The sequence below is a fragment of the Nyctereutes procyonoides genome, unplaced genomic scaffold (genome assembly GCF_905146905.1).
Source record: "Nyctereutes procyonoides isolate TBG_1078 unplaced genomic scaffold, NYPRO_anot_genome, whole genome shotgun sequence".
NCBI lineage: Eukaryota > Metazoa > Chordata > Mammalia > Carnivora > Canidae > Nyctereutes > Nyctereutes procyonoides.
Genome location: NW_026575137.1, coordinates 6,335,821 through 6,407,909, shown reverse-complemented (window position 1 = coordinate 6,407,909; position 72,089 = coordinate 6,335,821). Strand labels below are relative to the sequence as shown.

The 72,089-nt window shown below is 38.5% G+C and overlaps 1 protein-coding gene across 2 annotated transcripts; it reads right to left on the bottom strand.

Annotated features, from left to right (window-relative positions):
- Positions 1–35,324: 35,324 nt before the first annotated feature.
- RIPK2 (receptor interacting serine/threonine kinase 2) lies at positions 35,325–66,805 on the bottom strand. Of its 2 annotated transcripts, XM_055303448.1 has the most exons (12): positions 66,020–66,805; positions 63,064–63,180; positions 61,256–61,409; positions 58,811–58,966; positions 51,580–51,737; positions 50,845–50,894; positions 49,847–50,008; positions 42,564–42,649; positions 39,287–39,376; positions 38,544–38,637; positions 36,777–36,932; positions 35,803–36,144 (listed from the first exon to the last, which is right to left on the bottom strand). In XM_055303448.1, exons 2-12 carry the CDS (start codon positions 63,105–63,107, stop codon positions 35,807–35,809), a joined length of 1,488 nt encoding a protein of 495 aa, XP_055159423.1. In that variant the 5' UTR covers positions 63,108–63,180; positions 66,020–66,805; the 3' UTR covers positions 35,803–35,806. The 2 variants fall into 2 exon arrangements, with proteins under 2 accessions (XP_055159422.1, XP_055159423.1); XM_055303447.1 differs by lacking the exon at positions 63,064–63,180 and having other exon boundaries at positions 35,325–36,144.
- Between the last annotated feature and the right edge of the window lie 5,284 nt (positions 66,806–72,089).

Sequence of the window (72,089 nt, the reverse complement as noted above, 5' to 3'; positions counted from 1 at the left end):
CATCATCGGTCCTTTAGGAGTTGTCGGATCCACGCGGACACAGGGGGGTGTTTTGCCTGCAGATCCAGGTGGTGCCTGGATCCTCAGAAACGAAGGAGAGGGAGAGCTCTGAAAGCAGCAGGAGGCCTGAGTGGCAGCCGGCATCAAGAAGGGACCTCAAGGGAGCCCCTCTGGGTGCAGATGCACCCTGGGCCCGCTGTAGACGGGATGGGGGAGGAGAGCAAAGGGGGTTCCCCAGCCTGTTAGCCCTCAGCCCTGCAGAGCACACGGGGCAGTTGTCCAGAGACCTCAGTGGTTTGAGGAGTTCCAGGGTTGGATCCCTGAAGGGCAGGGAAGAAAAAGGAGAAGGAGGGAGGGATCCCTCTGAAGGGCAAAAGGGGAAATCCCTCACCCTTGTAGGAAAGGGTGGTCCAGCTAGTTCCCCCTGGGGCTTCAGATCCTCACCAAGGAGTAACCTGGGCCACAGGGTATCATTTTCTAGGGAGTACCACAGTCAATCCACTGATGGAAAGTCCCAAGAAATCCCTGGAGAATCTGGGGAAAGCCCCAGGCCAGCAAATGTGGGGCAACCCCACGGGTGGAGACCAGGGGCCCGGGGGGTGAAAGGCAGAGCAAGGGAGACGCAAGGTTACTGAAGACACTGCCAGGGAGCAGCCGGGAGGACAGCTCGGGAGAGACTGCCTGTTCATGCTGTTTTAATTATTTATTTGTTAAAGATTTTACTTATTTATGAGAGAGACAGAGAGAGAGAGAGAGAGAGAGAGAGAGAGAGAGAGAGAGAGAAAGAGAGGGGCAGAGACCCAGGCAGAGGAGAAGCAGGCTCCATGCAGAGGGGACCCCGGGGTCACACCCTGGGCCGAAGGCAGACGCTCAACCACTGAGCCACCCAGGGGCCCCTGTTTTCATATGTTTCAAAAAGTCCAAAGACAATAGCATGGTACTGGTTGTGAGTTTTGACTTTCTAGACCAAAACAACTCACGTGACCTATCAACTATTCTCAAGCTTTCGGTTAGTGATTAAATGTCAGAGAATTGCCAGCTAACCTCACGACCAGAACAGAAACAACTTCCTCCTGCCATTCCCCTACCTGAGCACCCCAATAACACTTCAGAAGTTACATCTTATGCGGTTACGGCCTGTGTCAAGGGCCTGGGGCAGCCGGTGGAGGGCGGGGGGCGCAGTGCAGTAATAGGAGCTAGGGGGCCCGGAATCACACTGCTGAGCTTCATGGTCTGGTTCTGACCCGAAGCTGAGGCAGCTGGGGGGTACATTTCTATCTAAAGCATGAGGTTTGTGAGAGTCTCCTCAATCACAAAACAAAAGCCATGCTTGTCCCTGCCTCATCCTATGGGCTCAGTGGAGTCGAACTCTTTTTGCAAGTGGCTAAAATTTCTCAACAGTCTGAGACTCGTTTTTACAAACGTCACACCCCACTACTTGGAATACAAATGCTTCACTGTTTCAAGTTGGCCTATTCACTGTCCTCCGCCATCCCACGATCTCGTTCCCATCCTTTCCTTCTCCCTCTCTCCTTCTCCCCACTCCTTTCCTCCCTGTCTTCCCTCCCAGTTCGGCATGCACCCCGCTCCCCTCCACCCCTATCCTTAAGGACAAGCCAAACACCACTTCCTTGGCAGACGTTGAGCTCAGGAAAGTCACTGTGGAGTATGCACTATACTACATGCACCCCCCAGGGACCAGCTGGCACTGGTAAGGCACTTGGGTGATCCTGGGGCATCGTAAGCAGATCACACTCAAAGGCTTGGCCCTGAAAGGAGAATGGGAAGATTCCAGCTCTCTCACTCTCCTGGTTACTCCTGTTGTGGGAAAGGACACCAGGCTCACTGTGCACCAGAGGTTGCCTGGCTACTGTCAAAATATTTCCCGAGTCTCTGATTTTGCCAGAATTAATAGGTCTTGATACTTCTAAGAATGTGACACAAAGGAACTAATGCTCAGGTTTTCTTATGTTTAATTTAGGAAAATTTGGCACTGAAAATTAAGAGTGGTGAAAATGGCCAACTGGATTACCCGAAGACGCAAACAGGATCACGTGGCCTCGAAACCTAACATGACAACGTATATATTTTAGCTTTCCAAAAGCCCTTCCACATTGGTCATCTCATTTCATCCTTCCTACAACTTCACAAAAATTATGATTATTTTTTTTCTAAACAAAAAACTGTTTTTCAAATGGGCTTCAAGGGACCAGGAATGAGACGTGGAGAACTGTGTTTAACTCCTTTCTGAAGGTCCTAGCGAGCCACTGAATGGAATTCTTTCATTGGGACTTTTCTCTGTGAATCACTAATCCCTTTGAACTGTCTGAGGCAGGTCTTATTCCAGAGACCCAGGGCTGGAGTGGATGTCTCCGCACCTTCCCTGGTGACCCTCTTTGCTCTTATTCAACACCTCTCACCAAAGGTGTGGAGTATGGGAAGAGGAGGAAAGACATAGGAAAGAAGAGAGATTCAGGACGACAATGTGATACGCATGCGAGTGGGTGGGAGCAAAGGCTACTCCGAAGAAGAGAAATCAGCCATCCACCCTCAAAACCAGGTGTGGTCATCTGGGTATTGGGAAACCTCCTGGAAAGAGATGAGGGTTTTCCATTACTGTAGGCTTGGAGTGGTTCCAGGGAGAAAATAATCATGAAGTAATTATTGAATAAAGGGAAAATACTCTTCAGAACGTTCAAGAATATGTGAGCTCATATAGCTATTTGTTGAGCCATTAAGCACCTATTATATCCAAGATTCTGGGGATACAGTTACAAAGGACACAAGTCTTGCTCTCACAGAGATTATAGGTCAACAAGGGTCAGCAAATAATAATAATAAGAGTAATAACAATAATAACCATTTATTTTTATTTTTTTAGAGATTTTATTTATTCATGAGAGACAGAGAGAGAGAGAGAGAGACAGGCAGAGGGAGAAGCATGCTCCATGCAGGGAGCCTGACGAGGGACTCGATCCCCAGTCTCCAGGGTCACGCCCTGGGCTGAAGGCAGCGCTAAACCGCTGGGCCACCCAGGCTGCCCAATAACCATTTATTAAATGCCTACTCTATATGAAACTTGTTTATACTTGACATTAATCTTCAAAAAAACCCCAATGATATGGTTAGTATTATTTTGACCTTATATATATGGCAGCTAAAGTACAAAAAGGTTAAAATAGCTTGTCTAGACATCCTCAGCTGGCAAGTGACAAAACTGGAAATTTGAGCCCAGGGAGTAAAATAACCAAAACAGATCTCCAAACAGTGCTTCACGGGTTTCCTTGGGAAGCAATTGTATGGAATAATTTCAGTGTGTCAGCCTCGCATGGGATCTGGGGGTCCCTGGGGTTGGAGTCACCACAAAGATGGGAAGCAAAGATAGTTATGAGGCGGTGTGATAAGTGTTAGTAGAAGTCAACACGGGAGCTCGGAGATGGGATTGGTGAGGAAAAGCCTCCCAGAAGAGTCAATACCTAACCTGAACCTGGTAAACGAGTAGAGATCAGACAGGCAAAGAAAAAGTGAAGAAAGTGCCTTTGGGGCAGAAGAAGCCGGATGTGTGAATGCTCGAAAGAGCATAGTTTGCTGAGTGAACGGAAGTAACCAGCATAGGATGAAGCAGGCACTCAGGCAAGGACGAAGAGAAGAAAGAAGAGAAATGAGAAAGCTGAATAAGCCAAGGCCAGATAATGAAGAGTCTCTGTAAAGGTGAAATGTGTTTATTTCTTGAAGAAATTCTGATATTATATGTACTCTGACAATACATAAAAGTACAAGGAAAAAAGTAAAAATCACCTGTACTCTACTCTGAGATTACAACTATTGACATTTTATCGAACATTCAGTATCTTTCTGTATGTATATAAACATGTGGGTACATGTGTGTAAATATATAAGTGGGATCATACTATGCATGTCGTTTTGTGACTTCCCGCCATTTATATGGCAAAGATAAAGACATCTGGGCCTTTTTCTGAAGAGAATAAGTGAAGGAGTTTCAACAAGGTGGCAATATAGTCATATTTGTATATTATGAAAGAACACAACACCATTGTATCATGTAAATTTGAGGTAATATGATGCCAGGAATATCAAGGAAGCCAAGGAAGCAATGATGATGACAGGAACCAGGCAGCGGAGGTGAGATGGAAACAAGGGATGGATTGAGATGACAGGAGATGAGCTCAGTGGCCTCTCTTGGCTGTGGAGGCAAAAGCTGTCCAGTGGTGGGAGGTTGAAGAGTGAGAGAGAAATCTTTGTTGACTTCTAGGTTGTCGGCTCCAGACTAGATGTGTAGGTATTAGCACTTCGGGGTGCCTGTGGGATATCCAGTTGAAGAGAGCAGTTAAGGATTCAAGTATATAAATCTGGAGCTCAGGATAGAGATCAGGGCTGAAGATAGAATTCTGGACATCGGGGCCCCTGGGTGGCTCAGTGGTTGAGCAATCTGCCTTTGGCTTAGGTCGTGATCCCAGGGTTCTGGGATCGAGTTCTGCATCCAGCTCCCCGCAGGGAAGCTGCTCCTCCCTCCACCTATGTCTCTGCCTCTCTCTCTGCCTCTCTCATGAATAAATTGATAAAATCTTTAAAAAAAAAGAATTCTGGACATGATCAGAGGTTAAAACCAGGAGAATTAAGAACTGAACAATGGGGGCACCCAAATACACGGGCTAGGCCGAGGACTTTGAGTAGAGACTTTGTTTTGTCTAGTGTTGTATCCTCAGAACAAGTCCTCAGGACACAGAAAGCTCAAAAATGTTTCTTGAATGAATAAATGAATAGCGATGTACATTCCACTTGTATTTCAACGGGAAAGCCTCTGGCTGTGGCAGTAGAGTGGCCCATGGAGTAAATCAATCACAACGCGTCCATCCGTTTTCTTATCTTTTCAGTTACTGATGGCTGCGTAACAAACCAGCCCACAGTGTACTTAGTGGTACAGAAAACTGCTTTGTTATGCCCACAGATTCTGTGGGTCAAAGATCCGAAAAGGGTACTGGAAGACCATGTGGGATAAGAGAAAAAAAATATATATATATGTCTCTGCCCCCAGTTCCTGGCAGAGAACTCCTAAAACTCTTGTAATTCCTTCAGGGATAACAACACTCCAGAATCTCTTATTTTCATAGTTGTCCTTCACCCTGTTCCTGACAAAGTTTCTGAAATCCTATAAATTCCTAAGTGATTAGAACATAGAAAAAAATTAAAAAAAAAAAAAGAACATGGAAAGCATCTTTCTGTTCTGGGTGGACTCCCGAAGGGGGGTTGGTCACCAGAAATATCAAGCCATTATTAAAAGCTTGGAATTTTCAGCCCTATCCCCTCTTGTTGTGGCCATTTTTGCAAAACACAAGCTACCACAACCCTCTGTTCCTATTTGTCCATTACTATAGCCTTTTATTTATGGTTCTATCGTCAGCCATGCCCCAACGTTAATGACAGTAAGTCAGCAAATCAGCTAAAAGCCCCACGCTGTTTCCAGATGAACGGAGAAGCTAGCCATTTCCCTTTCATCTCACACATACTTTAAAACAGAGGCCGTGTGAGAGTGGATATTAAATTTTAATAATCATTCAACAAATATTTATTGAGAATCTGTCATTCACTAAATAAATATCCCTTCGACAACAGGGAGAGGCCGAATGCGATAAAGAAAAATGTTTTTTTTTTAATTTTTAAAAGATTTATTTATTTATTTATGATATACAGAGAGAGAGAGAGAGAGAGAGAGAGAGAGAGAGAGAGAGAGAGGCAGAGACACAGGAGGAGGGAGAAGCAGGCTCCATGCCAGGAGCCCGACGTGGGACTCGATCCCGGATCTCCAGGATCGTGCCCTGGGCCAAAGGCCTGTGCTAAACTGCTGAGCCACCCACGGATCCCCAGAAAAATGGTTTCTTAAGCTGTTTTACAATCTGGAGGGAAATACAAATAAACTGGGAATTTTAAAATAGGTGACACAAACTTCTATTAGCTTATCAAATTGTCAATCACTGGCAGGATGATTTGTTTTGTTTTCAGGGCATTGTGTCATGAAACAATGAAATGTCCTGATAGATTCCAGACAGACTCACCATGCCACTGGCATTCCCCGGTCTACCAGTCTGATGACCTCCTTACTGAAGGAAATGAAGCAATTGAGACAACTTGTGCTTCTTGAGTTCATGCTGACTTGGGGTGATCGCTGCTTCCCCTTTTCTCCTCATTTTCTTATTTTAAATACTTGGACAATCTTAAACATTTTGCTAAGTGTTTAGTAGCCCTCTCTCTCTCTTTTAATAGATTCAGAACTCTCTAGAATCCCAGAAGATATCAAACATGTTTATTTTAGTATTTTATTCTGTGTCCTATATTGTGTTTTTCTGGGGGTTATTTCCACTTGGGTTCAGTGCTTTTATTTTCATCTTTCTTGGCTGTTTGATATTCTTGGTGGTTTGATAAGCCTGTTTATTTGGCCATATTGGTAAGTGAGATCTTGATTTGAACTTTATGGGTGGCTGGAGAGAGTCAGAATTCTTGTTTACAGCCTGGCTGGAAGCTCAAGTTCAGAGTAAATCAGCAATGACTTCAGTGGTTGTGGGCTTTCCTTTAAGATGTGAGTGTGGTCTGTTTTAAGGATGTGCAGCTTGGGGTGCCTGGGTGGCTCACTCTGTTAAGTTACTGGCTCAGGTCATGAGATCAGGGTCATAGGACTGTGCCCCGTGTCCAACTCTGCATTCAGTGAGGACCCTGCTTGAGATTCTCTCTCCCTCCGACCTTCCCCTACCCCCCTCTCTAAAATAAAAAATAATTCTTTTTTTTTTTTAATTTTTTATTTATTTATGATAGTCACAGAGAGAGAGAGAGAGAGAGAGAGAGAGAGACACAGGTAGAGGGAGAAGCAGGCTCCATGCACCAGAAGCCCGATGTGGGATTCGATCCCGGGTCTCCAAGATCGGGCCCTGGGCCAAAGGCAGGCGCCAAACCGCTGCGCCACCCAGGGATCCCATAAAAAATAATTCTTAAAAAAATTAAAAAGAGGATATGCAGCTCTCCTTTGCCTATGACAAGGTCCAGGCAATTCCGTAATTCTTTGGACTTGATGGTCATTCTGTGAGAATTTCACATGAAATTCTATATACAGCCCGGGGCATATATCAGAATCTGCATTAGGTGTCACAAGGACCAGCTGGGCCTTCTCTAGTTAGCTCCCCCAGCCCAGGACGCACTTCTTTCAGCTAGCTTCTTGTTTATTTTTGTTATAAGGCTTTTGCAGAATTCTGCTGGGAAAACTTTTATTTATTTTTTTATTAAGATTTTAATTTTAATTCCAGTATAGTTGATATATAGTGTTATATTAGTTTCAGGTATACAAAATAGTGATTCGACAATTCTATAGAGTACTCAGGGCTCCTCATAGGTGTACTCTTCAATGCCCATCACCTGTTTCACTCATCCCCCACCCACCTCCCTTCTGGTGACCATCAGTTTGTTCTCTAGAGTTAAGACTCTGTTTCTTGGTTTGTCTCTCTTCCTTTTTTCCCCTTTGCTCATTTGTTTTGTTTATTAAATTCCACATACGAGGGGATCCCTGGGTGGCTCAGTGGTTAAGCGACTGCCCAGGGCGTGATTCTGGAGTCCTGGGATCAGGTCCCACGTCGGGCTCCCTGCATGGAGCCTGCTTCTCCCTCTGCCTGTGTCTCTGCCTCTCTCTCTCTCTCTCTCTCTGTGTCTCTCATGAATAAATAAGTAAAATATTTAAAAAATTCCACATACGAGTGAAATCATATTGCACTTGTCTTTGTCTGACTTTCTTAGTTTGCTTAGCAATATACTCTAGCTTAATCCATATTGTTACAAATGGCAAGATTTCACCCTTTTTTATTGCTAAATAGTGTTCCATTGCATATATATATCACTTCTTCTTTATCCTTTCATCGATTGATGGACCCTTGGGCTGTTTCCATAACTTGGCTATTGTAAATAATGCTGCTATAAACATAGGGGTGCATGCATCCCTTTCAATTAGCTTTTGTATTTTTTGGGTTAATACCTAGTAGTATGATTAATGGATCATAGGGTAGTTCTATTTCTAACTTTCTGAGGAACCTCCATACCATTTTCCACAGTGGCTACACCAATTTGCATTCCCACCTGAGGGTTCCTTTTTCCCCACATCCTCGCCAACACTTGTTGATTCTTGGGTTTTTGATTTTAGCCATTCTGACAGGTGTGAGGCGATATCTGTTGTAGTTTTGTTTGGCATTTCCCTGTTGCTCCTTGACGTTGTGCACTTTTCATGTGTCTGTTGGCCATCTGTATGTCTCTTTTGAGAAATGTCTGTTCCTGTCTTCTGCCCATTTTTTAATTGGATTATTTGGTTTTTGGGTGTTGAATTGTATATCTATTTGGGTGTTGAGCTTTTTACAGGTTTTGATACAAACCCTTTATCAGATGTCATTTGTAAATATCTTCACTCATTCATTAGGTTGTCTTTTAGCTTTGTTCATTGTTCCTTTGCTGTGCAGAAGTTTATCTTGATGTAGCCCAATAATTTATTTTTGCTTTTATTTCCCTTGCCACAGGAGATATACCTAGAAAAATATTGCTATGGTCAATGCCAGAGAAATTACTGCCTGTGCTATCTTCTAGGATTTTTATGGTTTCAGGTCTCACATTTAGACCTTTAAGGGAAAACTTGTATTTTTAAAGTTCTTTTTTATGGTCTGGATTTATGGGTTAGTAACTCTGCTTCATTTCAGGATCTATATATTTCAGAAATTTCTCACTGTTCTGGTTGACTGTCAGTAACCTCCTTCTGAATTTTCTAAAACTTACTTTGATTAGTTTTAATTTTACTCTTCTGACATTTCTTTGGGATTTGGAAAGAGAGATAAATGTATGTATTTAGTCAGTCAGCTTTGGGAGGAAGCCACCGACCCCCCTCTATGGTAACCAATGGTTAGTTCTACTGGGAATCACAGCAACCTGGCCCTTCATGTGGTGTCTAAGAAGAGAGATTTTTTTTTCCCTCTGTTCTTAAATTAGGGCATATCTATATCTAGTCCTCTTGCATCTTGACCATTCTTTGCAATTTTTCAGAGAGCACTGACAGCAGTCCTTTGCTAACACTGACAACTCATTTTAGTGCTTTGGAAAGAATTTCACTTGAACATTGAAAATAGCTATATGGTCTTATCATTCCTCACCTATCAGATGGTCTTCGGTTCCCTGTTAAATGTGTTTGGTTTATCTTTTCACACGTTTGGAACTTTTCATTGAATATCCTTTTTTTTCGATAGGAAAGAAGAAAGTCAGATGGAAGTTATGTGTTCTACTTTTTTTTTTTAACCTGTGAAACATGACGTCACCATCATTAAGGATAAGGAAGCCCTTTTCTCTTTGTCATCTCTGACCTTTAATTTTTTCCCCCTCTTCTCAAGTCTAACCTCATTTAAAGCTCTAGCATTCTTGACATTATTCACAGAGGTCCAACCACAATTCTAAATTTGCTTTTGACTTCATACCTCGGCTACTGTTTTGTGTACCTGTCCTTTTAAAGTCTGCATGTTTGAAAGGACTCCACGCACAAGGTTAGTAGCTCCGGGGCACTGAGGTCAAGGGAGAAACTAAAGGTGAGAGAATGGGGAGTGAATCATTGGTGATGAAACACAGGCAGCATGAATATTGACTTCTGAAGAACTTGCTGGTGAAATATCTACGACAGCTCCCCTGCCACGGAAGTGGATCCCATCTGCCACCTCTGACCTGTGTTGTAATAACTCTTCCATGAAAAGACAAGTCTGAATCATCTAGACCAGCAGACTTTTCACCTAATTAGATACACAGTGTTTCACAGATCGCAAAGCTCTCTCATGTATGCTATTGTACCTCAATTTCCTTGCCCTTCTCAAAATAATTCTTTGAAAGGAAGGAGGAAGCTAGCAGCCAGGGAAGAACTGGCTATTTTCCAGCACAGAGGAAAGCTCTGGGAACGTGCAGTAAGCACCATTTTTCCCTGGCTCCTTTTCTACAGCCCCTCCTTCCTCTCTTTGTGACTCCTTCCTCAGCTTTGTTAATTCATGCTCTCTTGATTTTCCTCTTGCCTTTCTAATCCTTCTCAGCCTCCACTGCTGGTTCTACTGACTTTCATGCATTAAAACTCGTGAAAAGGCAAAAGCTTGCCACCTCCAAAATGATATTTTTTTATGTAGCTTATTTAACTCAGAATGGTATTTTTGCCATGTGAGAAACATTTTACTTTTAGGCTAATCAAAATAAAAGTTGGAATTGGAAAGAAAAGAAAAGCAACCGAAAGCCTGGTAGGTTAAAATTGTGCTGAAATAGTTAGTCCCTCTACCATTTGAATATAAACGTGGTTTCTTAGAAAAATAAAATGGCAGAAATACTCTGGTGCTTTAACTGGTCCATTTAAAGTCCAAGTAAGCCTATTTCTAATTGTATGTAAAAACATTTTTGCTATATTAATTTAGTGGATGCAATTCAGAATAAAAATAACCATTTGTAAATTAAAGTGGGAAATCTAATTGGAAATGCTAAGAGCTGCCTGGATATGTGCAAAGAGTAGACCATCACCTCCCTGCCAAGTCTGTATGTCCATGTTATTGACATAAAGGCGTCAGATCTACTATCTGTATATATATAGATGAACTTGTTTTAAATTTCATTTGAAGTGAATTGTATTATTTACCTTCTATGGGCCACTTAGCTTGTGTGGTCAACTTTTTAGAGCGTGTAGGGGGCTGGGAGATGGGAATAGAGATGTGTGTGGATGTGGGGCGGGGTTGCGTAGGCAGTAGTGGTAGCTATGACCAGTTCTGTAAAAAAGTATGTTATTTTTCATCAGGAAGAGGGAACATGCCATAAATAATTTGGAGAACCTTACATCAACACTTAAAAAAAATTAGAACACATCCTTCTCATTGTGATTAGGTCAGTTTTTATAATTATACATTACAACTTTTTTTCTTATGATGAAAGCAATCCGTATTCACTTAGAAAATATAGACATTCAAATGGGAAATCCTCCATTCATTTTGTACCAAATGGTACCATAGTATACATCCCATTTGTAACTTGTTTCTTTCACAGAGCAGTATTGTTACTGTGCCTTGATAAAAATATCTAAATCTGAACCTAAATCTGTCAATATCTAAAACATAAAATTGGTAATCCTCAAAACTCTGGTTTCATTATCTTAGAACTAGTGAAACATAACTTCCGAGGCCATTCACATACGCTGGCACAGGCTACAAGAGTGTTCACATAGTCATAATATGTGTTTTGTGAAATTTGCAGAAGTAGGATATTAACATTTTTTTTCTTAAAGAGAGCCTTCCCGAATTTTAGAAGCATCAGGTCTAACAAAACCTGTATCTCTCCCTGGTAGTGAGTCCTTTCCCTTCCCACTTACATTCATTCAGCAAATATTTTTGAATATTTATTATGGGCCACACGCTGTCCTAGGTAGTGGAGACACATCAATGAACAAAATGGAAATGACCCTTGCTTTCCTGTAGCTTACTCTTGCAATGAGAAGAGGAAGACAGTAAACAGAAGTAAGTAAATTATGCTGTATGCTCTAAAGTGATAAATGCTGTGGAAAAACAGTAGGGAAGAGGATTAAGGAGATTATGAATTTGGCAAAGAGAGGAGGTCTGGTGAAAGAGCATGGGTTAGGGCTCATAGAGAAGACATTTGTGCCAAGACATGGAGTCCATTTTTTTCAAGAACATTTATGCATCCTTCTAATTATTAGCTTTACAAGACACTTGTGCATTGCATACAAATTTTGAATCATTATGTTGTACATCTGAAACTAATATAATGTTGTATGTCAACGGTACCTCAATAATAATAATAAAAAACACCCAGAATTTTAAAGCTTCATCTCCACCAGGATTAAATACATATAAACTTTTATCTTTAACCAGGATTAAATACATTATATACATATGTGCATATGAACATCTACACCTATGTAATTTAAAATTTCGTGGTGGAAGGGGAGGAGGGCGGGGGTGGGGGTGAATGGGTGACGGGCACTGAGGGGGGCACTTGACGGGATGAGCACTGGGTGTTATTCTGTATGTTGGCAAATTGAACACCAATAAAAAATAAATTTATTATTAAGAAAATATAAATAAACAAATAAAATTTCGTTTTAAATATAGTTTTGCTTGATAATAATGGTCCTGCCGACATGAAAATAATAGATTTTAAATGGAAATGAGAGAAACAGCCATCCTGACTTCATGACCCTTTCACCATGACTTACAAAAAATTAGATAACCTTGATTTTAAGAATCACAACTTAAGACTTGTCTAGCACACGCAACCCGCACAGAGTAGAGCCTGATACTTTTTGCGACTGCGAAGGTACACATCTGAATGATTCAGAAGCTCCCAAGCTGAAAGGCCATGGTTGCACACTGTGAAAACAAACCTCTCATCAACATAATCCAACCTCTAGTAAACCTAATCTTTTTTTTTTAAACCTAAAATTTAATGGCACTTTTGAATAAACCTATTTTTACAAGGTATATGTTTATGCGTGGATTATACATGAAAAGCCTGGAAGGATACGCAGCAAAAGGTCAACAAGTACCTCTTTTTGTGCTTCATTGGTAGCGAGCTTATTTTGTGATCATCTACAACTCTGAACTTTTCCACAATGTACGTGTATCACTTGAATAAAAATACAAGTTTTATTATGTTTTGCACGTTTCCATTTTTAACCTTCTCTTTTTTGGACGCTATCTCAGCTGGCATCCTCACTCCTGAATGTCCTCCACAGGTCTCAGGTAAGTCTCTCCCTCCTAGCTTCCGGGCGACACTTTTGAGCACCTGTTTTGCCATCGTTTAACAACCTCTCTAGACCACATCACTTTCAGTTCTCAGCCACCTGGGGCCTTGAGTGAACAAGGCAAGTGGAAGGACACACGATAACCATTTCTATTTCTCCTCGCTCTCAGCCTCAATCAACTGGATCTGCTCTTTGTTTCTGCACCTCCCAAGTGGAGCTTTCTGTGTCTTCCCAGTACACTAAGACAACCCAAACTGATGTCTTCATATGAGATCCCAAAGGGGGCATTTTTTTTTTCTTTCTAGAGGATAAGTTTGGACTCATGATTCTTTTTCTTTTTTTTAAGATTTAAAATATTTATTTATTTGAGAGAGACAGAAGCAGGGAGGGGCAGAGAGAGGGTGAAGCAGGCTTCCCCGCCTCTGAGCAGGGAGCCTGATGTGGGCTGGACCTCAGGGCTCTGGGATCATGACCTGAGCCACCCAGGTGCCCCTGGGTTTATGGATTTTTGTATGATGCGGTACTTCCTACACTGTACTGGTAGAAATTTTAGGCAACTTTGAAGAGTAAGTAAAGCCTGTGAATTAAGGTTAAGTGTCACAGTCACATCACTGGACAAAGATAGGCCTTGAGTTCAGACTCCAACTCTAGTGCTCATTTCTCTAAACCAGAATGCCACGGATGTGAAACCTAATCGAAGACCCATCTCCATCATGTACTCTCGGTTTACTTAGAGAAGTAAGGGAGTGTGACAAAGCATGTGCCATTTATTTCTGTTTAAATGTTCAAGTTCCTCATCTTAAAGAATTTGCTGTATAACAGCTAACACTCAGGTTGGATGATTCATGAAGATTGTTCAGCATGTTTTTTTAAAAAAAATGCACTGGGGACTGTCACAGAAATCTCTAGTTTTCCTCATTAGCCTTTCTATTTCTTCATCTTTCCCTTTCTGCTCATATATACATGCAAGTTTTTCTCTTCCTATTGTCTACGCAGAAACAGGATGTGTTGAGGGCAAGTTCAAAGAGACACCTAAGTGGAAAGGTTCACAGGTGATATAAATCAAGAAGAGATCAGTGAAGTGGAAACCAGTGGGACAATGTTATCATTGTTTATATTCAGGAAACATTGGCAAAAAATACCTGACTCCGTGAGATGAAAGTGAGAGCCACGAAATAAGTAATACTTTAGTGGGAGCTGGACTTCCGTTGCCTTGTTTACTTCCTGATTGTAAAACTACTTCTTAATTTTCTGCTAATAAACTCCCTAAGATCATTAGTGTGTATCCTCCATATAGGTACGCATCCTTGTTGTAATAAGAACTTATAATGCTTGGGAGCAGGTTGTTACATTTTCACTTTGAATAAAAGAAGTAGCCCCCACTTCCCTACTGAATCAATACTGACACCTGTCAACAAGACTGATAGTAGATACCAAAATAATAGACGACTGGCCCAGTGAATAGGCACGTCGAAATTATCTACTGTTTGCCTCCATCCTGGTTGTTAACCAGAGTTTGCTTACCTGTAAAAATCACAACTAAAACGTATATTCTGTTTCATGGATAAAAAGAATGCTTCAGGCACAATATCTTGGGTTAACTCTCACAATGCTTCTGTTAGAAAAGTGTTTTTAACTGATGAATAAAGCCATTCCCTGGGAGGATGAGCAAGTAGCGTGGAAAGGGGATTCAAACTCATCATCCTTACTTTTTCTGCAATGTTTGCTTCCTTCCCTCCTCACAATACTTCTCATACCCAATTCTGAGGCAAAGCGTTGTACATTGACAGACACTTGCTTACTCACGATGGGTTATTTCTGGTGTCTTCTTTTGAGTGTCCCCAAAGTGGAGGGTAGAAGGCAGCTTCTGATCACCCTTTTGTATGTTCCATGGACTGTCCTCTCCATCTCACCTAACGGAACCCCATAAACATATTTATAGCACAGAAGGTCATCCTTGCTTTTCTTCACCCAGGTTTCTCCTTCCTCCTTCCCATTCTCTATTCTGGTATTGGAGAAGCACTGGAGAGCACACCCTTACAGACATACTCTTTTTTTGTTTGTTTGATTGTATAGACCTATTTTTAAAAAATTGAATTGTAAAAAAAAATACATGATGTAAAATTTACCTTCTTAAGCATTTTAAAGTGTACAGTACTTTATCTTGCAAAGCTGAAGCCCTCTGTTCAATGAGCAACTCCCCATTTCACCTTCCCACCCCAGTCCCTGGCAACTACCCTACTACTTTCTGTTTTCATGATTTTGACTACTCTAGACATCTCATATGCGTGGGATCACACAGTATCAGTTCTTTTGTGACCAGTTTATTGCACTTTGCATAACGTCCTCAAGGTTCATCTGTGTTGCAGGATGTGATAGAATTTTCTTCTTTCTCAAGGCTGAATAATATTCCATGGCATATATTTACTATATTTTCTTTATCTATTCATCTATCAATGGGTATTTGGCTCCTTCCACCTCTTGGCTATTGTGAATAATGCTGCAATGAACATGCGTGCATAAATATCATTTTGGGATCCTGCTTTAAGTTCTTTTAGATATACACCTAGAAGTAGGATTGCAATTCTAACATTTCATATTTTGAGGACCCTCCCTACTAGGTACGTCTTTGCCAATACTTGCTATTTTCTTTTAAATTTTTTTTTATGGTGGCCATGCTAATGGGTCATTGTGATTTGTTTTCTATGTGTCTAATGCTTTTTTTTTAATTTAAAATGGTTTGTTTTTATAATTGAGTACATTCTATGTGCTAAGGACAATATTAAGTGCTTTGCATGCAATAGCTCATTACTTTTAACAAACATCCTATGGCCTAGTGGTATTGTCCTTACTTTGTGTATGGGGAAACTGAGAATCAGAGTAGGAGTAATTTTACTAAGGACAGAGAATTGTTAAATGGTGAAGTCAGAATTCAAAACCAGGTCTGATACCAAAGCTCACATTTATGCTTTTTGATTAGCTATTATTCCCTAAGGCGATGTTTGGTGATAAACACAGTTCTACACAAAGGAAAGGGAAAATAACATTTGTTAAGTGCCTAATTTCTGCTAGACACTGCTAAAATGCTTTCAGATGTGTACATGCATGTGTATTTTGGAGGGAAGTGAAAGAGGGAAGTCCTAGCATTTTACACATACAAGCTTTTATTCCATTTGCATAGTTGCCATTGCAGCCACAGAATGCAATGGAAAGAAAGTTCAGTTTGCATTTCTTATCCAAGCCTTTGTAAATTTGAAGGTTGCTTTTTACTGATAAATATACTCTTAAGAAATATGCAGGGATTCAAGATAAACTCCAATTCCAATTAAGGAGTTGATTTTATCACCTAGGGAGGGAGTATCACCAGGAAGAGGGTACACAAGCAGTAACCTACAGGAAAGAAGAGTCTTAGCTACAGATAAAAGGAAACAAAAATATATGAGTATTTAAATATAGAAACTACAAGTTGGCCTATTCTAACACTTGCTCTTTATTTCACCAGCTCTATTTTCCCAGTGTTGAGTGCCTACAGCTGCTGCCATATTTTCTTCCCTATCCTACTCTACTTCATTGCTGCATCTCATCTTGGAAATAAAAACAGTGGGTCAAGAATTATAGATTTAGTTTTGCTAACATAGTGACAAATTCAGCATTGTTTGTGACATTTAAGATGACCCTAAACCCAAGAAATTTGAGTCACAGGAATACATGACTCTTGACTGTCTATGGTAACCCCCCAATACTGAAATCGCTAGCCCAACCTTCATTTGGTCATGGGAAGCATCGAGAGGATGGAAAACTAAAATTATTTTTTCTGTTGTCTGTGTCTTACTTTTAAGAAACATATTAACTACCAACCCCAATTTTCTGGATCAAAATACTTTGGGTTGTATTACTGCAATATTTCACACTGGTAACACTAATTATAAACAAAAAGGTCTTTAGGTAAAAGAGCACAATCTCCCAATACACTTTCAAAAGAGGAGATAAAAATGACTCTTGGTATTTATAATATTCATCGAGTGCTGCCAATGTTGCAAGAATCAATCAGCGAGCTAGTTTCTGTAGCCAAATGTGATATCATCACAGCCTGTATCACTGAAGTGAGGGGGCAGTAGAGTAAGCTCGGGAAATACAATTTGTATCACAATCTTCAGTACAAATTCATGAACCAGAAACAGTGCACCATATTATCTCAGCTTTTTTGAATTTTCGAATTGCTGAATTGAAATGAAACTACTGAGGAAAAGTAAATGCTGCTCATAGATATCTTATCCCATCATCTGGAATCACAGCCATCTGTGAAAATTATACCCAGATTTATGGCTCCATTTCACCAACCAATTGGATCTGTCCTTTTTACCAAAGTTCTTTCATTCTTTTTGCTTTCTTTTCCTCTTCGGATTATTATTTCCTTCTCTCATCTCAATTAATAGTTCAACATCTCACTTTTTAAAATAATTATGATTGATTGATTTTTTTTTTTTTTTGAGAGAGAGAGAGAAACAGTGTGTGGTGGGGAGGGGTAGAGGGAGAATTTTAAGCAGATTCTATGCTGGGCCTGGAGCGCCACACAGTGCCTGATTTCACAACCCTGCGATGAAGACCTGAGCTGAAACCGAATTGGATGCTGAACCTACAGTGCCACCCAGGCCCTCTAATAGTTCAACACCTCTTAAGCGTCCCTGAATGAAATTTCATTACTTCTGTTCTGAGGAAAAAGTGGTTTATGATGATACATAAAGACACCTGGGTGGCTCAGAGGTTGAGCTTCTGCCTTCGGCTCAGGGCGTAACCCTAGGGCCCTGGGATGGAGTTCCTTCCGCATCAGGTTCCCTGCATGGAGCCTGCTTCTTCCTCTGCCTATATCTCTGCCTTTCTCTCTGTGTCTCTAATGAGTAAATAAATAAAAGCTTAAAAAAAAAAAAGAATTCAATTCAAGAAAACAAATGAAAGCCATAACTTTGCTAAGTGATTAGTACTTTATTTCTGATTGCTTGGTCTTAGTTCTTAATTTTTACACATTACTCACCAGCTAGATTGTGGTTAGCCTTGCAAAGCACTTTGTAACACAGCAGTAGGTTCTGTGAATTATTCCAATGATGAGATATGAAAGTTAAATCTAAAGTGTGCGTTGCAAAGAAGGTAACAATTTTTGAGAGTCAATGACTTTCACATGAATATTTTTAGTGAGGCAATTTCAATAAAATTTTTATCAATGAATTTCAGTTAACAAAAAAATTGCTCCTATGACATAGAATTGATGCTGTTGGTATTTCTAGTTTATAAATGACAAAACAGAAGCTTAGTAAGGTTAATGGACATACCCAAGGTCATACGGTTCATAAGTAACTGTGATTTGGATATATGAATATGGATGTCATATTCCAAAGTCTGTGTTTGACCCAGCATATCATACTACTAATGCTATCTTGTATTATGCTATTTTCATTTAAATATTTATAATGTTATATAAATATTTCTTGGCTTTATATTGACATCATTTTTGTTATCCATATAATTCTCTACTAGGTTGATGGATATTTTCCCTCATTTGTTTTTGCTCTTGCAAATAAAGGCATATAAAGACATTATCACATGTATATTTTCATTTCTATTGAATTTTATCCTTAGAATAAATTCCTAGATATATAGGTGTTGAGTAAAGAATGGTTTTTTCCCCCGAAGGGGCACCTGCATGGCTCAGTTGGTAGAGCTGCAGTTCTTGATCTCAGGGTCATGTGTTCAAGCTCACATTGGGTCTGGAGTCTACTTAAAAAAATAAAGAAAAAAAAAGAATTTTTTTTTCAAAAGTTTTCCCTGCTATTCATAGGTTATTTTATTTAAAAAGATTAACAAGAAATCATGTAAATAATACATTAATATATACTAGTTTAAAAATCCTCCTGTAATTTAGTAAGGCATTTCTAGATAGTACATATTTTACTCATTCTGATTGGCCTTGGTCTTTCAAGGCTGTGTTTTCTTTACATACATTAATCCTATAATTGAAAGCCTGACATAGAGCCAGTAGTTAAAGGAATGATGATGAGTTGAAAGATGAAGACATCTTCAGAAGATACATCATAGCTACCATGCCCTACCAACACAAAGAATGTATAGAGTTATAGAGATAAAATTTGAATTCATTGGTGTATATTTCCAGGATTTCACAATGAATATATTAACAATGAATATAGTCATGCTTGCTATATCAAGATCCTTTCCTAAGAGCCTTTTATAAGGTAGTTAGTTCCTCATGGATTATAATTTATGTCTTATCAACTCAGAATTTAAGTTTTCTTTCTTTTCTTTTCTTTTCTTTTCTTTCTTTCTTTCTTTCTTTCTTTCTTTCTTTCTTTCTTTCTTTCTTTCTTCTTTCTTTTTTAGAAGAAAATAGAAGGGTGGGGCAGAAGGAGAGGAAGAAAAAGAATCTTAAGCAGGCTCCATACCTAGTTCAGACCCCATGTAGGGCTTAATCTCACAATTATGAGATCATGACCTGAGCCAAAAGCAAGAGTCAGATGCTTAACAGACTTAACCATCCAGTTGCCCCCAGCCTTTAAGTTTTCTGCTCTGGAAAATTCTACCCAGGAAAACTCTTTAAAATAATCTCACTTCTCCTGATCATGGTCAGCTTACTTACCCTCATGACAGTGACTCATTCATTTCTTCAACAGATGATTGCTATGTCTTTTAGATGCTGAGGATAGAGTAGTGTCTAAGAGACAGACAAGATCTCTACTTGCACAGAGCTTATAGTATTGTTGGAGAAAGGAGATAATACAAAGCAAATAGCCATAGGTTTAGTCCATACTATGGGATTCTATGTAAAATAGGGAGATGGGACAGAGATAATCTCGGGTAGTGGGTTGGGGAAAGATAGCTTCTATCTTAGGGTGTTAACAAAAGACTTCTCAAAGCCTTTGAGGTCAGATCTGAAAGTAGAGGGATAAGCAGGTGAGGAAACAATAAATGCAAATGCCCTGTAGAACCAAAAAGAGTTGCCCTGTAAAACAGACAGAAAGAAGCCAGAGGGACTGGAATATGGTGGATGTAGCAGAAGATGAGCTTGTAGAAATTCTCAAGGTTGATCATATTGGGCATTGTGGGTCATACCAAGGAATTTAGTAAAATCTAAATTTTACTAAGTTTAGATTTTAAAATTTAGATTTTACTGAAAATTTAGATTTTAAAATTTAGATTTTAAATTTAGATTTTAAAACTTAGATTTTAAATTTAGATTTAGTAAATCTAAATTTTACTAAATTTAGATTTTAAACAAAGTAAAATCTTTGTTTACAAGGAGAACCTGCCTCTGGAGGTTATTAAATAGGAAAATGAAATGATGTGCTTCATTATTTTAAAAGACCATCTGGCTGCTGAAAGTCTTGCCCCAATCTCTATACCCCATCTCGTGATGACATCTAGCACGTAGCACATAGTAAACGTGGAACAACTAAGTACAAATTATCCATTTTACGTTCAGTATCTCCTCCCATATCTACTACTCTACTGTTCACTGATATGACCTTGGATGAATCTGTTAGGTCACTTTGAATGAACTGGTTTATTCAACTGGAAGAGAAGGATAATGATACCATCATGGGCAAAAATTTCACAGGTTTCTTATAGCAAATGAGATAAAATTAGCACAACTAATTTGTTAGTATCATTTCAGTAAAAATAGGCGAGACTCCAATGATGGTGGGAACTGCTCCAGCCTTCCTACTCACCATCCCAAATTAGAAACACTTTCCCCAAATCTCCTTCCAACACACCTACACCCTCATCTCTTCTTCTCTCTTTGCAATTACTTTGCTGAGCAGCTTTCCGATGGCCCACCATTGTTCTAGCCAGCTGTAGGGCAGCTCAGATGGCCAACCAAGGGATCTGATTTAAAGTATACTGGGTGAGCCGGTGTGTATTGGCATTGATTTTTTTTTTTTTTTTTTTTTTACAGCTTGTTTTGCTGCGTTCACCAGTTGGCTCTTCTCCCTGTGGATTCATTCACTCAGCACTTTTCCACATTTTACTTTGTTTTGCAATTATCCTGACCGACAACTATTTGTAGTATGTGATGTTACTAAACAAATGCAAACTCTGCTTTCCCACATCCTGGAAAGGATGGACTCTTTTTTAGAGTTCATTTAAAATGGGCTCCATTTATGCATTAACCAGTGAAAGACCCACGTGACCAAACAGAATCTCTGTTTTAGCATTTGAAATCCCTGCAATAGGCTCATGGTAAAAACAAGACCAAGAGATAATCAGAAGGCTTGGCTGTTGTTCATTAGTGACACTAAACATAAGTAGGTATTGATTTCCCTTAGCTGAGCTTTGAAAATATAAACCAGCCACAGCACATGTGATTTTCTTACCTGGATGTTATAATGGTTGAGGAGTTCGGTTCACTGGCACAAGCCACGGCCACTGTAGTAGGAATGAGTCTCCGAACATGGCTTAGTATCTTGTTACCAAGTGTCTGGGGGCAGGGAGGGAATAAGAAAAGAAAGTTATTAATAAAAAGAGAACTCATTATTGGGAATCTAGTTTATTTTTAGCACTAATCTCAGGATACAGAGATTTGGAATGAAACGGACTCAGTGTTAATTGACTGAAGATCTCTATGGTTCATGTAGAGAAGGATCAATGAACTGTAAATTAGCCAATTAAAACCTAAAGAAAAATAGTAGCTACATGATACATGTTGGCAAACTTCTCTAGGTTCAGTTCCTCTCAATTGTCTGATGCTGAATTTATAACGGCATACCAAACTCGACTCTCACGTAAGGCCCCATAATTTTCTTCTTTCTTTTTTTCTTGATTTTATAGGAAATTAGAATATCTATAAGAATGCAGCAATTCGGGGATCAGATCTAGGGGTATCTAATCTAGATAGTTTTCCCAAAGGTGGATATAAAAGATTAAAAAAGAAAAATAATGAAAAAGACTGTATGTTAGGATATTGTGGACACAATCAGTTCCTCACACAAGTCTTATCAGCCAACCTCCTCGTATGAATTTGTTATAGATGCAGTCTTTGCTCTTTGGACAGGGATTTGGGTAATCCTGGTAACTCAGGATTGGAAACCGTTCAGGTCACCAATACAGTGACATAAACGTGGCTGGAAAATTCTGGTGTCATTTCTGGTTACTACCTTGGCTACAGGCAAATTTGGTGGGGAAATCCTATGCTTGTTTTTGTGGGTCCACACTAAGTTGCCATAGAGGAACAGAAGCCCCCCTCCTCGTGCTGCCTGGTATGTATAATGTGGTCCTTAGTTGGTAGCTGTGATAGTAATGAGTGTTTCTTCTTGATCTGAAGTTAGTGCAGCAAGAAGAACAGTGAAGAGTGAACCCCAATTACTGTGCCAAACTTTGTGGTAAGAAACGTATTAGCTCATTTAATTCTCACAATGTCCCCATGTTATTATTTTCCTTTGTTTTTTCAATAATGAATCTGGTACAGAGAGGTGCAAATTGCTCATATTTCCACTTATGAAAAACTTCTCAACAGAGGGAAAGGGCAGTGGATCATTTTAAACTTACCACAGCCACAGCGTCACCACTCAGGAGAGACAGCATAAGTGGATGACGTAAGCCACATTGGTCAACAAATCAAAGACGATCATAACGGGCATGGATACAGAACTGTACACTGGTAGATTCCTCAGGAGAAAATGTAAAGGACATTTTAGTGTTTGAATATTTGAAAAAGAACCCCAAGAATACAAGCATTTGCATCGAAATGGAAGATATACTTTCAGGCAAAGGTGATGACCCTCCTCAGAGTTTACAGCAGTTTCTCCAGGACATCTTTTCTCTCTAATCCATTATGAAACTGTCACCCTGAGATAAACAAACTGGTATGGCCTTTGTTTTGGAAAAGTCAATTATAATCACTTTCGTACAAACCTACTTATAGCTATAGAAGGGTCATGACCTACTTATAACTATATAAGGGTCATGAAGCTTCCCATCAGAGAAAGTACCTTCCCTTATGCTTGCTGGGTGACAAAACAAGAAATTCTGAGGCATTAGCAGTGTGGCAGGCAGATTTTGCCCCCCTCAGTCTAAACCCAATATCATGCCTGTGAATATAATGCATAGATGGTTAAAGGAAATTGAGATTACAGATAGAATTAAAGGTGCAATCTGATGACCTGAAGATCAAGAGATTGCTTTGTATCATTTGGAGGAGAGGCAAGAGAGATTGAAATTTTCAGAGGGCTTCTCCTCATCCTTGTTGGCTTTGAATATGGAAGAAGTGGACCATGGGACAAGAAGTGTAGCTGGACCTTAGAAGCTGGGAACAACTCGGGGCGCCGGGGTGGCTCAGTCGGTTAAGCCGTCCGACTCTTGATTTCAGCTCAGGTCATGATCTCAGGGTCCTGGGGTCAAGCCCCGTGTTAGCTCCATGCTCAGAGTGGAGTCTGCTTGTCACTCTCCCTCTACCCCCACTCCCTGCATGCTCTCTCTCTCTCTCTCATATACATAAATAAAATCTTTTTTAAAAAAGAAGCTGGGAACAGCTCTTAGAGGACAGCAGTGAAATGGGGATGTCAGACCTACAACTGCAAGGAACAGAAGAATCCTGACAATAACCCATATGAGCAAGGAAACAGATTTGCTTCTAGAGTCTCCAAAAAGGAACGCAGCCCTGCCTACCCTTAGATTTTGGCCCTGTGAGCTCTGTGTCTTACACAGAAACAAATAATAAAGGTGTTTGTCTTACACACAAATAATAAAATACACACATAAAATGATAAAAATCTACTCTCTGCTATAGTGTGCTGTACCAAATGCAGTGCTACATATATAAACGTGGTCATAGCTTAAAAAAGTATGTTGAGAGATAACCAGAACCTCCAAATAGATATGTATAATGTAGTGCTATTTATGAAATGACACTACTGTGGATATAGTCATAAATGCATGGGGTGATTCATGTTTACATCAGGATAGTTCTTTATTTTGGGAAGAAAAAGGTGGTGGTGATGAGAGGAAGATAGAGGAATGGAGCTTTAGTTCTATTTATATTGTTTTATTTCTTTAAAAAGAAGTCTGATACAGATAGCACCTAGAATGTGTGGTATATGGAATCCTTGTTTTATTTTCTTAAAGATTTTATTTATTAACTTGAGAGAGTGTACATGTGAGAAAGAGAGAGAGAGAGAGAGAGAGTGAGAGGGAGCGAGGTCCAGCAGAGGGAGAAGCAGGCTCCCCACTGAGCAGGGAGCCCAATGTGGGGCTGGATCCCAGGACCCTGGGATCATGACCTGAGCCGAAGGCAGACACTTAACTGACCGAGCCACTCAGATGCCCAGAATCCTGATTATATTCTGTGCGTTTGAGATATTTCATAATTTGAAAAGGAGTAAATTGTCTGGGAGGAACTAACATATTTAAGGAATGACCACTTGGCAGAGGTAGCAGAAAGTCAGAGAAGTGGTCCTTGTCGTGTCCACTGAGGCGTTCCTTGGGTGGAAGAGAACCCAAGTCTAGAGCCTTGATTATGGTATCTCTGTTGGGAAAATAACCAGACACCCTGTTTTCTGTGTTCTTTTTGTTTACAATTTATGTGTCTGGCACTGATTGAACTAGTGGAAAACATTTTTCACAAAGTCATGAAGGCCCAACAACAGTTCTATTTCCCGTCCTTAGTGAATAAAATGGCACTGCGTTCTGATTTTATTGATCAGTCTTAGAATCTGTGTGTGCCACTCTGATGGTTGGATCCTTACTTGATGCCAAGACTCATGTCTAACTTTATAAAACTAAAGGTAGAGCCTGAAGTTTCACAAGAGAATGTCAGAACACCTGCCGGGTATCTTCGGAAAGAGCCAATTGGCCTTTTCCTGGCTATCCTGTTATTTCAACTTGTGTCTGTTTCTTTCTAATTTCCACATTATGTTTGGCAAAGATTTTCCAGCTCCTAAGGCCTGACTGTTTTTAGTAGACATGTACATTTTGGATAGTTGTTTTGGTTGTAAAGGTTTGCTCCTTTCATCTCTAATATGATCTCCTTAAAGGCAATAATTTTTTTAAAGATTTATTTATTTGAGAGAGAGAGAAAATCGTTTCTTAAAAACAATAGCTTCTAATAACCATTGTTGTTTATTGCTGTGTATTTTGACAATGTTGCCTGTAAATATTTATCTTTAAATATTTCTGACATATTTTGTCTTCTTAAAAAATATTCTTGATTTTGTCTATCCCAAATTCAGACCCTATAGTCAAAATAAAAGAAAATCCCTATTGAGATGTCTTTTATGAATAAACAATATTTGGATATCCTAAAATGGCCATTAGGTTACATAGGTTGGTTCGGATGATGAAATGAGATTAATTATGCTGAAAAGCTATTGAAAACAGATTTATTTTTTAGGATCAGAACATTTAATAGTGGCTATATTCGAAACTCAGTGACACAACTTGGAACTTACTAAATAGTCTAGCTTAGTCTCTGAGAACCAATGATATTCATGTAATAGAGTGGCTCATATTTGCTTAACTACTTCATGGGCATTTTGTTTGTTAGTTTGTGTACTTACATATGCCAGGTTTTGGTCTTACCTTTAAAAACAAAGTAGGGGATCCCTGCGTGGCTCATCGGTTTAGCGCCTGCCTTTGGCCCAGGGGCTGATCCTGGAGTCCAGATCCAGGATCCAGGGAGCCATGGAGCCTGCTTCTCCCTCTGCCTGGGTCTCTGCTTCTCCCTCTGCCTGGGTCTCTGCTTCTCTCTCTGTGTCTCTCATGAATAAATAAATAAAATCTTTAAAAAATATTTTTAAAAAAACCCAAAGTAGCTAGGGGCACCTGGGTGGCTCAGTCAGTTAAGTGCCTGCTTTCAGCTCAGGTCATGATCCCACGGTCCTGGGATGAAGCCCCAGATCGGGCTCTGGGCTCAGCAGGGAGTCTGCTTCTCCCTCTTCCTCTGCCCCTCCTCCTGTTCAGTGCTCTCTCTCTCTCTGTCTCTCTGTGTCTGTCTCTAAATAAATACATAAAATTAAAAAAAAACCCAACCCCACAAAATAGATAAAAATCTTTGCATACATGAAGATATCCTGAACTCTGCTTTCCTAGTTCACATTCATGGTGAATAAATATTATGGTTCCTGTAGAATGAAGGAACCTAGTAAGTGAAACACAGCATTATGCTGCTTTCATCCCAGGCACGGCTCTTCACAAGAATCAGTGTTCTGGAAGGACTCTCCATAGAATAAAAGCCCATTGTTTAAAAAATCCTACATTTTCCACTTGATAAAGAAACAGTTTTACATAGTAGTTTTAAGACTTTATCTACTTTTATTTTTCCTACCCTTCTACAACCCATGACTAAAGTGGCTTCGGTTCCCTGGATGGCTCAGCTGGTTACATGTCTAACTCTTGATATTAGCGCAGGTCTTGATCTCAGGGTTGTGAGTTCAAGCCCCACGTTGGGCTCCATGTTGGGTGTGGAGTCTAGTTAAAAAAAAAAGTACAAAAAATAAAGTGGTCTGCTGAATTTGGAAAATGATCCTTAAAGTAGGATTTGGTCCCAGTGCCTCATTGCATCTTACCAGGCTTCTCTTCCCCTCATGTGGGGAAAGTCAAGTGCACCTACTGCACACTATTTCAGGGAAGACATTCACATAGAATATACTCTCAATAGAATATATGCTAATTGTGGAAGACCTTATTTCAACGTCCCCACAGTTTTTAGCGTATAGAAGATTCATAACTGAATAGGATGGAACAGAATTAAACTTAGGAGTTAGATTCTTAGTCCAGCTCCATAAACTATTAGTGGGTAATGAACCTGAAGTTACCAGTTATTTTTCATAAAATTTGTAAGTAAAATCAACATGAAATAAAGGAATATAATTTTCAGGGACATGAAGTTTCTATGTTTAAACATTTAGTATTATCAGAAATACAAATGACCATTTTCCACAAATACACTGGCCCTCAGCTAAATTTGAATTAGGTTGACAGGCCTTTAAAAATAGCCTATGCAGTCTCATTGATTAAGATTCTAAGAGCCTGAAGGGCAAAGTACTATACTCACATATGCAGGAAGTCATGGTCCATTTCCCTGCCTCATACGGGGTATCACAGTTTGTCCAAACAGGTGTGAGAGTAAATTTCACAAACGTGATTGCCTTTATGACCTGTCCTGTTGGCTCAATGAATAAAGATGACTAAAATCAGATGAAGACAGTAAATCTAGGAAATGCTTCCAAGACATATGCACAGCTTGTCCCTGGCTTCTGGACGGAGGTTCCTAGCTCTTCATAACATAAAGTCCCAAGCAGTGGAAAAAAGTCTGGAAAAGCTGAGAGGTGGCATTATTCTAAGAACCTTCTTGGGCGATACAAGTGTGCCTGAGCTCATATGCCCCACTGTGAGACAGATGCTATGTAGTACAGTGATGTTCTGCTTCATTTGGACTTTTTCTTCTTGGTCCTTATCTTGCTTGTCTTCTGCTGGTTCTCCATTACCGAGTGTGACATGCTCACCACACCGTACAGAACGATGACCAGCTGTTTTGTACTGAAAGCATACCTGTACGTTGATGAGAAGAAAGAAAGTTGCTGTTCATGAGATGGTACAGGAAACTTCTGACAACTCTCAAACCAACAACAATAATGTGAACAATGTTCCTGAAATGCTGTCTCTGAGTGAATACACTGTATGACTCAGTTTTTGGCATGATCCACCCATTTATGTATTCATTTCCAGAAGCAGTTAAAGAACTCAGGAGATATAGGTTCTAGGAATACAAATAACAAAGCATAGTCCTTGCCCTCAGGGATCTCAGTCTGTTGCAAAAAGTTAGAACACAAATAAAAAATGACTTGGGCTGCAATGAGCTCATGGGGAAGCAGCAACTAACTCATCTCTGAGATTATGAGAGTGTTGGGGATGATGACTCAGAGTTCTTGAGGCGCATAAGAGGAGGAGTAAGTGGCATTCCAGGGTGTGTTCACAGCATGTGAAAGGCAATGACAAAAGAAAAATGGAGTAGTTTGGTGTAGCTGAAGTTCAGGGCATGGACAGGGTGATGCTAGTGGCAGAGCCTGAAAAGCTACGTAGCTGCTGACTTACAGGTTTGTTGTTTTTTTTTTTTTTTTCCATAAGGAGCTTAGCCTCTATCCCGTGGATATTTGGGGACCTTTGAAGATTAAACGGATGTGGCATGATACATTCTGTTTTAGAAAGATGAAAGAAGTCTGGCATTGAATGACTGGGCATTCCCTTACAGTAGTTTAAAACATGCATTAAATCCCATCAATTTAATTTTGAGATCTGGTCCTTTCTACCCACCGCAGCCCAGACATCATCAATGGAACCATCTCTTGCTGCGCTCGCCCCCTCCAGTCATTTTTAGCGATTTTCAAACATGTAAACTAAGGACACCATATCAGTTCTCTGCTCGAATTTATCCAATAGCTTCCATTACACATATCATGACATTCAAACTCTTCCCTGAAGTCCTACATGATTCAGGCCTCTTCCTACTGCTGTGGCTTCAGCTCACAGCTCCCTTGGCCTCAGTCATTACCTCCAGAAACACTGGCCTCCCTCATCCTCCTCTTCTTCACCTGGCAGGCTCTTCCTCTTCACTGGGGGAAATCTCTCTCTCAGACTTTGCTTTTTAAAAAAGGATCCTAATCATTTTTTAATCTAAGGTAGATCCTTCTCTTCTAATCCCTCTGAAACCCACTATTCTTTGTTCTTTTTCACAACACGAATGGTTAGTTGATGGGATCCTAGTCACTTAAATTTGTGCAATTCTTGTTTATGTATTGTCTTCCTCTCCCACTAGAATATAACTCTGTTGAGGAGGCTGTTTACCTCTTTCATGGCATCCCTACTACCTGACACATGGGTCAATATTCACTAGTGATTTCTAGAAAGGATGGAGAGTAAATTTCCCTGTTACACTCCTTGTCAGGGAGAGGGTTCATCAGCAAGAAGTTAAGAAATCTAACACTGTGGATGTTGCTGAGGTGTGTGTGTGTGTGTGTGTGTGTGTGTGTGTGTGTTTCTTAGCAAAATGTGTCCAGGGTGTCAGCTTAGCTACTACTTTTAAACCCTTTCTCCCTCTGCTAGCCTACAAGGAATTTTCTGCAATGTTTTCGGTGAAAAACTTTTATAATCTTAAAGGTAGGTTGGGGCTTTTGGTAGAGAGTAGGGTTTTTTATGTCTACTGAGAGGAAACTTTCCCCTAAGAAATACTTTGTTCACTACAATTTATCCATATATATTACATTTCTTCCATCCTAATACATTATTATTTCTGAAGTTCGAAGAGTATTTAAGGGAACATTTTTGAGTACTTGTCACCAAATTGAAGAACCACTATTCCAAAATCTAAGTTTGCCTAGAAGGAAACATACACAGGTTTTTCTCTGAGTCTCTGAAAACAGTATTTAGTAGCCTCTAAAATGCTTTTGTACAGACCAGACATGCCATATGAATCCCTGAAAACTCATTAAACTTCACATTAATGGGAAGCAAATCACAGCAGTAAAAAGGTATAGAAACAGTAAAGAAATAGTAAAGAAAATGGAATCATTCTTGTTCTTTTGAGATAAAAATTTTAGTTACAATAGTCAAGATATAGAAAAGATTTAAATGTTCCTCAGTGGATGAATGGATAAAAAAGATGTGAGACACACACACAGAGAATGGGACATCACTCAGCCATGAGAAAGAAGGAAATGCTGCTATTTGCGACAATATGGATGGACTTTGAGGGCATCATGCCAGGTGAAATCAGCCAGATAGAGAAAGAGAAATACTGCATGAGATTACTTATGTGTGGAAGCTAAAAAAGAAAAAAAGACTTATGCTCACTCACAGAAACAGACTAGAAAAGTGGTTGCTAGGGGCTGGGGAGTAGGAGAAATAGAAAAAGATTGGTAAGAGGGTACAAACTTTCAACTATGAGTAAGCTCTGAGGATCTAGTGTTAAACATGATGATTATAGCTGACATGACTATATTGTTTAATTGACATATGCTAAGAGACTAGAGCTTACACTTTCTCATCCCCCACCCCCTCCCCCCCAAAAAAGGTGAAAAAATAAAGAGAAAAATTAAGGTTTGACAGGCGATGCAAAGTACAGTTTCCTCCTGTGGTATAACAAAAATCCAGAGCATGATTCTATCTTAATAAATCCTATCAGAATATAAGATCCACAGGATGAAACTTAATTCTGATTGGTGAAATGCCAGAAAGCAAATCCATATTCCATCCAATCATTTTATGTTCTTTCTAAACAAGTAGAGTATCTGGTCACTTAAGCCGTACTCTCACTTAACCACATAAATCAATTTAGAACCAATTATTTTTTTTTCTTTTTGTGTTCTTGATGAGGGGAAGAGCCTTCAAACTGAAGTTGAAGAGTACTTGCAGCTCTTTTGTGGGCACTTCCCCATTTGCTCAGTGTCCCAAAATACTGTCATGAAGGAATCCGGATGTTGGAGCTTGGGATGCATTATCTACTATAAAAGAAAATTCTCTACATCAGTAGTTGAACAAGAGGTGGGACAGTTTTTGAGAACAGTTTCTGGAGGCGCTTGGGTGACTCAGAGGGTTAAATGCCTGCCTTTGGCTCAGGTCCTGATCCTAGAGTCCTGGGATCCAGCCCTGCATCGGGCTCCCTCCTCGGGGAGGAATCTTTTCTCTCTCCCTCAAATAAATAAAAATATTTTTTTTATTTTTTAACAGTTTCTGGGTAGCTATTTTGAGGATGATAGTTTGAACTTTTCCTACATTTTTTTTTTGTTTGTTTCCATTTCATGGCAACTTCTAGTTTTAAAGATATACCCACTCAAATCTCTCTAGGGGTATTATTTATATCTATTTTAAGGTTGTCTTCTGTTTAGTCTTTAATTTTCTTAGTTTTTTCTTTAAATGTTGAATTTGGGTATTCTTTATATAGCTGATATCCTTAAATCATGAGATTTTGGTAGTCACAGTGCCTTGCATCTAGAGTTCATAAGCAAAGCCTGAGCAATATCATACGGTTTCTATGTAAGGTTCCTTTTTAATATAGATGTATTAAATCTATCTATCTATCATCTATCTATCTATCTATCTATCTATCTATCTATCTATCTATCTATCTATCATCTATCTATCATTTTAAGACTTTATTTATTCATGAAAGACTTAGAGAGAGGCTGAGACACGGGCAGAGGGAGAAGCAGGCTCCTCACAGGGAGCCCGATGTGGAACTCAATCCCAGAACTCTGGGACCACACCCTGAGCCAAAGGCAGATGCTCAACCACTGAGTCACCCAGGCTCTTTCTAATATTTTAATGTACCGTAACCCAAGCCCCCAACAAAACTGTGCTTACGTTGAAACACACATTTTAGATGGAATAATAAACCAAATGCTTTAAAACCTGACCTGGAAATAGAGACATTTTTGTTAAATTTGTAGATTAGTCTTTTATGATAATCTGTTAACACTTTAAAAATATTTCAGTTATATTCATTAGTGAGTAGGTGCATGGTTGTACCTAAATAGTGACAATTAGTTAATCTTTGTCAAGTTGAAGGGAGGAGGCCTGTGGCTCTTTGCAGACTTTTCCTTGGCCCAGTACCATTCGACATTTTAATTAGTAATTTGGATGAAATTACAAAAGGCAACTTTGTCAATTTGTGGATGAGGAGCTGAGAGACTCCAGATTTAGGAATCAAAACTATCCTGAGTGGCTGGAACTAGGGATGAATTTAGAAAAATTAAGAGGGATTAAGGCATAGTGTCATACATGAGCCAAAAACCCAACTCAACTTTGTGAAAAAGGAGAGATAAGGCAAAACAGCATAGACAGGATTTTTAGCTCATTTTAGTTAAATACCAACTCAGCAATGTCATGTGACTACCAAAAATAGCTCTTAACATATTAATTACAAGGGAGGAGATATCCCGACTGTGCTGATAAGACCTAAATGGATTAGAAGTATCACATGCAGTTATGGGTACCATACTTTAAAAGAAATACAGACCATACCTCTTAAATAGCCATTGAAGGAAGAAGGGATTAAAGTATAAAAACAAAAGTCATCAGGGGCAGAAGAGTTCCCTGGAAATATATAAAAGAGCTGTCATGTGGGGGAGGGAATAGATGGACTCTATACACTATCTCAGTGTTTAGAACCAGGAATGCTAATGAAAATTGAAATAGCACACACACACACACAAAATTCAATTTTTGAAAACCAGAAAAATCTAGCCTATGCACCATGCCCTAATTATGCCCTAACCAAATCAATCAAATTTTTCTGTGTATTCCTTCTCCGCAGGTTACTTGGCTTCCAATTTTTGAGGTTAGGTTTTATCTTGATGGCTTCAGGCTTCTTAAAAACACCCAGACAACACTTAAAACCTAGGGACAAATCAAAAAGTGGAAGGATACTGAAGTCATTCAACTGCAAACTGCAGGATCCCTCACAGATTACGGATATCAAGGTAGAAAAGATTTGACAGAGCTTCTATCATAGATTATCAAAATATTAGTTTGTCCTAAATGATCCTGAAATTACTAGCAAGAAGAAATAGAACAGGTTTATGTCTACATTGGCTCTATGTCATAATTATTCTCCATGCTGGTATCCTCAGATAGGGAAATAGATTTTTAAATCAATCTAGAGAATTGACAGCACTGTCTAGAGATGAAGAACATTGCTGGGTAGGGATTAGGTTCCCTCATCATCAGTAGACAATTTTTGATTGTGAGATATGTGTCTATTTAATGTCTTTATTTGGGGAATTTGAAGCATAACCAGGCATAATCATTCTTTTCAATCTAGAGATTCATTAATTGTATGACATCAAATTCTAAAAGATGAAGGATGCCTGGGTGGCTCAGTCAGGCTCCAAATCTTGATTTCGGCTCAGGTCATGACCTCAGGGTCATGGGATCAAGCCCCAGGAAGGGCATCGTGCTCAGCAGGGAGCATGCTTGAGCTCTCTCCCTCTGATCCTCCTCCTGAGCAAGTGTGCACACGCCCTCTCATTCTCTCTCTGGGAGAGAGGGAGAGGGAAGAGGGAAAAAGAGGGAAGAGAGGGAGAGAGAGAGAGAATCACCAAGTGCACAGCCTTATGCGGGGCTCGATCCCCGATCCTGAGATCATGACCTGAGCCAAAATCAAGAGTCGGATGCTTAACCAACTGAGCCACCCAGGCGCCCCTTTAAAATTTTTAAAAGATTAAGAATGAAATTGATAACAAGAGTAAAGACAGCATAATTTTCCAGGAAATGGATGAGAAGGGACAAGCCAAGCAAAGGAATTTCATTTTTAAAAAGAAATCTGGGTCTTTGAAATTGAAAAAAAAAAAAAAAGATACAGGGGAAAAGGAGAGAAAAAGCAGGAGATTGTTTAGAGACTGGGCTTTCAGAGATGGGAGTTTAGACTGTAGAGAAGAAACACATTACTGAGACCAGTGAGATGTTTCTGAGGATGGGTAACATCAAAGATTATCGATTCTCCTGTTCTCCCAATTGGCTGTAAGTTTTCCTCATATATTAGGAAATTAAGTATTTGACTGGGGTGGGGAGGGTGAGCAGAGAATTACAGACCTGATGAAACCAGCTCTCGCTGCTGGCTACTGCCACCACCACATCCAGTCTTTCATAGTGATGCCAACTTCATTAGTCTAACTTCCAGCAAATTAAGTCTTGCTTCTTGTCTCATTCCCACATCAGCTCTGTCTTATGTGTCATAAGTTGAGTGTTTGCCCCCTTTTAAAGTACTTTAAAAAGCTGAGTGGTAGATTCAATCAACTAATCTGATTATCATATTTAAGTGATCTTTCTAAAATGCAAAAGATGGCTAAAACTGTTTTGGGAATTTAAGTGAATGCAAAAAAAAAAAAAAAGTCAAATTTCCTAATCAAACCTCAGTTCGGAGACTGTATATCCTGAACAGACATAAGGAACACAGATCTGTGGACCTAAAGGGAAATTATTTTATGTGTAATTCTCCTGCATTTCTTAAAACAGAGTCGTGAGCTTTAGCACAGATAATGGCCTGGATGGTTTGTTAAAACAGAGTTCTGATCCTTACTACCCGAGATTGATCCGGGTTTGAGGTAGGGGCCACAAATCTACATTTCTCACAAGCTCCGGGTGATGCTAATGCAGCTGCTCTGTGGAGTACACTTGTGGGTAATATTCTTTTAAAATATACTGCAAAGAACGCCACTTTCAGATTATTTAGTACCAGCTCGTTAAAATAGATAATTATAGATTAAGTCCCCTCCTTGAGTGACTGAATCTTAATGTCATCCTACTACTTCTGATTGCTGTCATACTCCCATATCGTAGTACAATTTAGTATTTCTCACTATCTTTCTGTTTGAATATTATGAAATGAAACTTTCTATATTATAAATACAAAACTAGTACCACTTGTCATATGGAGGTCATTTTCAAATAAAATACAATTTAAAAAAAACTATAAAATTCTTGCTAAATACTGTTTCTTAGGTTCTGAGCCTCAAGTCTATTTTTCTTAACAAGGGGGATTAAAAGAACACTGCACAATTGTGACATTCTCCTTTACTTATTTAAAAAGACTCAAAGAAGAACTGAAAAGAATTTCCTTAGTGTCTGACTTAAATGTTATTTGGTGCTGTTGTCTAAGTACTACCTAAAACGATCCCATCTTCTCAACTTATTTCCCAAATTAAATCTTTATCCTAACACTTTAAAAATGAGATATGATAACTCATATACTTAATTGGTTTCTATTTTTCCCTACTAATTTCCATATTTCTCAGAGACACAGTAATGAGGCACCACAGGTTAATGTCAAGCTCCAAATGGAGATTAAAATACTAAATATTTTAATAAAATATCTAATTGCCCCCATGCTTTCTGGTCATTTTTACTCTTCTTCTTCTTCTTTTTTTTTATACGGTGGGTCTGGTCCTTCTTGAAAGTCTGTACTTTCAAATTTATCCTGCATCACGGTTTTCGATGACATTACTAATAAACATTTTCAGAAGAGCAATTATGCCTTGTAAGGTTTCATTTAGTGACATAAGCTGTTAACCAAAAAAAAAAAAAAAAAACCAAACCAAACCAAAACAAACAAAAAAACCCCACTTCACATTGTATCATTATTGTTTTGGCTAAACTTGAACAAGTTAAAAAAATAAAAAAGCAGCCTTGATACTATGCAGCAGTTAAAAAGAATGAGTTAGATTTATACATGACCTGGAAGGCTGTGCATGATGTACTATTAAGTGCAAAACTTAGGTTGTAGTATGATGTATTGTAATAATATTAATGAAAAACCCTTTCCCAAATGAGCATATACATGTCAGCAGTAAGAAGGGTATAGAAGGATAAACATTGTGCTGTTAAGTTTTAGTCACCTTGGTTGCTAGCTGAGGTTAGAAATGAGGGCAGAAACATATGTTGAAAGATTTTTTTCTTCATCTCCTTTGTATCATTTGACCTTTGAAACTTTTTTTTTTTAAGAATTCAATGAAGAAGATTTAAAAAATGTAATCTGGATAACAAAGTTTAATGCATAACCTTTTGGAGAGGATTTGAACCTGGCACTCTAAGTTAGAAATGGTGCACTAACTCTAATTTGAGTATAAAGGTTAAAGTTCCAAAAGCCAAACTGTATCTTTGACAAGTAATAAATCATCCACAAGGAAAGTGAATATGAAAATGGCTTCCATGAGCAATGCATGACACCTCAAGGCATTGTGATATATGAGAACTATTACATTTAAAAAATAATTTCAATTAACCAAGGAGACAAAACAATGGAACTATGTAGCAAAACACAAACTTTCCAATATATTAATTTAAAAACATACTATAATGTTATGGAAGAAGACTAATATTTACCTGAAGAAGAAACTTCAATTAAAACTTCTAATATTCATGTGGATTTTATAAAAACGATATGATAAAGGCAACAGAAATATAAAATAACCTCTTATAGAAAGACTTTTCTTCTTGAAAAAGAGTCACTTATAAGTTTTTATTTTGAAATGAATTTAAAGGTTGTGATCGAGAAACCACAAGTATTTCCGGGTAAGGCTGAAGACCCATTTGCTTGTTATCTTTCAACTTTTGTACTATAATTCTGGCAAATTCTTCTCCTTGGATGTCACTGGTGTCCAGTAACTGTCTGACTTTTGAGGTCCTTGTAGGTTTAGTACTAACGAGTTCATAGTCCTCCTTCATGATCAAGTCCCTGGACAGGAGAGCATCTAGTGACTGGTTAAGGCAGGCTTCTGTCATCTGGCTCACAATGTCTTCCCTTTTACTCTGGATCCACTGCTGGGCTATGCCAGGCTGTAATCGCTCTGCAGAAGAGCAAAGGATAACAAAGCAGTTGAGGACAGCTCTATGGCTATGAGTAAAACTGGATAAAAAAGAAATAATGAGAGTAAACCCTAACTTTCTGTGATTATGCTAATAGGGAATACAGGAATTGGGGGATGCTGTTAATTTTTGGGAAACACTCAGATATTTGGGTTATCTCGTCTTTTCCCTTCAGTTCCCTTCCCAGAAAAAGTCCTTTTATATGTTTATAAATCCATGGGGGTAAAACCCAATCTATATTATATATAGAGATGAGCACTGGGTGTTATTCTGTATGTTGGCAAATTGAACACCAATAAAAAATAAATTATTAAAAAAAACCAAAAACTAAAACAAAACAAAACAAAAAAAACCTTTACTTTTAGTAACATACTAAGTCACACCTCCCTTTAGCACTCCCTCCCTAGAGAGATGTTCATGGAATACCATGTGGGCCTATTATTATCACATGTCAGCACTCATATCTTCTAGGATTGCAAGTGCTTTCCTATTTAATAAGGTATGTGTTTATTGTGTTGAAGAAATAAAGGTGAATAAAACTAACTGTGTGGGAAATCTACTGAGCGTACAGTTGTAAGGTAAAGAGCATCATTTACAAGTGTTAAATATTTACCTGTGTTTCCCTCAGCTGAGAATGGATTTATTACTGTTAACGCGCATGGGGTGGTCTTGTGATCACAAAATGTCCACTTCTGAGCTGCAGAGATGTTACTATTGCAACTGTGATTTACCGGATAGTGACACACCGGAGAAAAGTCTTGAGTTTTTCCTACAAAACACAACATCTTCATTAGGGGTAGAAGGGTCCTTAGCTATTCCTGTTAGCTAAAATATCAACATCCTGGTCATACAGAAAATAGTATTGTCTTTAAATTTTCAGTTATTAAAGCTGGTTCATAAATCTAGTTCTAAAGGCAAATACATCTTAGAGCAAAAGAGGGTTTATAATCAACGTTGTTACCTCATGTCTATGTTTGTCTGTTGTATGTGAATCATAAATCATTGGATTTTACTTCTTCACATGATCCCTAATGTTTTCTGTGTCTTCTTCCTCCTTCTGTACTTTAAATGCGTCCTCTAAATCTATTTATGATGTGTGTCTTTCTATACTCGTTTGGTATAATCCCATTCAACCTCAGGGCCTCAGATAACAGCTTTCTTCCCAAATCTACGTAATTAAATGTTCTATCTTCATTGAGCCTTAGCCTGATGTTTTCAACAGTCCACTGGACATCAACCTCATATGCGCTAACCTTAAATTTGACAAAAAATTAAAAACTTGATTATTTATTTAACTCTAAAACCTCTTTCATCACCTATTTTTGTTAAAAGCACCAATATTCTCCCAGTCGCCAGGCTTGACAACTTGTTCAGCTTTTTTTTTTCTCTTCCTTCCTACAAGAAGGCTATGAAGTCCTTCAGTGTGTCCTCTATAACATCTCTTTCATCCTTTCTCCCTTCTTGTACTCTGAATCAGGTCTCAGAATCTCTCCTGTGTACTACAGTAACAGACCAACAGTCTACTAATTGGTTTCCCCACCTCCATTCTCTTTTTCCTTCCAAAATAGTCTACATATTCCAGCTAGGATGAATCTTTCTATAAAGCAAAACAACATTTATCATGTCACACCCTTGCTCAAATATTTGCAATAGTTGCTCCCTACCCACATGAAAAAGCCCAAATAGCTCAGCCTAGTGTTAGAACTTGGGATGATAGGACTCCACCTATTGATCTTTTACCTCCTTTCATTCATCCTCTTTACCAGCTAAATCCAACTACTCACTTGCATCTGTGGCTCTATGTTGTTCCTTTTGCCTGGAATGCCCATCTTTATAACTATAGGTCCAACCTTCTGTCAGAAACAATTTCTTCAGGATGACAACATGGTGGAGTGACATGAAAATATTTATCAAAAGACCTGGCTTCAAGTCTTGGATTTGCCAGCTACTAACTATGTGATCCAGGAAGTCTTGATCTTAAAAATCTGTAAAATGAGGAATATCTCCCTCACAAAGTTGTTGTGAAATACTTTGTAAAAAATATTACTTTTCCAGTGTATTACCACAGCTCTACATCCATAGCTCTTATAGTCTCTATCGTCACTGTCTATCTCATACCATGGTTACTTAGAAACATTTCTCTTATCTTAAAAGGTATATTTTTATATATCTTTTCACAGAGCCTAAGACAATGTCTTCAATATTTTAATGTATTTTTAGAACATCCCACTATTATTTTCTCATCTTTAGATTCTGACACTTCTAAAAAATGAGTTACGACTACAGATGAAAGACATGTTCCATGCAAACATAACTGCTTAATATGGAAAAAAAAAAAAAAGAAAACTTGCAAGTAATACTGATTGAAAAATTTACATACTAGATAAAAAATTATTATCTTGAGGAGCTGACAGGGATTCTGAGGCTCCAGTAGAAACACTATTTTCATGGGGCTGAGAGGATCCACACGATTCCTAAAGTAAATAGAAGATAAATGATTCAGGTGAATAGAAAATCATTTTTAAAGTTACAGAGTTTCTAAATAGTTCTTGCTTTTGGTTTATTATAAAAAAAGAATAAAAAACGGTTACAACTTACACCTTACAAAATTAAAGAAACATACATATAAAATAACAAGTCTTATATATTCTTGGGAGAAATTATTAATTTGAAATATGAATGAGTGCTACTAAAGAAATCTATCCTTGTAGCTAGCCATTCAAATGGCATTCTTCCCTTCATTAATCATTGTAAGAGGTAAGGACAAAGCTGTATTACAGCTAGCTTACATCTATGTAAGGCGGCATAAACATAATGGTAAAAATGTAATCAATGATTTGCCTGTGGACCACACTGGAACACCATTCGTTATATGAAATAATGACAATGGCAAACAAAGAAGCAAGGACTATGTATGACTCAATGAGATAAACAGTGGCGTGAGAAATAGGAGTGCTGGATTTTGGAACGGAGATTACCATGGGCTACCTAATGAATCCTAAAATCTCTCCCTGGCTTTAGCTTCCCACATATACAGGAAGAAGGAATTAAGACTAAACGAGTTTTCGTATTCTTCTCACATTTTGAGTTTATCAACTTTTTTTTTTTTTTTTTTTTTTTTACCTCCTGTGGTCCATGAGTAACAGGTATGTTCAGAGAAGACTCCATTTCCTTCTTGTCACATAAGTGAAGAGTGCTCGAAGCACTCTGTAACTGGAATGAATGCATACAAGTTCTTTAGTTGGAAGTGATTAGGAAATTATATGAGTAAAGTACAATCTACTTAACATACTTTATATGCTTATAAAAAAAATCAGTGGAAAGTAAAGTTAAATCATTTGAGGCTATAATATATAACGTAAAGGTAGAAACAGTATAGGAGTAGTAACTTTTGAGAAACAGACTTTGAATCCCATTTCTCATTAGTTGGTTACCTTGAGCAAATTTATCTTTAAACATGCTGGACTGTTTTAGAGATTAAGTGAGATAATGAATATATAGTGTCTGATACAAGCTAAGTACTTAATAAATTTCATTTGTGTAAGTATATGTGTCTATCAAAATTATGAAGCATTTACTCTATTTTAGGTACTGTGCTGGTAAGTAGAAGTATTATTTTCATTTTATAGATAAGAAACTGAGGGATGGAGTAAGTAAGGGATACGGGGTATCCTAATGGAACTATGGGGACCATGTAGCCAATCAGGTTGGTTTAGAATCCCAGGATACCTAACTGTTGGATTTTAGGCATGAGACTTATTCTCAGTTTACTCATTTGCAAACTAGAAATAAGAATACCTATTTTGCAGGATTACTTCAGGGAGGATTATAAACAAAAAAGTCCTAAGATTACTTAGCAATCATTCAGTAAATGCTAGCTATTAGGCAGATGATTTATTTATATGCCATACTTTTGTATTAAAATCATTTAGTGATTTACCCTGTCTCTATACGCCAGTTGGATTAGCTGCCATCACTAGTGAGTGATTTAAAAAACAAACCTGTCAGTATGCTGTTCTTCTCTAAACCAACATAATGTCAACATAACTTTAGAACTTTAGAAATTGGTGGGCGCTACATTCAGACCTCCATTATTCATACTTATGACTGTTTGCTTCATTACATGAGTAAGGTATTTTAGGAGGAAAAAAATACTATTCATCTGTATATATAATCTACCCAGCATAGTACTTTGTACGAAGCAGTCCAATGAAGATTAAATACATTTTTTAAAAAAGATTTTATTTATTTATTCATGAGAGACACAGAGAGAGGCAGAGACACAGGCAGAGGGAGAAGCAGGCTCCATGCAGGGAGCCCGATGCGGGACTCGATGCCGGGACCCCGGGGGTCACACCCTGGGCCCAAGGCGGATGCTGAACCACTGAGCCACCCAGGCATCCCTGTTAAATATATTTTTATATGAACCTACTGAATTATTCTTTGGATATGACTCTGTTATAGAAGGTTTTTCTGTGCTTTTGTATTTATTGAAACATTTTCTGATAATGCAATATCCTTGAGTTAGCAACATCATTTTTCATAACTGATGTTATGATAATTCAAATTATTTATGAACGAGTAAGTCAACCCCAAGAAAGAAATGAAATAGAATACTAAGGAAAAACTTCTTTTGGTTCAGTTTTTACTACTTAAGATGTAGGAAATGCTGTCTGTAAAAACACAAATTATGGGACATGGTTCAAAGAACTGAAAAAAATGTAGGAACCTCAAAAAAAAAAAAAAAAACCCAAGTCACTGTAACTGGTGGTCGTAATTTTCAGAAATTTCTCCCTTTCTCTCCCCTTCCCTCCCTCACTGCCACTCCCCCTCTTTCTAAGTATTTATTTATTAGAGAGAGAGAGAATGTGCGCGCGCCGCGCACAAGTGGGGGGTGGGTAAAAACAGAAGGAAAAGAGAAGCAGGCTCCCGCTGAGCAGAGAGCCCCGCTCAATCCCACAACACTCAATCCCACAATTTAGGGATCACAACCTGAGCCCAAGGAAGACATTTAACTGAATGAGCCAACAGGCATCCTGGTTTTCAGAAACTTGATTTTATTTAAAAAGCCTAAATTTCTTCTAAAAATTATCAGTTGTTAAATATAGATCCTAATGTTTCAGTTGTTCAGTTGTTTGGGGAACAAAAAAAACCCAAACAAACTGGAATAGTTCTCTTCCATTTTATGAACAAATTCTTCTATCCACATTTGCTTGGCAGAAGAAGAGATGGTTGTAAGGAGAGAAAAGAGAACTGAACAGATAAAGCAAAAAAAAAAAAAAAATTACAGAAGTTTGTAGCTACTAAGAAGTGGAGAGGCTGCAATGTTCTGGAAAAGACTGTACCTACTCAGAAGCAGGGAGGTCCAGTTAAAAGTTATCAAAATAATTAAAACACAGTTCTTTAGTTTTTCAGAAAACAGGCATTAATACTACCATCATCAATTTTTAGTTTTGTTAAAGGTGGTTGTTTTCTTCATGTATTTCCCTTTCAAACTAACGGTTTTGGCAAAAGGTTCATCAAACCACGAGAGGCAATCAATGTCATTTAATAATACATAAATTATAGACTATGCTTAATTCACAACTCAAGACTTTGGTTAATAACTGATTATTTTTATTATATCTCAGATGCAATTTAATGACACCCAGCAAGTGCTCAACTATGCTTACTTTGTCCCTAAAGGGCTGTAGTTGCTTTTTAAACAAATTTTGACAGTATTAAGAAAACTGTGCAGTAATAGGTCCCTTCAATTGTTATGATCTACAAAAGCCAGAATGAGTAAATAAGACAATTGTTTTAAGTAATTCGTACCAACTGTTACTTTGATTTATGTAACATGGAGTGTCTGAATGGGAAAACAGAACAAAATAAAATAAAGCATTAAAAGAACACACATTTTGGCCTCAATTATTAATACAACTCTATAGCTTAACTTGGCAATAAATCTTTAAAAACCCAAGAACTTTGGTTAAAAAGAAGTGTAAGAACCCAGACTTCTATTACTCCATATATACTGAAACTTTAGCTTAAGAAATATAGGTTAAAAAAAAAAAAAAAAAAAAAAAAAAAGAAGAACTATAGGTTAAAAAGCCCTAGTGATTTAGGGCATTCACTATACATAACTGGCATTCATTACACATTTTAAACTTACATTTGATATATGGGAGTTCTGGAAATGCCTTTGAAATCAAGAAGTGGCCATTTCAAAGACATGGAAAACCTTTTTTGGTGAGGGAAAACAGTATTCATAGTCTCTGTTAAGCTCTATCACCCTAATACTGTAGAGCTGATATTTGTGAAAAGCATATAGAAGAAAACTAAATCAAACAAGCTGAAAATCTCCATGAATATAGAATTGTTTTAAGTTCAATTTCCACTATTTTATTTAGTAATTTACCTTTGTTTTCTTTAGTTGAATAACAGCTTCAAGAAAAGTTATCTCTTCAAATGTCCTGAGAACTGGTTCAAGTTGTATTAAACATTCTAAATAAGAAAAAAAAATTATATGCGTTCAGATTGCTCTAATCATTAAATTGCAAAAATGTAAATGCTAATATTTCACTGATAAGGCTCTACGTCAATTTTTCCCCAAAATGATAATATTCAACCGTCTTAAGAGCCTTTATTATATGCATATAGATAGAAATACATATCCTGAAATATACTTGAGAATCTAAAAATAAACCCTTATAGTTATGGTCAATTGCTTTTTGACAAAGTTGCTGAGGCAATTCAATAGGAACTGGATCATCTTTTCAACAAATGGTGCTAGGACAGCTGGATATCCACATGAAAAAAGACAAATTTAGACTCTTACCTCACACCGTACATAGAATTAACTTGAAATGGATCATGCGCTTAAATGCAAACATAGGAGAAATTCTTCATGACCTTGGATTAGGCAAATAATTTTTAGATATGATACTAAAAACAGGATCCAAAAAAGAATTTTGATAAATGCACTTCAAAAAAATTGAAAACCTTTGCATTTCAAAAAGCTGCTAAGAAAAAAGAAGATAAGCCCCAGACTGGGATAACATTTTTTACATATCACGTATCTGCTAAAGGACTTCTACGTAGAATATATAACAATAATAGGACAACCATTTGAAAATGGAAATGTAAGATATGATGAGCCATTTTAGAAAATCTCTGAGAGTTCTTAAAAATGAAAGATAAATTTGCCACACAACCCAGCACTTCAACTCATAGGTAGCAATCTAAGAAATGAAAGTGTATGTTCACACAAAGACTTGTATATAAACAGCCATAGCCATAGTAGCATTATTCATAATAGCCAACAAATAGAAAAAAGCATAATTACGACTACTATAATAATATATGAAATTATTGCTGAAAGCAGAGACCATGGCTCCAGATATAAAACTGAGGATCGCTAACATACGGATGGTATATAAAGCCATAGTCTGGAGTGGATTACCTAGGGCATGAGTATAGGTAGTATGTAGATAGTAAAGGGCCCAGTTACACGGAGGGAACAGTCATGTCTAATCTTCTGAGAAGCCAAGAAAGATGAGCAGAATTTTCTAACATTGCCATCTTTGGTAATGCCAACAATGTAGCTTTAGTAGAGATAGGCAAACAGAGACTGATGTTAAGTTTGTTAAAAACTGAATGAGAGGGAAAGAAGCAGAGACAACAAGGGTGGACAATTCCTACAAGGTGTTTAGATTTGAATGGGAGCCCAAAAATGAGGTGGTTACCTGACATATGATGGAGTCGAGATTTTTTTTCCTGTATAGATAGGAGATAGTAAAGGAATATGTATGACAGCTGAATGATCCAGCAGACAGGCTGAGATGGGCACTGCAAGGAGTAGAGCAAGAATATAAAGGAACAGAAGCTAGAGACGGTTTGGGGATGGTACCCAGAGCACAAGTGATACATTTACATTTATGTAAGTATATGGACACTTCTTTCCCATAAAAAGTGAAAGAGCTCTCTCTTCCCTGTAAAAGAGAGAAGGCAGGAAAGATGGATACAAGCACAACTAAGATGGTAGATGCGGTAGTGGAACTATGAGGTAGTGGTACTCTCTCATGGTTTTTAATTTCTCAATGTCGTGTGAGAAGAGGTGATCAGCTCAAAGACGGAGCATGGGGTGCAGGAGGTTTAAGGAGGGAGACTAAGATATTACCCCTATCTTCTCCTCCTAAGCTCAGAATCTATCGAGAAAAGACCTAGAATAATGATGATGATCAAAGTATCAATCTTTATTACTGGGAAAGATAATTGGGAGGATTTACCTTTAGATCTGTAGCCAATGGGCTTGGAAAGAGTTCACAGCTTTACTCAGCCACAAGCCTCATCTACTTCCACATGGGGGAGCAGTAAATGCAGGCATCCTTTAGACAGGCTGACTTCTAAAAGAAGGAAAAAAACTGAGAAGGGACCAGATAAGCATGCTCAGTTTTTTTCCAAAATTAATAAATGAAGTAATTCTGTGGAAGGGTGCTGAGGGGCATGTAGAAGCTGGAAATGTTCTTCCTATACTTTCCTTCTTGGGGACTGAAACAGAATTTCACCATCACTTTGGGAACATAAAGAATAGGCCTTATGTGTCTCCTACAATAGTACAAGATGATCAACAGATAGAAGGAAGCAATTCTCAAACTTTTAGGTCTCAGGAGTCTTCAAAATTATTGACTAGCCCAAATAGCTTTGGTATATGTGGGTCATATCTATTGATATTTACTATGTTACAAATTAAAACTGAGAAAAATTTAAAACATCAGAGTATATGAGAACACATTCTATTATTTGTTGGAGCAATAAAACCATCATACCTCTAGCCTCTGGAAAAATCCACTATGTACTCATGAGAGAGAATTTAAAAACATAATCTTGGTATTTATTATTATTATTTTTAAAGATTTTATTTCTTTATTCATGAGAGATGCAGAGAGAGAGAGAAGAGGCACAGACAGAGGGAGAAGCAGGCTCCTCAAGGGGAGCCCAATGCGGACAGAACTCGATCCCAGGACCCCACGATCACACCCTGAGCTGAAGGCAGACGCTCAACTGCTAACCACCCAGGCATCCCAATATTTATTAATCTGAAAACAGTTCTGATTTTGTGAATTCTTCTCAAAGTCTCAGAAACCAACAACCCCAGGGGTCCTTGTACCACACCTTTTGAACAGCTGATCTGTGAGAATGGAGTAGTAGATGTGTTTGAGAAGCATTACAGAATTTTTTTTAAGATTTTATTTATTTATTCATGAGAGGCACAGAGAGAGAGAGGGGCAGAGACACAGGCAGAGGGAGAAGCAGGCTCCATGCTGGGAACCTGATGTGGGACCCAATCCCGGGTCTCCAGGATCACGCCCTGGGCTGACGGCAGCGCTAAACCGCTGAGCCACCGGAGCTGCCCAAGTATTACAGAATTTTTAAGTAGTGTTTAGTGTTCAGTTTTGGCAATTAGTAGATTTTAAAGAGTTTATTTGAGGGAGAGAGCATGCATGAGGAAGAGGAGGGGAAGGAGGAGAAGCAGACTCCTCACTGAGCAGGGAGCCGGACATGCTGGGCTTGATCCCAGGACCCGGGGATCATGACCTGATTCCAGGACCCCAGGATCGTGACCTGAGTCGAAGGCAGATGCTTATAACACTTAACCCACTGAGCCACTGCCCTGACCATTACTTTAAAGAGAAAACCAATAAATAACTCCCACTTCTGGCCAAGATGGAGCAACAGGGTTTTATCTGCCACTCTGCCTAAAACAATAAAAAAAGCTAGGAAGAAAAAAACAAAACAAAACATGACACAATGGGTTTCAGGATCCTAGATACCAGGCAACAAAGGACAGCGATCACTGAGAGACAGGACACAAATCAGGTGAGCCTTATGATTTCGCAAGCTTTCTGTGCTGAAAGAGTTTCTAGCTGCAGCTTAAGAGGGAAGTGAGGCGAGGCTTCACTTCTCACTTGAGTGGAAACTTGGTTGAAGAGATGGGGCTGAGAGTCTGTGTAGACCAAAGCAGACAGAGTGCACAGGGCAGTACCAGAAAGAGGAGAGGAATAGAGAGAGAGAGCTCTGCCACGTGCAGAAGGCTCCTGTAAATATTCAGCAGTGCTGATCAATGCAGGGTGAATCAGACAGCCAAAAGTCTTTAAAGGACAACAGGGAAAAACCAGGAAGTCGGTAGAGAGGTCCTGCCTAACGGTATGGTTTTGCAAAGGAGCTAGGATTTTTAGAGAATGGAAAAGAAAAGGAGTATTTGGAAGTGGCACTGGGACAAAGAAGATATAAACTCTCCCACGTAGCTCTGGGAAATAACTAAAACTTGAATCCATTTACAAGCGGCTTTTCAGTTTTTAAATATAGTACTGATGTGCGCTGGACCCAGATTTTGTTTTTGTTTTGTTTTTTTTTTTTTCTTTTTTTTTGGACCCAGATTTTTTTTTTTTAATAAATTAATTTTTATTGGTGTTCAATTTACCAACATACAGAATAACACCCAGTGCTCATCCCGTCAAGTGTCCCCCTCCGTGCCCGTCACCTATTCACCCCCACCCCCCGCCCTCCTCCCCTTCCACCACCCCTAGTTCATTTCCCAGAGTTAGGAGTCTTTATGTTCTGTCTCCCTTTCTGATATTTCCCACACATTTCTTCTCCCTTCCCTTATATTCCCTTTCACTATTATTCATATTCCCCAAATGAGTGAGAACATACACTGTTTGTCCTTCTCCGATTGACTTACTTCACTCAGCATAATACCCTCCAGTTCCATCCACGTTGAAGCAAATGGTGGGTATTTGTCGTTTCTAATGGCTGAGTAATATTCCATTGTGTACATAAACCACATCTTCTTTATCCATTCATCTTTCGATGGGCACCGAGGCTCCTTCCACAGTTTGGCTATTGTGGACATGGCTGCTAGAAACATCGGGGTGCAGGTGCCCCGGCGTTTCATTGCATCTGAATCTTTGGGGTAAATCCCTAACAGTGCAATTGCTGGGTCGTAGGGCAGGTCTATTTTTAATTCTTTGAGGAACCTCCACACAGTTTTCCAGAGTGGCTGCACCAGTTCACATTCCCACCAACAGTGTAAGAGGGTTCCCTTTTCTCCGCATCCTCTCCAACATTTGTTGTTTCCTGCCTTATTAATTTTCCCCATTCTCACTGGTGTGAGGTGGTATCTCATTGTGGTTTTGATTTGTATTTCCCTGATGGCAAGTGATGCAGAGCATTTTCTCATGTGCATGTTGGCCATGTCTATGTCTTCCTCTGTGAGATTTCTCTTCATGTCTTTTGCCCATTTCATGATTGGATTGTTTGTTTCTTTGGTGTTGAGTTTAATAAGTTCTTTATAGATTTTGGAAACTAGCCCTTTATCTGATATGTTATTTGCAAATATCTTCTCCCATTCTGTAGGTTGTCTTTGAGTTTTGTTGACTGTATCCTTGGCTGTGCAAAAGCTTCTTATCTTGATGAAGTCCCAATAGTTCATTTTTGCTTTTGTTTCTTTTGCTTTCGTGGATGTATCTTGCAAGAAGTTACTGTGGCCAAGTTCAAAAAGGGTGTTGCCTGTGTTCTCCTCTAAGATTTTGATGGAGTCTTGTCTCACATTTAAATCTTTCATCCATTTTGAGTTTATCTTTGTGTATGGTGCAAGAGAGTGGTCTAGTTTCATTCTTCTGCATGTGGATGTCCAATTTTCCCAGCACCATTTATTGAAGAGACTGTCTTTCTTCCAGTGGATCGTCTTTCCTCCTTTGTCGAATATTAGTTGACCATAAAGTTCAGGGTCCACTTCTGGATTCTCTATTCTGTTCCACTGATCTATGTGTCTGTTTTTGTGCCAGTACCACACTGTCTTGATGACCACAGCTTTGTAGTACAACCTGAAATCTGGCATTGTGATGCCCCCAGATATGGTTTTCCTTTTTAAAATTCCCCTGGCTATTCGGGGTCTTTTCTGATTCCACACAAATCTTAAAATAATTTGTTCTAAGTCTCTGAAGAAAGCCCATGGTATTTTGATAGGGATTGCATTGAACGTGTAAATTGCCCTGGGTAACATTGACATTTTCACAATATTAATTCTGCCAATCCATGAGCATGGAATATTTTTCCATCTCTTTGTGTCTTCCTCAATTTCTTTCAGCAGTGTTCTATAGTTTTTAGGGTATAGATCCTTTACCTCTTTGGTTAGGTTTATTCCTAGGTATCTTATGCTTTTGGGTGCAATTGTAAATGGGATTGACTCCTTAATTTCTCTTTCTTCAGTCTCATTGTTAGTGTATAGGAATGCCATTGATTTCTGGGCATTGATTTTGTATCCTGCCACGCTACCAAATTGCTGTATGAGTTCTAGCAATCTTGGGGTGGAGGCTTTTGGGTTCTCTATGTAGAGTATCATGTCATCGGCGAAGAGGGAGAGTTTGACTTCTTCTTTGCCAATTTGAATGCCTTTAATGTCTTTTTGTTGTCTGATTGCTGAGGCTAGGACTTCCAATACTATGTTGAATAGCAGTGGTGAGAGTGGACATCCCTGTCTGGTTCCTGATCTTAGGGGAAAGGCTCCCAGTGCTTCCCCATTGAGAATGATATTTGCTGTGGGCTTTTCGTAGATGGCTTATAAGATGTCGAGGAAAGTTCCCTCTATCCCTACACTCTGAAGAGTTTTGATCAGGAATGGATGCTGTATTTTGTCAAATGCTTTCTCTGCATCTAATGAGAGGATCATATGGTTCTTGGTTTTTCTCTTGCTGATATGATGAATCACATTGATTGTTTTACGAGTGTTGAACCAGCCTTGTGTCCCGGGGATAAATCCTACTTGGTCATGGTGAATAATTTTCTTAATGTGTGGACCCAGATTTTGAATGAAAAATATATTTCACTGCTTTTTCAGTTAGAAGGAGGATTCCTAGTCTGTGGCTTATCTTTTCACTTTTTTCTTTTTTAAAGATTTTATCTGTTTATTCATGAGAGACGCAGAGAGAGGCAGAGACATAGGCAGAGAGAGAAGTAGGCTCTCTGTGGGGATCCTGATGCGGGACTTGATCCCAGGACCCCGGAATCACACCCTGAGTCACCCAGGCATCTCATCTTTTCACTTTTTCTTAATATCATCTTTTGAAGTACAAAAATTTTCAGTTTTTTTTTAATGCCCAATTCTATTTTTTTCATGGATCTTATTTCTGATGTCTTATAGAAGAGCTCTTTGCTTAACATAAGGTCATAAAAACTTTCACCTAGGTTTACATTTAGATGATGATCCATTCTACCTCTGAAATAAATCTTAATTCTATCTAATTTTTCTATCTAGGATTACCACCTTAGTTAGTAAATTCTTGTGAGAGTCTCTTAGCTGGTCTCTGCTTCCACTCCTGCCCTTACGTCAATTTTCCACATATCAACAAGAATGACCTCTCCAAAACTTAATTAGGTCATGTCATTTCCATATAAAACACACTTTAACGATGTTCCTTTGTAGTTGGAATAAATTTCTAACCTTTTTATGATAGCCAACTGGCTCTCCTTATCTCTCCAATCTCCTCTCATAAAATAAAAACAGCAACTGAATTTAAAAAAAAAAGGAACTTTAAGCTTGCCATCTAACTTGTATAATGTTTCAAGAAATATCTTATTCATAGTATATTCACTTTTTTTTTTTAATTTAAGAGGTCCTGAATAAAACTGTATACTCACTTAAGAAAGATGGTCTTTCATCTGGATTTTGTGCCCATCCACTTTCTATTAGAGAGATCATAAGTGCTCGATGAGGTATATCAAGTGGCAAACTTTCTTCATTAGTGTTTGGTCGATGTCCTTGTGATACACTATACATGATCTGCAAAGGATTGGTGACTTCTGTCAAAACAAATATATTTCATTCATTAGAAATATATTATGATTCAATATATTACTTAAATATATTCTAAAGTCAACCAAATGAAAATGAGGGAAACTTAAAATCTTAGGAGTAATGCATTGCCCCTAAGATTTTAAGATATATATATATATATATATATATTCCCCCCCCCCCTCTCTCTCTATATATATATATTTATAGCCTCTCCTCACCTAATTAATTTTAAGTTTGGTCATATGTCTGATTTGGTCAATGGGCTATGAATAGAAAAGACCTTAGTAGAAATGAGTGGAACCTCGCATAGCCAAGAGTGGCCACTCACACCTACTGTGAATGAGAAATATATATTTATTTTGTAAGCTACTAAGATTCTAAGGTTGTTACACAGCACGCTGACCCATATAATCCTCAAAATAAAGAAACGGACAATGTTATCAGAAAACCTAAAAATTCTTCTTCAATGTTTGCTGGCTGTTATGGAAGAAGCACTAATTAAATTTTCTAATTAAGAGTTTTAGAGCCTGAATTAATCTTAAAAATAAAAGTTCAAAATTTTCATTTTGCAAATAAAACAATGAAGACCCAAGATATTTAGTGGCTTGATCACAGAGGTAAGTACCGTCAGAACAAGTACTAGACTCTATGTATTTCTGACCCTTAATGCAGTATAGTTTCCAATATACAGTGGATTCAGAATTGATAAATTGTTTTCATAGCGTGTTTTCCAAAAAGTGAATGGTAGGCAAATTTAAAATAAGATAGGCTTTATTTATATAGTACTGGATGCGGCCTACCAACATGAAGTCATAGAATGAGGATATGAAAGTACACTTACCTTCAAAAGGCTGTTTTCTGGATAAGACTTCCCATGTGATCACTGCATAGCTGTTTAAGATAAAAATATTACATACAAGACATTATAAACTGACGATGCATAATAAACTAAAACAGCACTGATTTTAAAAGTTGACTGTGGAGATATCATTTTTGCAAGTGATAAGGTAGTGAAATGCTATATAAAGAATCACCATACACAACCAAGATGATGAATATTTACATAGTTTTGTTTTGAAAGGGAATTAATCCAATTTGAAAAATTAGCAAATTACTGCAATAAAATTTTGAAGTTCTATACAAGGATAATAGGATGATTCTTTAATGACCTCTAACTACACAATTCTATTATTCACACAAAATAAAAAGCAATAAAAAAAAAGATGGCCTCATGTAGCTCTATTCTATTGACTTTTTTTTTTTCTGGTCTAAGTACTGTCTCCTTGGTAGTGTTAACTGTTAACCACAGTTTCCCTCCCTCCTCTGTCAATGTCAAATAAGAAAAAAACCTTTTAGTACTATATTATAAATTGACAGAACAAGATACACTTTAAAGATGCCTTCCTTTCAGGTACTTTTACATCATTAAAAAAAATTTAATTTGAAAAATATTAACCACTGTGGCCTCTATTTTTATCACACTTATGAGACATAAGACTAAAAATCACACTTTAAAATGCAGCTTCGAAATTCTGATTAATATTGTTTTTAGACAAGCCAAAGTAATATATTATACCTATATATATCATGCTTGACACTGGCCCTTGATTTTTGTCCAGGTTCATAGTTCTCAGGTGGCATATAGATAATTGTCCCTCCTTCTGGTGAAGATTTACTAGTTCGTGATTGTGAGAGGGACATCATACGCCATTTTGATAAACCAAAATCTGCAATCTGTAAGGGAAAAGAGTAAATAATTGAATTTAAACCTTTTTTTTTCTTTAAAAAAAACAAGAACTGACTCTGTTTGTATTCACTGTATTCAGGTATGAGAGCAGAGAAAAAGTTCTATATTAATGTTTTATTTCTACATATTGTATCAGTTTCTTAATAAATTAAATTCTTGAGTACTGAGCCCAGTAACTCTAGAAGTAATACATACTGACCTGAAGTTCAGCATAATATCACAAATTTTAAAATGGAGGCTGAGTTTTAAAAAACAGCAGTATTTTTTGTCTTAAATTCTGAATGAGCATATATACCAAATAATACTTTTTAAGACAAGTAGTTTTGCGGCGTATGCTGCTACACGTCACAGAGCTGCTAAACTACTGGTATCTAATATGAGTGCCCCTGGGCATTGTTTGCAGCTCAGGTTTATATGTTCTTATTTACGATGTCCTGAAAATAGTAACCTTAAATTCTGAGGTAAGTAAAATTCTAATATAGCAGAGGTCATTATTACATGATTTATGCTTCCCCTAAAAGAATCATATAAAGCATATTTATGTCTATGGCAAAGACTGCTTAAGGAATTATTGGTGACATTTTATACTTTTGATATATCCTCTATGGTTTTGCCTCACTTATAAATTTTGTGCAGATGTCACACAACATCTTATAACTCTCTAACCTTTTAAATAGGTTCCTTTTTTTTTTTAAATTGAAGACAGAATATGAGAACAGAAGCAGTGTTTAAAAGACAAAAGGGTATAGTAAATCTTTAAAAACATTAAATTTAAATTACTTAGACCTTCACGTTGCACAAGTTAGGGTAAACAGAGGGAAATGAACTCTATCCGGTATACCATTTGTGTTTCAATTATTTGGCCCTTATATTTTTCTGCTAGTTTTAGTAGAAGAAAATTTGCTTAGTGTTTAGACGATTTTGATAATAAAAAATATTATGGCCCCACGCTAAAGAGAAGAGATAGACTATATGAATTTTTTCATATATTATTAAAATAAAAGGGAAGTCTAAGGAAAAAAATAGGAAAGACCAAGAGAAAACATGGTGCCAATACATACATGAAGAGCTGGATTGATTCTGAAAAGCAATATACCATGTGGCTAAGAACATGAGTTCTAGAACCTAGATTATTTACATTTATATTCCAATTCTACCGCTTTAACTGTGTGTCAACTTGAGCAAGTTTTTAAATTTTTCTGCGCTTCAGGTTATCCATCTGCAAACTGGGGATGATAACACCATCCACACTGCAGGGTTGTAGTGAGAAAATTAAACAACTTGTTCTAAGCAAAGCACTCAGAATAGTAGTATCACATAATAAGTGATCCTTATGTGTTAAGAATATTAATGTTTTGTATATAGGTTGCTCTTACTCAGTTTAATCTGTTCTTCCCACCTACCCTCTAAAATCAAAATCAGCACTACAGTTGCTAGAATAAAATGCATTACTATGATAAGTAGAGTTTATTTTTATGCTGCAAGTGAAAAAATGCTAAAAAAAAAAAAAAATCTGAGATGTGGTCTCACCTTATACCTGAACCATAATTTGCAAATTCCTGGGCTAAATGTTGGCTTGAACACAGCGTTGTGGAAACTGTATTCCTGAGCTTGCTTCCTATGTGCTCCTTCACCCAAGATTTTCATCTTTGTTTTCAAACCTGACCTAAAAACCTTAATCAGAATTCTCTCTCTCTGAGCTGATTTAGTTTGGTTTTCATGTAGAACTCCACTTTTCCCCTTCATTACAAATATCATTACGAATATTATTATGAAAGGCATGACTCATTAAATTTGGATCTTCAGACAGAAGGAAAAAAATGAATAATGTGAGGGAAGGAATAAGAGTTCTAAGATTTCTTAAGGTCTTGCTAAATTTATCCTTCAGCCATGACGACAGAGAATAAGAATTTACCCATTCTACCTACACAAGATCTTAACATGCGTTTTGAAGCTAAAGGCTTTCTTTTTAAATAAAAAGATGATTTTAAAGATTAGAGGAAATTAAAACACACTACTCATAAAAATCATCCACAACCCTAGCACCCTATTAGAATAGCTATTTTTATTTACATACACTATCCACATCTACTACACTATAAAGTTATTATCAGTAAGAAGTTATGAAGAATAACCCTGAAGTATTCTGGTTTCCACTTAGGACCAACAGAAGAGCAGAGAAACCAAATATGGCATATATAAACATTTTCATTTCAAAGAAGTCTATCACTGGTTCATTTGTATCTAAGGTACACTAATGGACACTTGGCAGATTATCAAACAATGTATTCTTTTTAAAGCAGAAAAGTATCAGTTGACCTTAATCAGGAGTAAATATTTTTCTTTCAGATAACGAACGTTTCTGGTCAACATTCCAGTGAGAAAACTTACTTCAGAAAATGATAGAAAGGTGTCAATTTCCATTTAATTTCATTAAGTATTTTTATTTATTTATTTTTTAAAGATTTTATTTATTTTTTCATGACACAGAAAGAGGGAGAGAGGCAGAGACACAGGCAGAGGGAGAAGCAGGCTCCATGCAGGGAGCCTGACGTGGGACTAGATCCAGGGTCTCCAGGATCAGGTCCTGAGCTGAAGGCAGGCGCTAAACCACTGAGCCACCCGGGCTGCCCATAACTTCATTAATATTTTTAAAGATATTTTGCAATTCATTTAAAGAAGAAGATTCATTTAAGTAACTGCTACTTTTCCATGAGTCAGTGATAAACTTTGACTTTTAAAGGGACATTTATAAAGTAACAAGCAGAGACACATAAGTTGCATGTAAAAGAATGTCGCTAATTTATAGGAATAGTATTACAAAGTTCACAGTTTTGTATGTACTGAGAGTAATAAAAATTATAAAAACTAAACAAAGTCAAATTATTCTAAATTCTATTCATATTAAAGAAAGACCAAGGACATCCTGCTGATCAGTGAAAAGCATTCCCTATTTATTACTTTGCTTTATTTTTCTCTGTTAAGTATAGTTTCCAGACTGAGATGAAGAAAATAAAGTCCAAGGACATTGCTTTAAAAAGTGCAAATCTCAGGTTATTTTATACATATTTCAGGTTATCAAGAATACTTGCAAGTACCTCTACGGTGCTATTAGCGCTCTTTGTGAGACAGAATGGAGGTACTACAGAATATGAGAAAAGTAAATGGTATTCTGACTTTTAAAAAGGAAAAATATAATATTGGCTTTGCAAATCTACTTATTGATAGAGACTATTCTTAATCTTTGCTTTAAAAATTTAGAAAATGCAATAAAAGGTGTATCAGCAGGAATTCATGAAAAACAAATCACATCAGATCAGTGATCAACGTCAGGTCTCGTGTGCTTGGCACAATGCCTTGCACACTACTGCTGCTCCATAAATATTTACTGAATAAAACTATGACCAATTTCATTTCCTGTTTTGACGGCAGTAGCACCATCAAAGAGTAAATGTTTAAACAGTTTGCATATTATAAAACACTTTGTCATTTTATACAACATGCTTGACTATTAAGTTAGCGGGCTTATCTGCTATATACAAAAGATCTGGAATTCATTCATTTGTTTATTCAACAGGTACTTAGTTAATGCTTCAATATGGCACGTACTGAGCAGGTGGCGGTTAATAGACTAAATTTCAATCTTCATGGGGTTTATAGTCTAATTTGGGGAGACGGTCAATAAACACATTAATAAAAAATATTATGACAGATGGTGAAAAATAATATGAAGAAACATAAATCAAGGTACAAAGACATAGAGGAATTGGTTGGGTCATCAGGGAGTTGTCACTCTGAAGAAGGTGGGGGGAGAAGCCAGGAGGACATGTGGGAAGGTAGTCAAGCAAGGTCTTCTCTTAAGGACAAAATGGAACAATATGGGCTGTATTAACAGCTCTCTTAGAAGTATTTAAACAAAATCAATGATTATTCTCCAAAAGGGCTGGTTAAGGATTGATATTGACCTGGAGGGAGGTTCTGAGCACCATGTTGTGTGGCTCTGATCTGAGTTCTGTCCTAGTTAATATTTAAACATGGCTTAAAGATACAAAAACCAGCTAATTAAATCTGAGGAGGACACAAAGCTGGAAGACAAAGTTGAAGCCCTTGGGCTACAGAAATAATACTGAAAAAGATCTTAAGAGGCTGAAGTGATTACTCATATCTAACAAGATAATGTCCAGAAAGTATTCTGGCAAAGTACATGATTGGGAGATGTGGCTTAAGCAACACTATCTGAACAAAAGAGCTTCTCAGGGTTTGTTGATGCTGAGCCCAATTTAAATGTTGTGATATAACCCCCCCCCCCAAAAAAAAGCCAATGAATCATGAAGTATTAAGCAAAGTGTTTAGGGACCAGGGAAAACACATCCATTTAACTCTACATTCATCGGGTCACATCAGGAGATTTTGTTCCGTTGTGAGGATAAAAATTTAATGGAGATTTAAACACAGAAGGATCTGGATAGCACCTGCAATTAAAATCCACATATTAAGGAAATTGGTTCAAAGAACTATGGATGTTCAGAAAAGAGCAAAACACAAGTGTATGTGAGGGGCAGGGGTATTACAGCCGTCTCTGAACATTGAGAGGGCTGTGATATGGAAGGAGAATTGGACTTACTCAGTTCATCACAAAGAATAGAACTAGGACCCATGGATGGAAACAAGGGGAAGATGTTTTGATTGATCATATAAGAAAATGTTGCAATCATTTAAGTATGGATATTAAGACTCCCCGGTCATAGGATAGCTCCCTTGGGAGACAAGGGTCTATAGTGAGGATTCAGGGACTTGCTGACCATGAAGGCATTTCTATTTGTGTGGTTTTTATTGCCAATGTAATAGACTAGTTTTCTTTTTTTTTCTTTCTTTTCTTTCTTTCCTTCCTTCCTTCTTTTTTTTTGTAATACCAAGGTGGCAGTTTGCTTTTTTTCCTTTCCCTTTCCATTTTATTCTAGGAAGAGGAAGTGCCTTTAACAGAGGCTTCTTTTTTTTTTTTTAACTTTTCTCACATTTTTTGTACCAATTTTTCTATTGTTCCAACTTCCTTGTGATTTTTTTCTTTGGATGACTTTTGATATTTACAGTAATCTTCAGTTAATATATATATTATTATAAGAAGTGTACCGAAATAATATAAAAACAAAGTGAGTTACACTTAGTATTAGTTACATAGCAACTACTTTTTATTTGCTGTCATCAGTTAGATATAGGGTAAACTATGAAATCACTATTGGATCTGGTGCCTTTAAGGCACCTAAATCTTATGCTTTATACAAAAGTTCATTCAAAGTAGTTCCTAGGGGCACCTGGGTGGCTCAGTGGCTTGACTGTCTGCCTTTGGCTCAGGTCGTGATCTCCGGGTCCTGGGATCAAGACCTGCATCAGACTCTGTGGAGGGACCCTGTTCCTCTCCCTGCCTATGTCTCTGCTTCTCTCTCTGTGTCTCTCATGAGTAAATAAACAAAACCTTAAAAAAAAAAAAAAAAAAAGTAAATCCTAGATTTAAGTGTAAAACATAAAACTCTAAACTTTTAGAAGATAACATAGAAGAAAATCTTCAATATCTATGGCTTGATAAAGGCTACTTAGATGTGACAGCAGAAAAGTATCATAAAGGAAAAAAAAACCCCAAATATATTAGACTTCATCAAAATGAAAATTTCCCTTTGTGAAAGACCCTCTTAAAAGGATGAAAAGAACAAACTACCAACTGGGAGAAAATATTTGCGAACTACGTATCTGATAAAGAGTTCATATCTAAAAAAAAATCTAAAGAACTCTCTACACACAATAGTAAAAATCTAAAGGATCCAACTTGAAAACAGGCTTAAGACACGGAGAAACATTTCACTGAAAAGGATATATAGATAGCAAATGAGAAAATGTTCAACATCATTAGCCATTAGGAAAATGGGATTAAGACTATGATAAGCTATCACTATATATCTACTATTTACAGTGCTAAAATAAAAAACTGTGACAATACCAAATGCTGGTGAGGATATGGGAAAACCTAGGTCTATCATACATTGCTGGTAGGATGTATAAACTATTATTCTATAAATAAACTAAACTATAATAATAAACTAAACTATAAATATTCTAGAGAAAATAGTTTAGTAGTTTTCTAAAAAACTAAACAAACCCTTATCCAGCAGTTGCAGTTCGTGGACACTTATCTAGAGGAATGAAAACTTACGTTCACTCAAAAAGTTGCACAGGATTGTTCATAGTTTTATTGTAACTTCTAAAGATTGTAAACAATACAAATATCTTGCAGTAGGCGGATAGTTAAAACAACTTTGGTATACACATACCATGAATACTACTAATAAAAAAGAACCCATTATTGACATAAGCCAACAATTTAGATGGATCTCAAAGATATTATGCTAAGAAACAAAGCTGATCTCAAACCATCACATACTGTATGATTCCATTCATGCAGCATTTTCAAAATGACAATATCATAGAGATGGAGAACAGATTAGTGGTCTTGTCAGTGGTTAGGGATATTGGAAGGGAGGAGATGAGTGTGAATATAAAGGGGCAGCATGACTGATATTTTTGTGGTGATGGAATAGTGCTGTATCTTGATTGCTGTGATGGTCACACACGTGATAAAGTAACACAGAAACTACATACATGCATTGTACCAATGTCAAAATTCTGGACGTGAAATGGTACTATAATTAGGTGTGATGTAACCACTGGCAGAAACTAAGTGAAGGGTTGACTGGATCTCTGTATTATCACTGCAACTTCCTGTGAATCTGTAATTGCGAAATTAAAAAAAAAAAAAAAAGGTTCACTTGATAATTTCAGTGAAGGACAAAATGAATTTGTAATTTGTACCATGATTCTATGTGCCTCTGGAGTCTAGGAATAACTAAGCCACTGCAGCTGGAAGAAGGGACACCGAAAAAAAGAATTACAGGCTTCGGAAAAGGGAGAGAGATTAAATTGGCTAGGTAGAGAAAAAAACTCTAAGAAGTCTTTAAAACTATTCATCTCAAGGATGCAGATAAACTTTTTTTTTTTTTAAGTTAATTACCTTAACATGGAATTCATTATCCAATAAGATATTTTGAGTCTTCAAGTCATGATGTAGTAGAGGAGGATTCATATTGTGCAGATAGTTTACCCCTAGTGCAATTTCATGCAGGATACGAAATCTCAGTGGCCAAGCAACATCAGGATATTCTGTTTTCTTCATATACATGAAAATAAACAAAACTAAAAATAAGTGACCATATTCATCACATTTCAATTTAGAAAATCAAATATTCCACGTGGAAATATAGTATAAACAGAGATCAAGACATGTTTAGTTTTATTACATAGTATCACGGTATCAATTTGACATTATTTAACATTCATGTTATCTTATTTTTAGAAAAAATAATGATGACTTTATAGTACTGATATTTCCTTTTAGTTTGTGTTGGCTATATAATCACATGCTATTGGCTCTTCTTTTTTTATTTAACACGGTTTTCAATTTTTTTTTTCCACATATGCCTATACTCACACCTATCTCTCATTCTATGGTTTTTATCAAGTAACCTATATGTACATACACAAACATACACAACATTTGTTTCTAGTATATACCAAACCATTAATTCAAAATTTATGTTAATTTTCCCATTGACATCATACTTTAGTTATAACAGTCCAATGATTAAATCAAATCAATTAAAATTATGGCCATATTATATTTATTAAACATGAATATCTCCTACTTCTTATCATATACTTTTTGTTTCCTAGCTTGAACACTTAGCCTTTGGGAATTTTGCTTTTGTGAATGAGACAAAAGACTACCTTTATTTCTAAGTGTATGTAATATAGACATATTTAAAATATATGATTTGTATTTGATTTGTATTTCCCGGTACTTACACGTGATGTTCACCTGAACTTCTGAACATAAAAGTTATGTAGCTTCCCAGAAGAATGAACATACTCAGAAAAATTAGATACTTTGAGGAGATGTGACATTAAACTATTAGGCACCAAGCTATTGGCTATATTCTAAATGACATGAAAAAGTATGCCTTTACTGAAAGCTCAAATCTGTTCTTGAGAATCTTTTCTGTGAATGGGTAAGCTTATGGTTTACTGATTAACCTGGTGTTTACATTTGTATTTTGATTTTTTTTTTTTTCAGCACTCTTCTTAGGGTTGGGGAGACGACTTCGAGATACATCCCACTCTAATAATACAACACAGGAAACCAAAAGAAATACATTACTTCCTCTGCTATACACAGACCTCTATCCCAGTAACTGAATCTTTTAGTTTGTACAAAGGTAATTTTCTTCCGAAAATTATGTAGTTCAAAGGAGTAATGAGCCTCTGTGATCATAGAGACAGTAGTAGAACGCTCACTCTATATGCTATGATTCCTTCTGGGAGTTGGTAGTCCCCTGAAGCAGTCTCTATAGCTTCTAGTGGGCTGCAATTTTGGATATCAGAGTATCTAATGGGTATTGGGGTATGGGAAGAAAATATGAGAATTTATACTTATATTCATTTTTTTTTAAAAAAGGAAATTGTGCTAAGTGATATTTGTGTCTTGGTTGCTGTGATAGTTATACAAATCTTATACATGGACAATAGTCCTCGTCTCAAATGGTCTCCTCATTAATAGGAAGTGATGTACTCAGAAATAAAGAGGAAGTCATTCCATGAGTGGCTGACAGTGGTGCCCACTCTCCCTTGTTTGCTTACAGAACATTGTGAAGTATCAGAATTTAGGAGCATCTACTAATAGGATTTTACGGATTATGATACCAGGTTTTAACTAAACCCTCACAAAATAGACCAAGTAAATTTAAAAAATTATTTCTTAAGAGAAACTGCAGGCTGCAGGTAATATTAATAAGATCAAGCAAATACATAGTTTGAGAATAAGGATCTACAAATTTTCTTACTGGTAAGAATGAGGACCCACCCCTCCAGTTAGCTTACTGACGGGATTCCCAATCAAAGCCAGAGTAACTGGTACTGTGGCAAGAAGGTAAATGGCTCATGCCATTGAGTACCGATGTATTTGGTAGTCAGAGTCAGATTTACTAGGCCTATTCAGAACTTTATGGAATGGTACTACTAACATTTAATTTGAATCCTAAATTGTTTTTAACATAAAACCTGGCTTAATTAACAGATGATTATATCGTGTGCAGAGTTTATCTTTTCTCTCTTCCTCTCCTACCTCTGTAACTATACTGGAATTCAGTTTAAACTTCAGGAAGAAGTTTAAGCTATTTAAGCAAAATAGCTTCAGTCTTGCAGAATGTGAGGTCTGACTCCATGGTATTTTTAACAACACAAAAAAAGCCATAAACTGTGTAACTTTACCACTGTCATTGTTTTCCATTATTTTTATTTTGACTCATCTATATCTCTCCAAAAAATCTGGTCATCTGTAAAACCAAAACACTAGATAGCTTCAAAAATAGAATCATAGCTTCTGGAAATGCACAATACTTACCCTGTGTAGGAGTTCATTTAATGATCCATTTGGCATGTATTCCGTAACTATTCCCAAAAATTCAGGCTCATTGCAAATTCCCAAAATTGGAAGAATGTAACTAAATCTAGCTTTGTGTAAAATTTCAGCTTCTCTTAAAACATCATTTCTTTCACTAAAGAAAGAAAATGTATAATTATTTCAAAGTAATGAAAAATATACAATAATCATACCAATAACATTAAGACTAGATTTTTTTCCTAATTGACCTCGTGTAAATTATATAACTTCCCTGTCCCTTTATTTCTTTGTATTTAAAGTAGGGGTGATACTTGTCCTATACATTCCACAGGTCTGTTTAGAGACCATACTAACTTCTCTGAGCCAGTGACAGAAAAAGGTGCTATACACATGTTATCATTATTGTACTCTCCTACGAAAGGGAAAAGACACAATATTTGAGTAACTATAAAGTCTATCTATATTAGGATGGTTGCTGTTTGAATTAAAGCTTATGTTGTACTAGAATATTGTATTTGATTAGAGTATTATATTGAATTTCATGGCTGCATACCACATATATTTTTTCTAGAATATTTAAATAATACATTTAAATGTTGTAGATTTAAATGACTAGATGATAATAGTTGCATAAGGGTCAAAAATGCTTAGAAATTATACAGTGGAACTCAGGAAAAGCACACTTAGAACAGGTAAGTGCTTATAACAGATCCCTGGGGTAACTCTGGATCCCAGGTTCATTTGCTCATTCATTCATAAAACCAATAAATATTGAACATTTATTATGAATAAAGAACTATGCTCAACATTATGGAGAATATAAATATAGTCTGTGTCCTCAAGCTGCCAAGAAACCTTTTAAGAAAAATACCTATTGCGGTTTTGATTTGCATTTCCCTGATTAGTGATGCCGAACACCTTTTCATATATACCTACTGTCCATTTGTAGGTCTTCCTCGGATGTGTTAATTGTCATGATCTTGGTAATCATGCCACAGTGTATATCAAATCATCATGTTGTCCACTTCTAACATACATGATTACATCTGTCAATTATCCCGCAATAAAGTAAAAAAAAAAAAAAAGCAAGCAAGCAAGCAAGCAAGCAAATGAATAAACAGAGAACTATGGGGAACTCAGAAAAAGCAGTAAACCTTGGGCTAGGGGAGCTGACAGTCTTTAGAATATCAAACATTGGTAAAAGGGCAGCCAAGATGGATGTGGCCTCCAAGAAGGGAGGACTCTGCCTTTCTTTTTTGTCCATGTGTCTCCAGGACCTGAAACAGGGCCTGGCACCTGACAGATATCTAATAAACTATGTACCAGATGTATTCAAAGAAGTTACAGTGACGGTTGTGTTTAGAAAATGGTAAATTGTTCGATACGAATCAGGATACATCATAGAACATATGAAAGGAAGGGAAATGAATAGAGTAGGCTGGAGCCTCATCGCAGAGCCCTAAAGCCAGGTGAGGGTGTTTACACTTTATTTGATAGTCAGCAAATTGTGATTGCAGGTTTTTGAGCAGGGTAATGACATGAGCAGGACAAACGTTTAGGATGATTAGCTTGGCCAAAGGACGTAGGGTCAGCAGAAGCGGGCAGAGTGTAGAAGTTCGGTGTTAGGATGTTACAATACTAACTGAGATGTGAAGGAATGAGAATCTGAAACTATAAAGGTCTCAGTGAAAATGTTAAGAAAAACACTAGCTCAACAGAATGCCCAGGGTGTGGTGACTAAGGTAGACATAATAATAAAAATAAAAATGAAAAAAAGCAAAGGAATTGGAAATGTCACTGGTTTTTACCATGGATGGAGGTGTTGGTAGCAGCAGTAACAGAATAGAAACATCTCCAGGAGAAGGTTATTGAGTAAGCGATGATGATTAGTTGGTGCTTAAACCACTCAAGCTCTGGATGAATGGCTGTTGAAATAAGAAAACAACAGACACTCCACACCAGACCAGGAGGCTTGCTTTAAAAGCAAATGAAAAGCAAAATAAAGCGAAAAATCTTAAGTCATGTCCGTTCTGAATAGATAATATATTCATACGTTTTAAAATTAAAGAGTTCCAAGAGGTCCTAAAGTAAAAAGCTTTTTCCTTCTCCCTTTCTTCAGCCACTTAACACCCCAATTGTGAGGCAACCAGTGATATGTTTATGAGACCTGTCTTGATTAAACTTATCTTCTTTAAATTTAAGGAGTTCTGTGATTGCCTCAAAAGATGGAAGTCAACAAGAGCTACATCTTACTGTTCAGCATACTGCAGACAGAGAACGGATTTGAAAATTTCTAGGAAAAAAAAAAGAAAATTTCTAGGTATACTGGAAAAAAAAAACCACTATAGAGAGAGCATGCTGGCGAAGTCTCAGTGATACTTAATATACCTGTTCTTTCTTACATTAAGAGTATCAGGCATTCTTCCTTCTATTGTGATCCTATTATGCGTCAGCCACTTTATATGCACTAGCACCCAAACACCAACCTTCTAGAGCTGGTTACCTTATCACCCCTTTAAATGAGGGCACTGAGGCTCAGATACATTAGAAAGGCCTTCTCTATAAGGCCGACATTAAATGGCAGGGTTGCAATCAGGTTTGAATTGCAGTTGTGGGACCCAAAGCCTGTGTTCTTTCCATTCCACTGCTTGATGGGAGAAAGGAAAGGATCAAGGAAAGTTCTTGAAGTCAGATTTCGGGAAGACTGAGTGAGTGGCAAAACCGAAAAAGCCAAAAATAAATAGGTCTAAGACAGGCTTTTATATTTCTAAAAACAAAAAAAAAAATGTAAAATACAACTTTTTAGAGGCATATCACCAAAATTACCCAAATCAAAATTTCAGTCGCAGGGTGTTTGAACAACTGATGAGACTCATCTACACAGAAAGAGTCAGGAGATGGTAGGGGAAGGCCCACTCACTGGGCAGAAGTCACTAAAATAAGAACACATAACTGCACATAAACTTGTTTTTCTTTTCCTTCCTTCCTTCTTTTTTTCTTTTCCCTTTCTTTTCTTTTCTTCTTTTCTCTCTCTTTCTGAACAATGCAAACATTTTCCACACCGGAGCCAAAGTACATACAATTATTATTCCCACTTTATAAGTGAGTAAATGGACACCCTGTGAGTCAACTGCATAGCTCAGTCCAATGCTCAGATTGCATAAATACTGTGAATGCTAAGATCTTAGGTAACAGGTAGGGGAAAGAACCTGATGCAATAATGTCAAAGGATTTAACTGGTCCTTACGGCCTCTTTGACCACAGAATTCCCTACCAATTTTTTTTTTTTTTTTTTTTTTAAATTTTTTTTTATTTATTTATGATAGTCACACACAGAGAGAGAGAGAGAGAGAGAGAGAGAGAGAGAGAAGCAGAGACACAGGCAGAGGGAGAAGCAGGCTCCATGCACCGGGAGCCCGACGTGGGATTTGATCCCGGGTCTCCAGGATCGCGCCCTGGGCCAAAGGCAGGCGCTAAACCGCTGCGCCACCCAGGGATCCCAGAATTCCCTACCAATTTACTGAAGAGTTTTAGGTTATGAAAATTGTTGATAAGAATAGAAAAGGGAACCCCCTCTTCATTCCTTTGATCTCAAATAGCACACAACTGGGATACACTGAACCCTTGAGGAGCAGCATCCAAGATGGGCAGATCAATTTGCTGTAGAATACGTAACGGGGCCATCAGGGTTAGTTACCCATAGATTTTCATAGCTGATTCTAAAATACTATCACCCTTTCTAACCAATCACCACCCTTCAAACTTGACTACATACACGTACCCACCTTTGCCCAGCACTTGCCCCACAGAACTCAAGGCCCAGGTGAAACAGACACCACATCTTATCTAACACAAGACCTGGATTGTGATCATATAAAGAGTGGGAACAATTTCTAGAGGTGTCTCAAATTTACTGTGAGATCTCACCCATCTAAGCCTGATAGAAAGCAAAGAAAAGCTACAGGCTGATGAAAGCCCCATAAATTCACAGGGCTGAAGCTGAGGAATTTATCTGTCATAGGATACTAACGGCCCCTGACCAGACACCCGGCATGATGAATTGGGATATTAGGTAGGTGGGGGGGGGGGGGGGGGGGAGAGGAGGATGTTGCAATCATGGATGTTAACTCACTAAGGACTGAATGCAGGGCCTGGGAGAATGGAAGGAAAATATGCAAGACCAATGACTCCAGGAAGGAAAACACGCAAGACCAATGCCTAGACCCACTGACCAACAGGCTGGATCACAGGGCAATGGCAAGAGGACTGAGATGCTTCTCTGGAAACAGAAGCTGCTGGCTCTCCCTGACAACCTAGACGGTGCACGGAGATTGTTCCAGGATGCGAGTGGCATTCAGAACTCCTGGAACAATACGATTCAGCGCATTGTTCGCAAACTAATACCCACACGTCCTCTGGGGGACCAGGCCTCCCTGGCCGAGAGGAGAAACTGAAGCGAGTGGAGCGTGGAACCTAAACTTTCAGGACTCTACGTAATAATCCACAAACCAAGCCAAACCCACCGCAGCCCCACACCGAAGCACCCCGGCTTTTGGCGTCTGGAGGGAGGGAGCCCAGGACTGGGAGGGAAGGAGGAGACGCAGAGGGCAGCGGAGAGGGCAGAGGAAGGCGACGGAAGCATCTCCAGGGAAGCCGGTGCCCCCCCCCGCCCCCGTCCCCGCGCAAGGCCCGAGCCCCGGAGGGCTGCCTGGAGGCGGCGGGGCTGCAGAGCTGGCTCGCCCGGGGCTCCGCGGGGCGCCCTACCTGTCGCGCAGCGCGCTGTGGATGTGCAGCTGCTTCACGGCCACCTGCACGCGCCAGTCCGCGTGGCGGGCGGACGACACGGTGCCCGACGCGCCGCGGCTCAGGTAGCGCAGGTCGGCGAGCTTGCGGCAGGGGATGGTGGGCAGGGCGCTGCGGGGGCCCTCCCGGCTCATGGTCGCGGGCGCGGCCGCTCGGGGTGTGCCCGCCGCGGCGGAGGCTTCCGGAGAGGCTCGGGGGCGCCGCGCTCGGGCGGGGGGCCGGGAGCTGGGGGCGGGAGCCGGGGGCGGGAGCGGGAGCTGGAGCTGGGGAGGGGGCGGGAGCTGGAGCTGCGGAGGGTGCGGGGGCTGGGCCGGTGGCTGGAGCCGGGGAGGGGGCGGGAGCCGGGGGCTGGAGCTGGAGCTGGGGAGGGGTGCGAGAAAGGGGGAGGAGGCGGGAGCGGGAGCGGGAGCCGGAGAGAGGGGCGGGGGCTGGAGCCGGAGCTGGGGCCGGAGCCGAGGCTGGAGCGGGAGCTGGGGCGGGAGCTGGGGAGGCGGAGCGGGAGCCGGGGAGGGGGCTGGAGCGAGAGCCGGGGCTGGACCAGAGCGAGAGCCGGACGGGAACGGGAGGCGGAGCGGGAGCCGGAGCCGGAGCCCGATGGCAGCCGGAGCCGGAGCCGGAGCCGGGGCGGCCGGGCCCTTCCCGCGGCGGGGCACTAGGTGCCGGGGCAGCCCATGCCCCGCGCGGCGCACGCCAGCCGCCGCTGTCCCGCAGCCCGAGTGGACTCCTCTTCCCGGGGCCGCCGGCCGCTCTGCGGCGCCTGCGCGTCGAGGCGGCGCCCCTCCCTCCCCGAGCTTCCCCCGTGACGTCAGCGGCGGGCCCCGGGCGGGGGGGAGGGGGAGGGGGACGTCTGCATCACGTGGGGCGGCGCCCTCGCTCGGGGCGACACCTGCGGCGGGGCGGGGCGGGGGCCGCTTGTCCTCCCTCCGCCGGAGGAAGGTTCCTCGCAGCCGGCAGCTCGCGGGCCGAAGGGCCAACGGGGCCTCCCCGGGGAGGGAGCGCGCGGGACCCGGGGCCGTGGGGGGCGGGGGGGCGGGGCGCGGCTGCCGCCTGTGCGCCTGCGCGGGGAGTGGGCGGGGGAGTAGGCGGGGCGGGGCGGGGCGAGGGCTCAGGTCTCCTGCCCACCTGGACGCCGCACCTGGGCTCCGGGCTCCGCTCGGGTGCTCCTCTCCTAGGGACCTACTTTTCTATCTTTCTCTTTATTTTTCTTCTCTCTATCGTCCATAACTCTATGGAGGTGGAAAAAGTGACTTTGGGAAGTCAGTCCCTCTGGCTCCAGGTAAGACTGCGAAAATTCCCTTCTCATTCCCGAAGAACTGGGAAGAATGCAGCTCATTTTTAGTGTCCACCCCCAAACAACCAAACATCTTTCCTTTAAAACAAAACAAAACAAAACAAAAAAAACATAGAACAAACACTTTCCTACTTGGATGATTATTTTGTAGCGCGTGAGTGCAAATATTGGATATAACACTAAGTGCATCCTGGGCATTTTAATGAATTCTAAGACCCCAACAATAAGGAATGCTTGCCTTCGATGGGGGATTTCTGTCAGCAGACAACAAATGTTTCCTGTACTTTTGTGTTGCCTGAAAGGAGACTAGCAATGTTACATTTTACAATACTAGGAAGTTGTAATGAGACATTGTCTTAAAATTTTGGTCATTTACAATAAAATATTTAGTATTAAAGATACAGTATGATACCCTGTGCTTTATTGCTTAATACATTTTTTGCTACAAAAAGTGCTCAGAAAACTTTTCCCATTCATTCATTCATTCTTCCAGTGACTTAATAAACTAAGAGTTCCAAAAAAAGAACAAAAAATAATAGGAAGCGAAGAAACGATCGAAACAATAATTCAAGAAGTTTTGGCAGGACCAAAGGACAGGGGTCTCCCTATTGAAAGGGCCCCCAATACACACAGTGGATGTAAAAAGACGTATATGGAAGCACATCATTAAAAAGGTCAGAACCCTGAGAATAAATAGGAGATTCTACAAGTTTTCAGGAGGAAAAAACAAGGATAAAATGATGGGGATTAGATTTTTCAACAATAACACTTTTATGCTAAAACTCAGTGAAGTGAAATTTCTTCAAATTCTAAAAGACAGTAACTTCCAAACAATTCTACAGTCAGCCAAACTATCAAGTATAAGGGCAGAATAAAAAATGTTTTCACATATAGAAAGATGCAAATGTTTTCTTTCCTTCTATCTACTTTTTTTTTCTTGAAAGAAAGCTACTGGAGGATGTGCTCCAAGAAAACATGGGCATAAATCACGAAAGAGAAAGACATAGGATCCAGAAAACAGGACCAGGAGAATGTGAAGGTAACACCCAACATTTCACAGAATTAGCATCCTTTTTTTTTTTTTTTAATTTTTATTGGATCATGGAGATGGCCGACTCCAAGAGAGTACTCCAGTTAGAATGATAGATTTCATAGATGATCTACTCTTGCAATTTTGGGAGATTATATTCATAGATGTTTGATAGATCTAAGGAAATATGTGATAAAAATTGGAGAGAGGACTTACAAAAATCTAAATGCAAAGCAATTGTTACTTCTGTGAGAGATAAAAATACAGAAACAGAAACAACATTTTGACAGGCTGGCTGGCGTTGGTGCAAAGGACAAGTGTTTTCAGAACTTTTATCATAGTGGTATAGTATGAATCCCCAAGGTGAAGAGCTCCAGGAGCATGACGCATAGAAATCTACAAAATTTATATTTTAATTACATTGCTTAAAAATAAGTAATATATGCACACGGTTCAACATTAAAAAGGATAAAACAGATAATCCCATGAAAAACTGGGCTGAAGACCTAGACACCTCACAAAAGGGGGTATCTAAATAGCAAATAGCAAATGAAGGAGTTAAGGTGCTCAATACTGTTAGTTATCAGGGAACTACAAGGTAAAAACCACAGTATGATACCGCTACACAGATACTAACTAAAAATTAAAAAGACAGAACACAGCAAGTGTGAGTGAGGATTTGCACCAATGGAAACACTCAGACGCTGCTGGTGGGAGTGTCAGTTCTTACAAGTAATTTGGCAAACTGTAAAGTAGCTTCTGTTAAAAAATTGTGGCTATGCAAATTCTATGACACATCAGTTCTTCCTCTAAGTATGTGGATATGTTTTTGCAAATGTTCGGGTGTTCATAGCAGTGCTATCTGCAATAGCTTCAAACTGGAAATTGTCCAGATACCCATAAACTGTAGAGTTGGGCAAATAAATCGTGGCACATTTAAACAATGGAACACTAAACAGCAATGAGATTGGACAACGCACAACAACCTTGATGAATCACGCAAATATAACGTGGAATGAAAAAAAATCAGACACAAAAGAATATACACTTGTATATTGTATGAGTCTGTGTCTGTTAAGTACAAAAATGAAACTGTGCTTTTATAAATCAGAATACTGACTTCTCTTGTAGGGAGAAAGATAGTGACTGGAAGGAGCATGATGAGACTTCTGGGGTGATAGTAATGTTCTGTTTCTTGGTCTAGGACCTAGACTCTAGGTGCCAGTAACATGGGTGTGTTCACTTTATGAACAGTCTTTGGGGTTACACTTAACATGAACTATTCTGTATTTTGTTATACCCAATAAAAAGTTAAAGTTAATAGGTTTAAATATAAAATTCATATATGGATGTGTATTATGTCTCTCATCTTATGTAATTAGTTTCACACTGTACCCTGTTCACCTTGCTTGTTTTACAGTTGCAGTGTCTCTTGGGTATCTTTCCACGTGAATGCGTAAGAAGTTTCCTCATCCTCTCTTTGTAATGGCTGGTGTATATACTATAATTTGTCCCCTGTTAGGGGACACTTAGATTATTTCCATATATTTTCTATTACGAATAATGCTGCAAAAAATAATCATTACATATGTCATTTGTACTTGTACAAATATATCTACATATGTAATTCCTAGAGGCTGAATTGCTGGACCAAAGAGTTATGCCCATTTGTAATTCGCGTTTATCTGGTTATATTATATTGTCAAATTGCTCTTCATTGAGGTTGTACCAGTTTTTGTTTTTTTTTCTCCCCTGCAGACAGTAAGAGTGCTGTTCGTCCACACAGTTGCTTTCATTTCCTTTTGAGATAGATGGTACAATGCTGGCCTGCTGATTACTGGAGTTCAGTGCTTCTAAACTCATTTAAATGCTAATGTTCTTTTTATTGCAAAGCTTCTAAATAGTTGATTCATTTTTTTTATTCCAACCTCAGACCTTTAGCTTTCATGATAGTGTTCACCATTACACAGTGTAAAAAATGTATTCCTGGGGCACTTGGGTGGCTGAGCCAGTGGTTGAGCCTCTGCCTTTAGCTTAGGTCATGATCCCAGGGTTCCAGGATCCAGTCCCGCATCAGGCTCCCCACAGGGAGCCTGCTTCTCCCTCTGCCTGTGTCTCTGCTTCTCTCTCTCTGTGTCTCTCATTAGTAAGTAAATAAAGTCTTAAAGAAAATGTATTCTTAGTCATATATGTATTGTTTAATTCTCAGAATTAATTAGCTAAAGACAGAAAACTTAAAGAATATTGATACTGAATTATCTCAACTAAATGAGAAAAAAATGGAATACTTACACAAATTAGGTGAAAAAATAAGTATCACCTTTGTATGTTGAATTCATCGTTTCAAAATTCTGTAAAATCACAGTAAGGTTTGTTTTTCCATTTACTGAGAATTAAGGTTATTTATACCACAGGTGCTATTTTATTAAGTAGTAGGTTGAAATCTCCAATATTTCTTCAATTAGAAAAAAGGGGCAGCCCTGGTGGCTCAGCGGTATACCTAAAAAGATGTTGAGTCTTAAACCTCATTACCTGTCAATTTAACCATATTTGGAAATAGGTCTTTGCCTCAAATTAAGATGAGATAATTAGGATGGGGCCTAATCCAGTGACTAGTATCCTTATAAGGAAATTGTGACACAAACAGGCATACATAAAATGAAGATATTGTGACAACGCGGGAAGAAAACTATCTACAAGCCAAGGAATGCCCAAGGCTCCCAGAGGCTAGAAGAGAGTCAACAACAAATTCTCTCTCAGCCCTCAGAAAGAACCAATTCTGTTAACGTCTTGATTTCAGACTTCTAGCCTCCAGAAATGTGAGAAAGTACATTTCTGTAGTTTGAGCTACCAAGTTCATGGTTCTTTGGTATGTCAGCTCCAGGAAACTAAAATAAATTCCCCAGGTGCAAGTTTTATAAGCTTTTTTATTTGGATACTAATAATAAATAATAATAGATCCATACAGATTTGCAAAGATAATACAGAGAGGCCCCAGTATCCTTCACCAGGTTTCCCCCAATGGTTACATCTTACATAATTAATACCAAAAGTAGCAATTTAATATTCATCCAATGTGTGTATATTGCTCCAAATTATTTTAGCCTATGCCTAGATTTGTCTACCACCACGTCTGTCAAAATACAGAACTATCCCATCACCACAAAGACCCCCCCCCCCCACTCACTTCTATTGTCAAAGCCTGGTAACCACTAATCTTCTTTCCATATCTGTAATTTTGTCATTTCACAAATGTCATGTTAGTGATATGTATGTGATAATTTGAGATTGGCTTTGTTAATCACCATAATGCCCTTGAGATCCATCCAGTTGTTTCTTGTATCATCAGTAATTGATTGTTTTTTTTTTTTTTTAATTGCTTAACAGTATTCGGTGGTATTGGTAAACCAGAGTTAACCATTCACCTGTTGAGGAACATTTTAGTTGTTTCCAGGTTTTAGCTATTATAAAGGAAGCTGCTACCAATAATGATGTACAGGTCTTTGTGTGGACACACATTTTTATATATGAGGTTTTTTGTTTTGTTTTTATTTTAAAGAGAGAGAGAGAGAGAAAGAGCACAGTGTGGAGGGGTTGAAGGATGGGGAGAGAGAGAATCCCAAGCAGACTCTCTGCTGAGCCCAAGGTGGGGTTCCATCCTAGGATCCTGAGATCATGACCTGAGCTGAAATCAAGAGTTGGACTCAACC

Excerpts from the sequence above, each read along its gene's own strand:
- RIPK2 (XM_055303447.1), bottom strand. The coding sequence starts at position 66,192 with ATGAGCCGGGAGGGCCCCCGCAGCGCCCTGCCCACCATCCCCTGCCGC. Across the intron at positions 51,738-58,810 it reads ATAATGAATTCCATGTTAAG|ATTGCAGATTTTGGTTTATC; the intron begins GTAATTAACTTA and ends TTTCCCTTACAG. Across the intron at positions 36,933-38,543 it reads AGATAATAATTTTTTATCTA|GAAAAACTCAAGACTTTTCT; the intron begins GTATGTAAATTT and ends TGTGTTTTGTAG.